Raw genomic sequence first — 67,286 nt, forward strand, 5'->3', positions numbered from 1 at the left:
CTGCAGACCATACTATTTACCAAGAGAGTTTTAATCTACATTTTTCATAGCTGTGTATTTACCATCACAAACTGATGCTGGCACTAAGACCGCACTCAACGGGATGTATAGGGCCATAAGCAAACAAGACAATGCACATTCAGAGGCAGCGTTTCTTATCGACAATGATTTTAATGCAAGAAAACTGAAATCCGTTTTACCTTATTTTTACCAACATGTCAACTGTGCAACTAGAGTTGACAAAACACTAGAGAACCTTTACTCCACACAGAAACGCATACAAGGCCTTCCCTCACCCTCCCTTTGGCAAATCAGACCACAACCATATCCTCCTGATTCCAAGCAAAAACTCAAACAGTAAGTACCAGTACCGCTTCATCGGACCACAATACAGAAGTGGTCAGACGCAGCGGATGCTAAACTACAGGACTGTTTCACTAGCACAGTCCTGAACATGTTCTGGGATTCATCCAATAACATTGGGCTTACCACATCAGTCACTGGCTTCATTAGTAAGTGTATCGACGATGTCGTACCCTCAGTGACCGTACGCACATAGCCCAACCAGAAGCCATGGATTACAGGCAACATCTGAACTGAGCTAAAGGCTAGAGCTTTGATGCCACACATACACCCACATGCTGATGCCACATATACACCCACACACATATTCACCACATATGCTGCTGCTACTATCTATTATATATTCCGTTGCCTAGTCACTTTACCCCTACCTATATGTAGATAGTTACCTCAGTTACCTTGTACCCCTGCACATTGACTCAGTACTGGTATGCCATGTATATTGCCATGTTACTTTTACTCGTTATTATAATTAATTATTCACTGTGTGTCACTATTCTTCCTGTTACTATTTCAATTATTATTATTTTTAAAATCTTTATCTTAACTCTGCATTGTTCAGAATAGTACCCACAAGAAAGCATTTCACTGTTAATCTACACATGTTATTTACAAAGCATGTGACACGTTATTTCATTTTATAATTTTATATATATCTCATATGACCACTTTTTCATGAATTTGATGACATACTGTAAGCTTGAAGCCCATTTAAAAACTGTATGGGAACAAGGAAGTAGGTGAGACTTTCATAGGGTATTAAACAGTCAAAACACTAGACCTAGCTACAAATAATATACAGTAAAATTAAATATCCAGTTACTTCATCATTTTCATGTGCTGCCTGAGCTCTGTCATAATAATTAGTGTTTGTGACTGTTGCTCAGTAGACACTCCTCTGGTCCCGAACGGATAAAAGATGCATCTCCACTCTATATGTGGCAAACACACACACACGTCACATTTTCCCCCCATCCACATGAGTGTAATGTAAGATTATGAATGATACTGCAACACTTAAAATGTGTCAAGACTGGTTTTGTTAAGGTTTTATGAATGCCTTATGTATACCCCCTTCAAGTAAAGTTGAGTGTTTTTACAGCAACCAAAACCATTCAGTGATTTTATTGAACCAGTTACTTCAACAGTGTAAATACCACACTGTGGATTTGATTGAATCCTAACAAAGATCTAGATAACTCAAATTCAATTTCATGCCACGACATCGATCTATGATTTACACAAAAGCCTAAGTCACAAGCACAGATCTCAAGTTAGGATTTTATTCGGCCCTCAGTGTTGACATTCACACAGGCTTCCAGCACTCACCACCATAGCAGAGATGAAGACTTCCCGCCCATTCCAAAGGCCACTGGGGCGCTGGGCACTGCAGTGCTTGGTTGCATTCCCCATGAGGATGTCAAACACTCGAATCTCATGGCCGTTATACAACAGCTCCTCCTATAGGGACCAAGCAATCATTACATGATCAGAACCCCTTTCAAAATTGCAGGAGGCCATCTTTATGAACGAACATCAGAAAATAGCCAAATACAGTTAATTCGGAAAGTATTCAGAACCCCTGAGTTTTTCCACATTTTGTTAAGTTACAAACTTATTCTAAAATTGATTAAATTGTGTTTTCTTTCTCATCAATCTATACACAATACCCTATAATGACAAAGAAAAAATGTGTTTTAGAAATTTTTACAAATGTATTAAAATAAAAAAACGGAAATATCACACTTACATAAGTATTCAGACCCTTTACTCAGTACTTCATAGAGTAAAGTGTCTGAATACATTGCACCAATATTTTCAGCTCTCTCCAGAGATGTTCGATCGGGTTCAAGTCTCCCGAGTGGCTCAGCGGTCTAAGGCACTGCTTTGCAGTGCTAGAGGCATCACTACAGACACTGCTTTGATCCTGGGCTGTATCACAACCGGCCGTGATTGGGAGTCCCATAGGGTGGCACACAATTGGCCCAATATCGCCCTGGTTAGGGTTTGGCCGGTGTAGACAGTCATTGTAAATAAGAATTTGTTCTTAACTGACTTGCCTAGTTAAATCAAGGACACTCAGAGACTTGTCCCGAAGCTACTCCTCCATTGTCTCAGCTGTGTGCTTAGGGACATTGTCCTGTTGGAAGGTGAACCTTCTCCCCAGTCTGAGGTCCTGAGCGCTCTGGAGCAAGTTTTCATCAAGGATCTCTCTGTACTTTGCTTCGTTAATCTTTTCCTCGATCCTTACTAGTCTCCCAGTCCTTTCCCCTGAAAAACATCCCCACAGCATGATGCTGCCACCACCATGCTAAAACGTAGGGATGGTGCCAGGTTTCCTCCAGACGCTTGGCTTTCAGGTCAAAGAGTTCAATCTTGGTTTCATCAGACCAGAGAATCTTGTTTCTCATGGTCTGAGAATCCTTTCGGTGCCTTTTGGCAAACTCCAAATGGCTGTATTTGTATTTATTATGGATCCCCATTAGCTGCTGCTTCCTGGGGTCCAGTAAAATCAAGGCAGTTTATACCATTTTTAAAACATTATAATACATTCACAGATTTCACAACACACTGTGTGCCCTCAGGCCCCTACTCCACCACTACCATATATCTACAGTACTAAATCCATGTGTATGTATAGTGCGTATGTTATCATGTATATGTGTGTCTGTGCCAATGTTTGTGTTGCTTCACAGTCCCACTGTTCCATAAGATGTTTTTTTAATCTGTTTTTAAATCAAATTTTACTGCTTGCGTCAGTTGCTTGATGTGGAATAGAGTTCCATATAGTCATTGCTCTATGTAGTACTGTGCGTCTCCCATAGTCTGTTCTGGACTTGGGGACTGTGAAGAGACCTCTTGTGGCATGTCTTGTGGGGTATGCATGGGTGTCCGAGCTGTGCACCAGTAGTTTAGACAGATAGCTCGGTGCATTCAAAATGTCAATACCTCTCATAAATACAAGTAGTGATGAAGTCAATCTCTCCTCCACTTTCAGCCAGGTTGACATGCATATTATTAATATTAGCTCTCTGTGTCCATCCAAGGGCCAGCCGTGCTGTCTTGTTCTGAGCCAATTGCAATTTTCCTAAGTCCTTTTCTTGTTGCACCTGACCACACGACTAAACAGTAGTCAAGGTGCAACAAAACTAGGGCCTGTAGGACCTGTCTTGTTGATAGTGTTGTTAAGAAAGCAGAGCATCACTTTATTATAGACAGACTTCTCCCCATCTTAGCTACTACTGCATCAATATGTTTTGACCATGACAGTTTACAATCTAGGGTTACTCCAAGCAGTTTAGTCATCTCAACTTGCTCAATTTCCACATTATTTATTGCAAGATTTAGTTGAAGTTTAGGGTTTAGTGAGTGTTTTGTTCCAAATACAATGCTTTAAGTTTCAGAAATACTCAGGGCTAACTTATTCCTTTCCACCCACTCTGAAACTAACTGCAGCGCTTTGTTGAGTGTTAGTCATTTCAGTCACTGTAGTAACTGTCGTGTATAGTGTTGCAGTCATCCGCATACATAGACACTCTGGCTTGACTCAAATTCAGTGGCATGTCGTTAGTAAAAAATTTAAAAAGCAAGGGGCCTAAACAGCTACCCTGGAGAATTCCTGATTCTAACTGGACTATATTTGAGAGGCTTATAGCAGGTGGTGTAAAGCCATAACACACAAGTTTTTTCAGCAGCAGACTATGATCGATAATGGCAAAAGCATCACTGAATCTAATAAGACAGCCCCCACAATCATTTTATCATCAATTTCTCTCAGCCAATCATCAGTCATTTGTGTAAGTGCTGTGCTTGTTGAGTGTCCTTCTCTAAAAGCATGCTGAAATTCTGTTGTCAATTTGTTTACTGTGAAATAGCATTGTATCTGGTCAAACACCATTTTTTCCAGAAGTTTACCAAGAGTTGGTAACAGGCTGATTGGTCAGTTATTTGAGCCAGTAAAGGGGGCTTTACTATTCTTGGGTAGCGGAATAACTTTAGCTTCCCTCCAGGCCTTAGGGCACAAAATTGAAGATGTGGCAAATAAGAGTGGCAATATCGTCTGCTATTATCCTCAGTAATTTAGTCCTGGGCGACTTTAACCTCCCCACGTCTACCTTTGACTCATTCCTCTCTGCCTCCTTCTTTCCACTCCTCTCCTCTTTTGACCTCACCCTCTCACCTTCCCCCCCTACTCACAAGGCAGGCAATACGCTCGACCTCATCTTTACTAGATGCTGTTCTTCCACTAACCTCACTGCAACTCCCCTCCAAGTCTCCGACCACTACCTTGTATCCTTTTCCCTCTCGCTCTCATCCAACACTTCCCACGCTGCCCCTACTCGGATGGTATCGCGCCGTCCCAACCTTCGCTCTCTCTCCCCCGCTACTCTTTCCTCTTCCATCCTTTCATCTCTTCCCTCTGCTCATACCTTCTCCAACCTTTCTCCTGACTCTGCCTCCTCAACCCTCCTCTCTTCCCTTTCTGCATCCTTTGACTCTCTATGTCCCCTATCCTCCAGGCCGGCTCGGTCCTCCCCTCCCGCTCCGTGGCTCGATGACTCATTGCGAGCTCACAGAACAGAGCTCCGGGCAGCCGAGCGGAAATGGAGGAAAACTCGCTCCCTGCGGACCTGGCATCCTTTCACTCCCTCCTCTCTACATTTTCCTCCTCTGTCTCTGCTGCTAAAGCCACTTTCTACCACTCTAAATTCCAAGCATCTGCCTCTAACCCTAGGAAGCTCTTTGCCACCTTCTCCTCCCTCCTGAATCCTCCTCCCCCTCCCCCCTCCTCCCTCTCTGCAGATGACTTCGTCAACCATTTTGAAAAGAAGGTCGACGACATCCGATCCTCGTTTGCTAAGTCAAACGACACCGCTGGTTCTGCTCACACTGCCCTACCCTGTGCTCTGACCTCTTTCTCCCCTCTCTCTCCAGATGAAATCTCGCTTCTTGTGACGGCCGGCCGCCCAACAACCTGCCCGCTCGACCCTATCCCCTCCTCTCTCCTCCAGACCATTTCCGGGGACCTTCTCCCTTACCTCACCTCGCTCATCAACTCATCCCTGACCGCTGGCTACGTCCCTTCCGTCTTCAAGAGAGCGAGAGTTGCACCCCTTCTGAAGAAACCTACACTCGATCCCTCCGATGTCAACAACTACAGACCAGTATCCCTTCTTTCTTTTCTCTCCAAAACTCTTGAACGTGCCGTCCTTGGCCAGCTCTCCCGCTATCTCTCTCAGAATGACCTTCTTGATCCAAATCAGTCAGGTTTCAAGACTAGCCATTCAACTGAGACTGCTCTTCTCTGTATCACGGAGGCGCTCCGCACTGCTAAAGCTAACTCTCTCTCCTCTGCTCTCATCCTTCTAGACCTATCGGCTGCCTTCGATACTGTGAACCACCAGATCCTCCTCTCCACCCTCTCCGAGTTGGGCATCTCCGGCGCGGCCCACGCTTGGATTGCGTCCTACCTGACAGGTCGCTCCTACCAGGTGGCGTGGCGAGAATCTGTCTCCTCGCCACGCGCTCTCACCACTGGTGTCCCCCAGGGCTCTGTTCTAGGCCCTCTCCTATTCGCTATACACCAAGTCACTTGGCTCTGTCATAACCTCACATGGTCTCTCCTATCATTGCTATGCAGACGACACACAATTAATCTTCTCCTTTCCCCCTTCTGATGACCAGGTGGCGAATCGCATCTCTGCATGTCTGGCAGACATATCAGTGTGGATGACGGATCACCACCTCAAGCTGAACCTCGGCAAGACGGAGCTGCTCTTCCTCCCGGGGAAGGACTGCCCGTTCCATGATCTCGCCATCACGGTTGACAACTCCATTGTGTCCTCCTCCCAGAGCGCTAAGAACCTTGACGTGATCCTGGACAACACCCTGTCGTTCTCAACCAACATCATGGCGGTGGCCCGTTCCTGTAGGTTCATGCTCTACAACATCCGCAGAGTACGACCCTGCCTCACACAGGAAGCGGCGCAGGTCCTAATCCAGGCACTTGTCATCTCCCGTCTGGATTACTGCAACTCGCTGCTGGCTGGGCTCCCTGCCTGTGCCATTAAACCCCTACAACTCATCCAGAACGCCGCAGCCCGTCTGGTGTTCAACCTTCCCAAGTTCTCTCACGTCACCCCGCTCCTCCGCTCTCTCCACTGGCTTCCAGTTGAAGCTCGCATCCGCTACAAGACCATGGTGCTTGCCTACGGAGCTGTGAGGGGAACGGCACCGCAGTACCTCCAGGCTCTGATCAGGCCCTACACCCAAACAAGGGCACTGCGTTCATCCACCTCTGGCCTGCTCGCCTCCCTACCATTGAGGAAGTACAGTTCCCGCTCAGCCCAGTCAAAACTGTTCGCTGCTCTGGCCCCCCAATGGTGGAACAAACTCCCTCACGACGCCAGGACAGCGGAGTCAATCACCACCTTCCGGAGACACCTGAAACCCCACCTCTTCAAGGAATACCTAGGATAGGATAAGTAATCCTTCTCACCCCCCCTTAATGATTTAGATGCACTATTGTAAAGTGGCTGTTCCACTGGATGTCAGAAGGTGAATTCACCAATTTGTAAGTCGCTCTGGATAAGAGCGTCTGCTAAATGACTTAAATGTAAATGTAAATGTAATTTTCCATCCAGATTGTCAGACCCAGGTGTCTTGTCATTGTTGAAAGACAACAATCATTTTTTCACCTCTTCCACACTGATTTTATGGAATTCAAAAGTACAATTCTTGTCTTTCATAATTTGGTCCGATACACTTGGATGTGTAGTGTCAGCGTTTGTTGCTTGCATGTCATCCCTAAGTTTGCTTATCTTGCCAATGATAAAGTAATTCAAGTAGTTTGCAATATCATTGGGCTTTGTGATGAATGATCCATCTGATTCAATGAATGAAGGAGCCGAGTTGGCTTTTTCCCCCAAAATTTCATTTAAGGTGCCCCAAAGCTTTTTACCATCATTCTTTATATAATTTAAATTGTTTCATAGTGTAGTTTATTTTGTTTAGTCACATGATTTCTTAATTTGCAGTACGTTTGCCAATCAGTTGGGCTGCCAGACTCAATTGCCATACCCTTTGCCTCTCATCTGAGTGAATATGCCTTAGGCATGCTGCAAGAAGGCATGAGGACTGCAGACGTGGCCAGGGCAATAAATTGCAATGTCTATACTGTGAGACGCCTAAAACAATGCTACAGGGAGACAGGATGGACAGCTGATCATCCTCGCAGTGGCAGACCACATGTAACAACACCTGCACAGGATTGGTACATCCGAACATCACACCTGTGGGACAGGTACAGGATGGCAACAACAACTGCCCGAGTTACACCAGGAACGCACAATCCCTCCATCAGTGCTCAGACTGTCCGCAATAGGCTGAGAGAGGCTGGACTGAGAGCTTGTAGGCCTGTTGTAAGGCAGGTCCTCACCAGACATTACCTGCAACAACGTCGCCTATGGGCACAAACCTACCTTCGCTGGACCAGACAGGAATGGCAAAAAGTGCTCTGTACTGACGAGTCGTGGTTTTGTCTCACCATGGGTGATGGTCGGATTCGCGTTTATCGTCAAAGGAATGAGCGTTACACCGAGGCCTGTACTCTGGAGCGGGATTTGGAGGTGGAGGGCCCGCCATGGTCTGGGGCGGTGTGTCACAGCATCATCGGACTGAGCTTGTTGTCATTGCAGGCAATCTCAATGCTATGCGTTACAGGGAAGACATCCTCCTCCCTCATGTGGCACCCTTCCTCTGCAGGCTCATCCTGACATGACCCTCCAGCATGACAATGCCACCAGCCATACTGCTCGTTCTGTGCGTGATTTCCTGCAAGACAGGAATGTCAGTGTTCTGCCATGGCCAGCGAAGAGCCCGGATCTCAATCCCACTGAATACGTATGGAACCTGTTGGATCAGAGGGTAAGGGCTAGGGCCATTCCCCCCAGAAGTGTCTGGGAACCTGCAGATGCCTTGGTGGAAGAGTGGGGTAACATCTCACAGCAAGAACTGGCAAATCTGGTGCAGTCCATGAGGAGGAGATGCACTGCAGTACTTAATGCAGCTGGTGGCCACACCAGATACTGACTGTTACTTTTGATTTTGAACCCCCCTTTGTTCAGGGTCACATTATTCAATTTCTGTTAGTCACATGTCTGTGGAACTTGTTCAGTTTATTTCTCAGTTGTTGAATCTTGTTATGTTCATACAAATATTTACACGTTAAGTTTGCTGAAAATAAATGCAGTTGACAGTGAGAGGATGTTTCTTTTTTTGCAGAGTTTATGAGCAGCATGGCGTGAAATGGAACTGTTAAATGATATGCATTGTCTAAATCTTGCTTCTCTATGGTCTCTGCATGATGGATCAACTCGCAGGGTGGGGACAGACAGCCCATCTCAGTACGGAGTGCAGCTCACAATGAATGTAGACCTGTCATCTCATTATGGTAACTTTCTTCCTTGTGACAGGTATGCCTACATTTGCTGCAGCATAGCCTATGTATGTTACAGTAATATAAAAACAGAATGCGCGTCTAATTTACCCATCTCCATCTGGCTTAGTTTTTTTTATTGTAAAGGTTATTATATTTTTAATTGCACCTCCAGAGTATTAAAACAGCCTTTCACTTGAATATCATTGCTTTAAATCAGTGCAACAGGTTCCATACGTATTATATTTTTAATTGCACCTCCAGAGTATTAAAACAGCCTTTCACTTGAATATCATTGCTTTAAATCAGTGCACGTGTGAGAAAACTTGTCATTATGGGTTATTGGGTGTAGATTGCTGGGGAATTGTTTTTATTTAATCCATTTTAGAATAAGCTTCTAACGTAACAAAATGTGGAAAAAGTCAAGGGGTCTAAATACTTTCTGAAGGCACTGTAGTTGTACCTCATCCTTTCTGATGATATGAGTAGACTACATAACTCATGCTCTTTGTGGAAGTGACAGAGATCCAAGATATTAAACTTTTAAACACCTATGAACAAGATTTATTTTCTCACTAGGGCTGTCAGTCAATCAAATAAATTATTATCATTACTAAGTCTTGCATAGTTTGTTTTTGTGTCTGTATGTTACATTGAAATTGCCTAACATTTCATTGATTTGATCACAATTCCCACAGTAGAGCAAAACGTTGATAGTGTTAACTAAAGGGGAAAACTCAAATAAGATGAGTGAAGTTCAATCTAATTCTTCTCTGCGCAGGCGGATATTTCTTCTGCGAGGCAGTCCGATGGGAGTTGCGCTGCAGCGCAGAGGGAACATTGACGCACCTGCACACACACAAACAACATACATCGTTTTTACAGGGGTTGGAGAACACTCACAGCCATGGGCTTCTCCAGAAGAATATGGTAGCCTTTCTTTGCCAGTGCTATGGCAGGGTCCTGGACAAAAAGACAAGGAAACACACTATCCTAGAACAGCAATCATGGATTCTAAATGTTAACATGAGTGTCATTCTCCTTTTTGACACTGTAGCATCAAAGGGCAAAATACTTTTTGGAGTAGTCTTGTCAGACCCTGTGCATCCTAAAATAGTTCTGTTGAAATGGTTGATCAGATTCTGTGACATCGCTAGCAAATTTGATTGATCGAGTAACATGTATCCTCTTCTACTCTAAGCCTATGATGAAGGTCTAGGGTACAAATGAACACAGCATCCACAAACTTCTCTCTTGCCACTGTACCATGCCAATCTGGGAACAAGGAATATAATCAGTAGCATGAATTGCTCAATGTCTAGACAGGTGTTAAGACATATTATGCATGCAAAATACACTTGCTTGTACTTGACATTGTGACATAAAACACCATGATAGCTTAAGGAAATTATGTCATGCTTATGGCAATATGACACTGGTTATGAAGTATAGTTCAAATGAGGTGCTACCAAATAAGGGAGAGGGAAGAAAATGGGTGTGGGCTGACATTGACTTAACACTCACACCAGCAAACACATTTTCATCTGCTACTCTGTGTTGCTTCTGAAGTTTTCCTGGGATCAGCCACTCCAACGACCTACTATGAATTTGAGTAATCACTGTTACCATTATCATTATTATCACTTTTACGTGAAACCTTAGTCAAGACCGAATAGCTGGTAGCACACTTCAGTTCTGATGGAAAGAAGTTGAGAATGATTTAGTGGGAAATCCTCTATCTTACCAAGATCAGATGGTCAACTCATTTAAATTCTTTCAGTCAGTATTGACAAGATCAGATGTGGAGAGCAGAGACTCTCATGCGTTGAGGATGGAGGCAAAGAGTGAGTACGTCTCCCCACGGTTCCCAGCTCGCACCACAATGACATCCACAGGTGACTGTATGGTTACGTCTCCGATTTTGGTGGCCTCTCCCCGGAAATGTCCCCGATTAGCACTGGGAAAGAAAGAATAAACTATAAAGTTATAAATTGAGGTTGATATTTCAATTAAAAGCTCAACCAACAAACCTCAATTTCAATCAAAAGCTGTTAAAAGGATGTCTATCCCTGTACTGCTGGTAACTCCTTTGCTTTGCTGCACAACTATGAGAATACATTGTAACCACCTCATGAACAACCATTCCCATGAACATAAGAGCATCTAACAGCATATTGGTAAACAAACTTGGGTGATCAAAAAAAATGTATAGTTAAATGCCTTTTTCTCCCACAGCTATAACAGACACAAGAAATAAAAGGTGTCATTCTGTACTATCATACCATAAAACTGCATGGGAGTAGAAGCAGATACTGTAAGTACTGGGAGTTGCTCAGTAGGAGTAAGGCCTTGCGATGTTCTGTTCCACAACACAATCAACAAGATCATCACTATGAGGAGTACATGGGGGATTATTCATTCAGAGGTCAGATTATTACCTACAGCAGATTTTCAAATTCCCTACTACAAATAGATACATGTTAAATGAAAAGACAATGAAGCTCTGCTTCCTAACATATTACAGATGTTTCATCAAGTAAGTTAAATGATGATGTCACCTCTATTGCACTCTACACTGCCCTTTCCCACCTGGACAAAAGGAACACCTATGTGAGAATGCTGTTCATTGACTACAGCTCAGCGTTCAACACCATAGTACCCTCAAAGCTCATCGCCAAGCTAAGGATCCTGGGACTAAACACCTCCCTCTGCAACTGGATCCTGGACTTCCTGACAGGCCGCCCCCAGGTGGTGAGGGTAGGTAGCAACACATCTGCCACGCTGATCCTCAACACTGGAGCTCCCCAGGGGTGCGTGCTCAGTCCTCTCCTGTACTCCCTGTTCATCCACGACTGCATGGCCAGGCACGACTCCAACACCATCATTAAGTTTGCTGACAACACAACAGTGGCAGGCAGGCCTGATCACCGACAATGACGGTGATCAATGTAACCAAGACTAAGGTGATGATTGTGGACTACAGGAAAAGGAGCACCGAGCACGTCCCCATTCTCATCGACGGGCTGTAGTGGAGCAGGTGGAGAGCTTCAAATTCCTTGGTGTCCACATCAACAACAAACTAGATTGGTCCAAATACACCAAGACAGTCGTGAAGAAGGCATGACAAAGCCTATTCCCCCTCAGGAAACTAAAAAGATTTGGCATGGGCCCTGAGATCCTCAAAAGGTTCTACAGCTGCAACAGAGAGCATCCTGACCGGTTGCATCACTGCCTGGTACGGCAATTGCTCGGCCTCCAACCGCAAGGCACTTCAGAGGGTAGTGCGTACGGCCCAGTACATCACTGGGGATAAGCTGCTTGCCATCCAGGACCTCTACACCAGGCATTGTCAGAGGAAGGCCCTAAAAATTGTCAAAGACCCCAGCCACAGACTGTTCTCTCTACTACCGCATGGCAAGTGGTACCGGAGTGCCAAGTCTAGGACAAAAAGGCTTCTCAACAGTTTCTACCCCCAAGCCACAAGACTCCTATTTGCATTGTGTGCCTCCCCAACCCCTCTTTTGCACAGCTGCTACTCTGTTTATCTTATATGCAGTCACTTTAACTATACATTCATGTACATACTACCTAAATGGCCCGACAAAACCGTGCTCCCGCACATTGACTAACCGGGCTATCTGCAGTGTCCCACCACCCGCCAACCCCTCTTTTTACTCTTCTGCTACTCTCTGTTCATCATATGCACAGTCACTTTAACAATACCTACATGTACATACTACCTCAATAAGCCTGACTAACAGGAGTCTGTATACAGCCTTGCTACTCTTTTTTTCAAATGTCTTTCTACTGTTGTTTTATCTCTTTACTTACCCACACACACACACACACACCTTTTTTTCCCACACCATTGGTTGGAGCCTGTAAGTAACATTTCACTGTGGGGTCTACACCTGTTGTATTCAGCGCATTTGACAAAATGTTGATTTGATTAAACATACTGATCTGAGAATAAAGTTGTCATCAGACAAAAATATAGTATTTTTTTGGAGCAGTCTTACCTAGAACTTCTATAGTATGGTGACCAATTTTAATGGAAACTACTGCCATCAGCACTGTGTTGTAAATGAAATAGGGGAAATCTAAATAATATGGGGACTCGAATGGTTGCACAAGAGCCTCCTCAGCTCTTGACATGCAAAGTTGAAAGACCACAACTAAAAATTAATATTCATAAGCATTGAAACCTTGGCATACCCAACTCCATATTTGAGCTCTATAGAATGATTAATTACATTGAGATAATTGTAGAAATATTGATGCAGACCTATGATGATCATACTTAAGACCTGCTACCATCTAGAGTTCATAAAGAACACAAGGAATACTATTTTCTGAAAAGAAACACTGTATATTTATGCTGCACTATAGATGAAGAGAAACAGATCACTCTGTGACTAAGTTTAGCATCCATTGTAATTTCATAAGCAGTAAAAACACACCAACAGAATCTTTGGGATGCTCGTCATACGGTGAGAAAGGCCTCAATGTGATTACGTGAAATACATTAGTGAAGTTAAAACTACATTTATAAAACTGTCTTTATTTGACTAATATATCAAACAGATTAACAATGCTTATAAAAACACTACATGGAGGAAATGTCAGTGCGTTTCTACGGCATAGTCACTATTTTCCTTTATCCACCCAAGAAAAGTAGTTACAGCGAGCCTCGGGATTGGATGCATGGCCCTGAGGGCGGTTACACACAAAGAACTGCTTGCCCATGTTTGGACCTGCCTTCTTGACTGTGCGGAGTACACAGGGTTCCCCATGAGCCTTACAGGGGGGCGGTGGAGGTGGCCCACGCAGGACCGTCTTCCAGAACCCACCCAGTGAAGCCCCCTTCCTGGGACATGGGGGGTCTACAGTAGCCAGGGCTGCATCCTTCTCCTGGTTTTGACTATTGACACTGGCATCCTGCATGTTGCTGCCCGGTACATGGACTTTGTCTCCCATACAGACACCCTGGGGATATTCTGTGCACGGCGTGCCTGGAATTGATGGAACATCTTGTCCTGCAGAATGTCCTCCCTTGAAGGTATGTGGTTGTGATGCGGTCATTTCATTTCTCTCTTCTCCCCTCTCACACTGACTCACAGGGTCTTCCCTGGTTGGGGCCACAGGTATGGATTTGGGCTTGAAAAAGGCTAGGAGGTTGCCCTGGGGCTTTGGGGTAGCAGCCTTCAGTGTCATAATCTTTTTGCTCTTTGGTACACAGGATTCCACTGCCAACTTCCGTTTCATTCCAGTGGAGGTGGTCCCTGCTGATCCCAGTGGATTCAGGTTCTCTCGGGTCTCCCCAGTCTCCTGAGATCCTGGTAGTGGGTCCCTGCAAGCCTCTCTGGCAGGTTGTTGTTGGTCCATCTTGACAAGGAAGCGTGAGAGTTTCTGCTGCCTGCCAGCGAACTCTGGTAGGTTGCGGGTACAGAGGGGAGGCAGCTTGGCGCTGGACAGGAGGGGGCAGCACAGTTTCCCCCAGACAGGGCAGTGATCAGACCCCTCCACCTCTGGCATGATGTCTGCTGCCACAAACCCCCTTTTAACCAAGGGATGGTCTGCGAAGATGTAGTCGATACGTGTGCCATAGTTGGTCTGCCTGGCTCCAGTCATAGTGTTCCAACAGGTGAAGGCCTTGGAGCGTGTTGGGTGAAAATGGCGGAAGGTGTCCACAAACTTGCCGCTGCGGAGGGGTTTTGATGAGGTATTCTCAGACTCCTCATTGTTTTTTTCATACTCATTTCCTTCACTGTCATCAACCAGTAAACCGTTTAGCCATTTCCTCCCGGGGTGATCCTCAAAATCCTCCTAATAAAAGTAAACAGATAGGAGTAACATCATCAGCTATTAATAAACAGAAGTCAAAAATATAAAGTAAATGTGATTTATGTCTGAATGAAGATATCAAACCTATCACCTGAAAGAATTCTGATTACTTCACTTACTATGTAATCTGGGTCACAGTGATCTATGGGCCGGTGGGATGTATTCACATCTCCCAAGATGATTACACGGCTGGGTGAACCGGTCAGAGAAAACAAAGAGAAATTAGACTTCCAATAAAACGCATTGAACAAATCTCATATCAGTTTGTCCCCTATTATGATACCCACCCAACCCAAGCCCTCCTGCATATAGCCCACTCACCTCCCAGCTTCTAAAATTGCTTCAGCCCGATATTGAAGCAGCTTGTAGAACTGCAGTTTGAAATGTTTACGTTCAGGCTTTTCTGGGTCAGCTCGTGGGCAGTATACATTGATAACCGTAACTGTTTCAGGTGTGTCTTCACACCTGTGAAAAAGCAAGTGGGCACACAAAGAAACACTCAGATCATTGGGGAAACACAATGGCTTTTCAGTGCCACAACAGGTTAACAATTGATACAATCCATGACATTATTTCAGAAAACCTAAAGAATAGCATGGGGCAAATCATGTGATAAAGGTCTATTTTTTTCCCTCCGTACATGACTCTGTGCTGTGTGAGAACAGCCCTTCCCTCGTTGTCCAGGAGCTGCAGCTCCTCACTGGAGAACTCACTCGAGTCACCATAGCATCCAATGGTCCCCTCGTGGTTGGTGGTCAGCAGACCGGTCAAGCCCTCTTCTGCAGCAAATGGGGTGGCACTGTCTTTGCAGTAAGTAGCAACTCCTATTTAATAAACAGATTAGGGAGGTACATACTAATGTAGGAATGTGAAGGCACAATGGGAGAACATAGGACTCAAAACATCCTTTAATACGGAATACTATTTCTGTGGGTCATTCTTTTTTTGTCAGGAATTTGTGATAATGGAACTAATGGACCAATGCAATCCATGGGAACTAATTCAAAAACAGACCAGGGACACTTTCAGGGGACCCAAAGGTCATTGTGTCTTGCTCTCTGATATAAAAGGGATTATGTGGCTATTTTGTTCATACGAAAATGACTGAATCTGGGCTTGCGTGATTCTCAAGCTCAATACTTTGGAAAATTATGAATGGTCCCAACCTGAGTAGCCACTGCGTCCACGACTAAAGCTGAAATATGAGTTATAACCTTCAACAATAGCAGTCCTCTCATCCAGCAGGTCTCCTGTCACAGACAAACCCAGGGTGACAGAATTAGTAGCTAGCCTAGCTGTAACATTGTCAGAGTTCAAATTGTAGCAGAGATTCTTACATGTATTGTACAATCACATATTTATCATATCTTCCGTTACATTATCAAGTTAGCCCGAGTGCCAATCTGTTTGCCCTAGCATGCCTGCCAACTCGTCACTCAAAATATACTGTAGACTCTCCCGCGTAAAATTCTTACTTGTTACTTTTGTCTCTTGGACACATACAATGTCAGCATCCAGCGACTCAAGCGCATTTTTAATTCCGCCCTTGAACGTTCTTATGCCATTAATGTTCCAACTGACAATCTTCATAGTTTTACGACACTCGTGACCAACGTTTCACATATTTTCTACAATTTGCTTTACAAAAATTGTACTTGAAACGTGACGACTGGATAACACGGAAGTGACCCGGAAGTACGTCAATCGAATAAGAACATTTTCGACAGTTTCCTAACCCAGAGGCACAAAATCGCTACACTTCCGGGAAAGCTTGCAAAAACAAACCAAGCAGACCAGGCCAGGGTTTGAGAAGTCAACGAGAGAAATGAACAATTCTTCCTCAGTAGTTCAATTTTCTTAATCTAAAAACACAACCTAGATAGGAGCCAATGCACTATGCAGAAATCACTCCACCATTACCTGGTTGCTAAAATTAAAGTAGTTTGCCCTAATTTCAGTTTGTGCTCCTCCCTTGGACTTGATTAATTAATTAAGGTCACTGATTAGTAAGGAACTCACCTCACCTGGTTGTCTAGGTCTTAATTGAATGGAAAAAAACAAAAAAATAGTTGACACTAGGCCCTCCATGGAATGAGTTTGACACCCCTAGTGTCGAGAATCATTGTACCATCTAAACTAGAGGTCGACCGATTATGATTTTCAACACCAATACCGATTATTGGAGGACCAAAAAAAGCCGATACCGATTAATCGGCCGGGTTTTTTTTAGGTTTTTTTTTTAGAAAATGTATTTGTAATAATGACAATTATAACAATACTGAATGAACACTTATTTTAACTTAATATAATACATCAATAAAATCAATTTAGCCACAAATAAAATGAAACATGTTCAATTTGGTAAAATAATGCAAAAACAAAGTGTTGGAGAAGAAAGTAAAAATGCAATATGTGCCATGTAAAAAATATAATGTTTAAGTTCCTTGCTCAGAACATGAGAACATATGAAAGCTGGTGGTTCCTTTTAACAGGAGTCTTCAATGTTCCCAGGTAATATATACCTGGGAGCATATACCCTGACTCTGCGTGCAATGAACGCAAGAGAAGTGACACAATTGCACCTGGTTAATATTGCCTGCTAACCTGGATTTGTTTTAGCAAAATATGCAGGTTTAAAAATATATACTTCTGTGTATTGATTTTAAGAAAGGCATTGATGTTTATGGTTAGGTACAGTCGCGCAATGATTGTGTTTTTTTCCCGCAAATGCGCTTTTGTTAAATCATCCCCCCTCGCAACGAGCCAGGTTAGCAGGCAATATTAACTAAATATACAGGTTTAAAAATATATACTTGTGTATTGATTTTAAGAAAGCCTAGTGGTTAGAGCATTGGACTAGCAACCAGAAGATTGCAAGTTCAAACCCCCGAGCTGACAAGGTACAAATCTGTCATTCTGCCCCTGAACAGGCAGTTAACCCACCATTCCCAGGCCATCATTGAAAATAAAAATTTGTTCTTAACTGACTTGCCTGATTAAATAAAGGTAAAATTATGATTACACATTGGAGCAAGACAGTCCTTTTTCGCAAATACGCACCGCATCGATTATATGCAACGCAGGACAGCCTAGATAAACTAGTAATATCATCAACCATGTGTAGTTAACTAGTGATTATGATTGATTGTATTTTTATAAGATAAGTTTAATGCTAGCTAGCAACTTACCTTGGCTTCTTACTGCATTCACGTAACAGGCAGGCTCCTCGTGGAGTGCAATGTAATCAGGTGGTTAGAGCATTGGACTAGATAACATTCACTATATATCTCATTGAGCAAAGCGGGGAGAGGCTGCCTGTTATCACAGTTCCAAGACCAGTCAGAAACTCCCATCTAATGCCACATTCAAAACTACTGGGAATTGGAAACTCGGAAATCTACGACTTCCCGACTTCAGCTCATTACTTTTTCACTATTTACTAATGACATGCCACTGGCTTTGAGAAAAGCGAGAGGGTCTATGTATGCGAATGACGAAAAACTATACATGTCAGCTACTACAGCGACTGAAATGACTGCAACACTTAACAAAGAGTTGCAGTTTCAGAGTGAGTGGCAAGGAATAAATTAGACCTAAATATTTCTGAAAATAAAAGCATTGTATTTGGGACAAATCATTCACTAAACCCTAAACCTTCTACCTTCTTAACAGCACTATCAACAAGGCAGGTCCTACAGGCCCTAGTTTTGTCGCACCTTGACTACTGTTCAGTCGTGTGGTCAGGTGCCACAAAAAATGACTTAGGAAAAATGCAATTGTCTCAGAACAGGGCAGCACGGCTGGCCCTTTGATGTACACAGAGAGCTAATATTAATAATATGCATGTCAACCTGGCTGAAAGTGGAGGAGAGATTGACTTCATCACTACTTGTATTTATGAGAGGTATTGACATGTTGAATGGAACGAGCTGTCTGTTTGAACTACTGGTGCACAGCTTGGACACCTATGCATATCCCACAAGACATGCCACAAGAGGTCTCTTCACAGTCCCCAAGTCCAGAACAGATTATGAGAGGCGCAAGGTACTATATAGAGCCATGACTACATGGAACTCTATTCCACATCAAGCAACTGATGCAAGCAGTAAAATTAGATTAAAAAAAAAACTGATAAAAAAAACTTATGGAACAGCGGGAAGTGTGAAGCAACACAAACATTGGCACAGACACATGCTTACACGTACACACACAAGATAACATACGCACTATACACACACGTACACTTGGATTTTGTACTGTAGATACTGTATGTGGTAGTGGTGGAGTAAGACACTGAGGGCACATAGTGTGTTGTGAAATCTGTGAATGTACTGTAATGTTTTAAAAATTGTACAAACTGCCTTAATTTTGCTGGACCCCAGAAAACGTAGCTGTTGGCTTGGCAGCAGCTAATGGGGATCCATAATAAATACAAATACCTAACCATAACCGTTTTATGTCACATTCACATGCTCGTCCAAACTAGCAAACTCAGAGATGTCAGACTTGCTACCTCGTTGTAGTTATATAACCAGTTAGCATGTCCTGAATCATTATAATTAATTATTTTTCTGAGTGAATACAAATGCACTGGAATTGTCATATTTAAAAAAAAAAAAAAATTGATATATTTTTTATATTTTTTGTATGTATTCTGTATTTTCTTATTTATACCCTTGTTTCGTTTTGCTAGACATGTTTAATTTTACCTTCTTGACAGCACTATCAACAAGATTGTTGATAATTTTGTATAATGAATAAAAAAATATATAAGTTTATGTTATTCCAATAAGAAAATGAGAACATGGATCAGAAGCATGCAACGAGTTGTATACGTTGTTTATTTGACATTATCTTTGGAATGAAAGCTTTTTGTAACAGAGTAACAATTGATTTGATAAAATATAATTATCTGTGTGTCTGTCTGTAGCATAGAGGTAGATAGAGAACTCTAGTGCCCAAACCCCTGTTTTAGCATGATGACTTTCACCATTTTGAAGTAGTCAACTGGGTTGATACTTCTTCATCCAGGTCACCAGTAGGTATCAGCCAATGAACTATACTCGTGAGCAAACACTCCATAACTGCAGGTGGCACTAAATTGCCAACCTTGGCTTTATACCTGTTCAAACAACACACTCCAGGACTGTGTGCACCTTTTCAGTTTTTTTGCCATCTCATAAGAAGTAGTAAAATAAGAAGATTATTGACTACTTCAAAACAGGGGTTGGAACCAAAATTGTCAATTTTTACATTCTGAACAGAACCATTTTTTTTTCAACTAGCAAAAACAAAGTTCTGAACCGTTGAGAGCCCCCCCAAAAAGTACCTGTTTATGTCGTTCCTTTCTATTCCTTTTTAAACCTAAGATTTTTTATATATATTTTTTTACATCTAGCTCAACATTAAATAACCACCAATCAGTGCTGATAGAGCAGCTTACTATGGAGTTGGCAAGCAATAGCCTAGTGGTTTATATGCGTGATAGACAGAAAAGTGTACAAAGCAAGATGAGACTTACATTTTGTGGGTGGGGAGAGGGCAAGAGAGGGAGGATGAGGCTTGGCTTGAAGCACTAAGAATCTTGTTATGCTATGCATTATCTGAATTAGGCCCACATAATTATATCTACGGATGAGCGGCTTCTATGAAGTAACTTTGAATGTCTTTGAACTTCTGAGAGTTGCCTTAACAATGGACTAGAGCTATTGTTAGCTAGCTAGATAGCTAGCTAGCTAACAAGCTTGTGTGTGCAGAGCAGCACCAGAATAAATTATACATCTTACCTTTTTGTAGTTAATAAATCAAATGTGAAATGTGATAACTATAGTATCCTTAACTAGCAGTGAAAAGGTTAATAAATTCTTCTCTAATTAAAAATCTCTCCCTAATTTCTGAATCACGCTTGTAACTTCGCCAGTCGGATACAGTAACCTATCCTTCGCAGGGGGTGAGGCAGGTAGCATAAACATACTATAAAATATTTACATCTGACAGACAGGCACTGGAATATGTTTCTGGGTGACAGAGTCAGGGCTTTGTATAGGTACTTTGTTGCGTTTTTTGTGGAACTGAAAAAAACATGCCAGGAACTAAAATAACATGATTAACAATTTCCCATGCTTTTAAAGTAATGGTTCTGTTCCGGAACTGTATAGATCACCTTCGTTCCCAGTTCTGATTCTGTTCCTCAAAAATGTAGTTATTTTTTCTGTTCTGGTCCCTGAACCGGTTCCAACCCCAACTTCAAAATGGATTCAATGTCACTGCCCGTACTCTCACAGACGCTATAGTAGTACAGATTCAATGATGCGATGTCTGTAAATCTATGGTCTGTAGTCATTCCAAATGTTGTGACACTGGACGTTGCTAGGGGGCAGTCGTTCACTGGTCTGTGTCTACTCACTCTCGTTGCTTCGGCGCGCAATGACTTTCAAAGTGCTAACTCAAGCTAGAAAGCAAAAAGCACATTGGCTGGAAAACCGGGGCGGTTAGCTTGTCCACACAAACTCGACGACGAAGTGTCATATTTTCTCTGAGGGTTGCCGGTTAGCTTAATTTCGACAAGATTTTGAAATAACCAACTGTACTTTTGGCCACAAACGTGAATCGATATTGGAGGTACGTAATTTAGTTAGCTATGCGCTTGATTGCTATGTTAGCGGCTGAATTCTAGGTAGACAATTAGCCTAGCTAGCTAGTCTGACCACAGACAGCCAGAAGTCTTTGTTTTGACAGTTCTGACAACTAAGTAGTGTAGCTAGCTATCTGCGAATCTCCGTGTCTGGTGACGTTAACTGTTAGTTCGCTTTAAGAATCAACTTAAAGCCTTAACTAACACGTTAGCTATTTCGCTAACTACTGCTAACAAATTAAAAATAAGTGTATTGGTCGCCTACACAATTTGCAGGTGCACCGAAATGCTTCTAGCTAGTTTCCAACATGGTTGGCAAGTTAACGTTAGCCTATAAGCTGATTGAATGCCTGCACACAGTAACGTTAGCTACAGACGGACAGTTACATTTTTCTTTACCATGGCCTTTACCCTGACAACAAAGATCACAAGTAAAGTGACTGAGAGGAGCCAGTTAAACTCATCTAACGTTAATCACATAATCTGACTCTTGACCGTCTGTGACTGGGCTGCCAGGTTTATTATTCACTTCACGCCATTTTAGCCAGTTGTCAGCTGCCAGCAACTCTTAAGATAGCAAATCATATTGTTAATCCTCAGGTTAGTTTGAAGTTGCTTTCAACTCATTGGTTACTATTTGTGACTTTGAACTGTCCGATGAAACAATCAATGTTCCTGTGCTGTTTCCTTCCTCATCCCCCACAGCAAGCAGTAATGAGGCAGGAGGATTGAAAGAGGAAGCAGGTGTCTCAAGCGGAGTATTGGGGAAGGAGGTGGAAGAGGACAAGATGCTTGAGGAGGCAGGCCAAGCAGGGACTGAGGCGGAGAGGGATGAGATGGGGATGGGGGGCAATGACCTGAGGGCGGAGGTGGTGAGGCTGAATTTGGAGCTCCGGGAGGCCAATGAGGAGAAACTACAGGCAGCCCGTTATGGCTTAGTGGTGCTGGAGGAGAGTGCTGAACTGAAGAAGAAACACACCCAGCTGGAGGAGGAGTATGAGACCCTCAAACAAGAGCAACAGCAACTCAAAGAGGTCAGCAGAAATGTTCAATGTCTATAGCTATACCAACCTTAATTCCACCCTTAAAGCTACTACTACGTGTGCATGGTGGTGACATTTTCTGTGATAGATTTTGTTTTGCTTTGTCTAATCAGGCTCCACACTAACTACTTCAGTGTGAACAAGTTTTTACATTTTTTATTTGATTTATTTCACCTTTATTTAACCAGATAGGCTAGTTGAGAACAAGTTCTCATTTGCAACTGCGACCTGGCCAAGATAAAGCAAAGCAGTGTGACACAGACAACAACACCGAGTTACACATGGAGTAAACAATAAACAAGCCAATAACGCAATAAACAAGTCAATGACACAGTAGAAAAAAATAGTCTATATACAGTGTGTGCAAAAGGCATGAGGAGGTAGGCAATAAATAGGCCATAGGAGCGAATAATTACAATTGAGCAGATTAACACTGGAGTGATAAATGAGCAGATGATGATGTGCAAGTAGTGCCAGTCACATGCTGCTCTGTTTTGACCAACCTAGGATTAGCCACACAATGGACTTCCTGTTAGGACAGAAGCTTTTAGCTAAACTGTTCTAAACAAAGAAATAATCACAATCATAATGTTTGGCCGGGAGTTGTTCTTAATCCAGTGTTACGTAGAAATGTATGAATTGCCTACTGAACATTTGATAGGTTCCATGAAGATATTCTATCGTCTTGAACTCTTGTTACTAACTTGGCTGAATGACAGTTTCCCCAAGACTCAAGAGACATAGCCTAGGGTTCATATGAATCATTCAGTTTGTGTGATAGAGGAGGACAGGTCGGTTTCTGCTCCTGTAGTGTCGTATGATGTTGATGTGTATAGATGTGATACTGTTTATTTCTGCTAGGGATCTGTGATGGAGGGATGAGGGCACATTAGTCAGCATATTCCATGTTGGAAGTGGAAACTGGAATTAATTTTAAGCTGCTCCGTTGAATGTAGACTGCATGGCATTAGAGGGGTGAACAGGGCAGGGAAAGATATTATTCATAGCACGCAAATCATTATCACTAATATAAAGGTTAAGCGGCATTCATGTAAATAAATCTCAAAATGTATATTGTAAAGGAACGTACAGTCACATTCTGACTATTACTTTTGTTAATTCATTATTCCAGCTAGTAGCATCCAACATAGACCCTGCACAAATAGGGCTACCATTCTGTTTTAAATGCCTCATTGTAAAGTACAATTATTTTTCACTTTCAAATGTATGCTAAACAAAAACAAATTATTTCAAATTTGAACAAACCGTAACTCTTGTGCATAGTGACGACGGAACAATTTACACAGGGGAAAAAAATACAATTTTACTGGAGAAACTGTGCAGAATTACGGTAAAACTCCCTCAGTTCTATTGTTACCAAACTTTGTATCTTCAGTTTGTCCTGTAAATGTGTTTTTATAAATGTTCAGTGTAAATTGTTAAATTAGTCCTTGTGCATAGTTCTATGGTTTGTTAAAGGCCCAGTGCAGTCAAATTTAGTTTCCCTGTGTTTTTTATATATATTTCCACACTGAAGCTGGAATAATACTGTGAAAATTATGATAATGCCCTTTTAGTGTAAGAGATGTTTGAAAAGACCGCCTGAAATGTCAGCCTGTTTTGGTGGATGGAAGTTTTGGCCTGCCTGGAGACATCACCAGGTGGTAAATTAGTTGATAGACCAACAAGACACTTCCAAACCTCTGCCATAACAGCTAATTTTCAGTTTTCCCCTACCCACTCAGGCCACTCCCAGACAGTCCTAGCAAAATACTTGCTTAATTATGGAATTTCTGTTTGCTAAGAATCTATTTGTTTCTTTTTGACCATTTTTAAATGAAAACACAGTAAGGTACTTATTTGTTACCCAGAAATAATTTTATATAATGATTTAAAAAAAGGCTGCATTGTAGGGCTGGGCAATATATCTATTGAATTCGATTAATTCAAATGTATATTTTTGCGTGATATTCCAAATGACCGTATCACAAGAATCAAGTTTTTATTTTTCCCTTTCATGAGCGTTTGTCTGTTTGTTCTGTCTTTTTGGTCTTGTTTCCTTCGCTCTTTCTGTGCTGTGTGCACCTTACCATTTACACCAGAGATCTGTTTATAATGACGAGATGCTCATGTCTCTACCCTAACAATGGGAGGCGTTGTCCCAAATGTGGGAATGCAGGCAATAAGCTAAGATCCAAAATAAAAATGTATTGGGCTTATTTTGGACCGATTTTTGGCGAGAGTGAAACCTCTCGCTTCTTCCTCTCTGTTTATACAAACACACCAAGCCCCTCCCCCTGCCACTCACAACAACAAATATGAGAGATCACTTCTTCTTCTCTGACAAGCGGTTTCAACTCCCTATTTGCATTTGAGGTTTAGTCCAACAGAATTGGTCATATGGACACTGAAACACATTGAAACATTATTTTACTATAATAGATAATACTACAATACCCTTTTAATGTCTCAACTCCGCCAATTGCGACACTACTAAAAGGGGATTGTCAATGAACATTGATTCTGGGAAATGTATGCTCAGTTTGTCACACACGGCATTGCGGTACCATGTACTGCTTGCAGCATTTTAGCCAAAGACTGTTATACTAGGTGTCTAGTCTGTGTTTTGTAAATGTGCAATAAGCGTAAAACATAATTCTATAAGGAATTGGCAACCCGTTCTCATTCTGAGAAAAGTTAGGTCCCTTGATTTCAACATCTGAACAAAGTGGACAGGTTAGCATGCTGTTCAAACTGTTCGGAGATGGACAGTAGGGTGTGTTCAATCATAACAATTTAAACTGTTATGCCTTGTTAGCTTGCAAATGGATCCAAGTCAACTTGAATATTAAGATTAACTGGCAACTCACTAGCAGGTGGCCTTGTGCTTGAGATTTTGAGACCTGTGTCTATAATGCCTGCTACAAAAAGTTAGTATTTATTAGTGAATGTGCATTAAGCATGGTTCTGGTAAAATTTGTAACAGAAAGGCCATTTACTTGAAAGTAAATAAGTGATTATTGCAAAAAAACAGGTTAAACTGTTTATATACAATTAATTAAATTATTAATGCTTCTTATGCAGGGTTGGAAATTACACCTTCCAAATCCGGGACGATTTTTGTCATTGGCTGGTAAGAATGTCTGTTTCACCAGCCACGTTGGCGGGTGGTCACACATCATTTGGGAATAATTTTTGTCCAAATGCCATATGCAGAAGTGTGGTTGAGTTGACAAGATGGCTACTAAAGTGTGACTTTTTTTCCTCATGTTTTTTGACCAGTTATATAATTTTGTTCGCAGCTAGGTTGTTTTTTTAATTGTTTTAGTTATCCTCAACTTTCTGCTGCTTAGTGGTGGGGAGTCGACTCCAAAATAATTGATTCCTTGCCCATCGACTCCCATTTCTGGGTGTCATGCTTCGATTACGCTAAGAACCGACTCCTCTAAGATTCAGTATATTTGCAATTGAGGAAACTTGTTGCCGTAGACTACTTTCAAGAATACTGTCACATTTTTTACAGCAGAGAGAGAGAGGGGAGGGGCGTTGGTAGGCATGTCGGCCACCAGGCAGACAGTCAAAAGCATGCATCGGTAATAAAAAGATGTATAGGCTATCGCAATGCTATGTCTCTCAATTTCTTGACTTGCAATGTTTCGCGCAAGTTCACTAAAGTACGGCCTATCAACAAATAGGCTAAGCTATTCTACATGGAACAGACCGAAGACCAAACACACTAGTGTTTTTCATAGCAAAGAGCAGGTGAGCCAGGGGGAGGGAGGATCAGGGCAAGCAGACACAGTCAGAACTGTGCGCATAGGCTATATCTTGGTAATCTGTATCTTGCAATGCGTATATTCACCTAAAGTATATATTAGGCTATCAATGAGTATGGGTAAGCTATTCCTTATAATGTCAGTGAATTGAAGTTGAACATCGCCAAATGCATCAGTTTAATTAAGCCTAAATCTGCAATAAAATGTATTGTGCCTATATCTTATTTAATGAAACCCTGGCTGGCTGTTGATGTCCTAGGTCAGGCTCTCCAACCCTGTTCCTTGAGAGCTAACTTTCTGTACGTTTTCGCTCCAACCCGAGTTGTAATTAACCTGATTCAGTTTATCAACCAGCTAATTATTGAATCAGATGCGCTAGATTAGGGTTGGAGTTTTTTTCAAAAATGAAAATACTGCCCCCTAGTACCAACAGGTTAAAACACCCAAATACTTTAATTGTTCTCAAATGTATTTGTTTGCTTCTACATTTCTATTTAGGAGCACATCATCTACTCTCCCCAATTTAGATCTTGTCTAATCGCTGCAATGTTCTAATGGAGGCCCATCAGTGAAGGTGAAGGTCGAGTCATGCGTCCTCGGAAACATGACCCGCCAAACCGCGCTTCGTAACCCCCGCCCGCTTAACCTGGAAGCCAGCCGCACCAATGTGTCGGAGGAAACACCGTTCACCTGACGACTGGGGTAAGCCTGCAGGTGCGCTGCCCGCCACAAGGAGTCACTAGAGCGCGATGAGCCAAGTATGGTTATGGCCGGTTGTGATACAGCCCGGGAATGAACCCGGGTCTAAAGTGACGCCTCTAGCACTGCCATGCCTTAGACCGCTGTGCCACTCAGGACAACCTTTTTATTGTTTGTCAAAAATATTTTGGCTGTTAAAAAAAAAAAAATCGGTTGCTGCTAGATTTTTTTATCCATCTGCCACAGCGGCTGTTGGACCACAAATAAGATTTCTTTCTTCTTTGGAAGGTTTATATTTAGCCTATGTATAACTTCATAAGCCCTTCATTTATTAGATTATTGCTGACTGTTTGAAAAGCAGTGTTTTAAAAAAAAACAACTTTTTAATTGTACAACAAAGCATATTTAGAGGACATTTTTAAAGATCTAGATATATATTGTGACTCGTCCATAAATTTGAAAAAATTGGGATATGTTTTTTTTAGGATGTATCGCCCAGACTTATTGCATTGGGCCTTTAAACTTTGAAATCAATGTTTTTTGTTTGGTATACATTTTAATGTGGAGTCTCAGCTTAATTCTGTTACAATGGAACTGCCCATTATGCATTGCATGTTGTGAGTAAATACCATATTTTATGTAACTGCATGTTCTGCAAAGGTTGCATGTTCACATTTCTTTAGTAAATTACATAATCGGACCAGTAGGACAGATTTTTCTTTTTTAAAATTATTATTATTACTTGTCCGAAAGCTGATGTCACTTGTCAGCCCCCAAAAAGGCCAGAAACACCTTTGGCCAAAAGGGTTGAGTTCATAGCAGAGATCAGATTTTTTTTTCTATGCTTGCCCATAGACAAAACACCCAATATATTTAGTGGAGCCAAATATATTTTCGAATAGCCTATTGAACTCTGCTGGAGCTGTGGCATTGAAGTGTGTGCCGAAGTGAGTGACACAGTCAACGAGCCTCGCTGGCTGTGCGTCTTGTGATGGGTTATATGTCATCATCGGCTGCAGAGCAACTCTGGACTCCGAATTCCATAATTACTCCCATTTAAAAGCTGCAACTTAAACACTATTAGACTAGTTTTTAAATTATTATTCATAAATGTATGGTTTTATGATATTTCAGATAGTAGAATTAGGCTTTTGGTCGTTTGATTCGCAACAGCAAGGAGGGATTTTTTTCCTTCTGGTTTCGCGTGCATCATTTTTTGTCTTATAACTGCTTTGCTCAACTGTAAGCTTTGTTCAAATTTCTCATTCGATTTTTATATCTTGCTATTTGTCCCATCTCATTATTACCATCGGCCTCACATGTTTTGGGGTTATTCAAAAACAACTTTGAACTTTCTGAGGGCCAAGAACTGATCATGAAATAGCGCGGTAGGATAAATCTATCATGCCTTAAACTCAGAGTGCCTTACTAGGCCAAGTCCTATTCATATAAAATGTAGAGAAAATAGACCATTTGAGTTTCTATAACAATATGACACCTGAGTGTCCGCTATAGAAAATAGACTTCGGCTATTGGCCCAGATCATCCTACGTTTATTGGAGAGAGAAAATAACAAAACATTTTTGACCGGGACTTTTGCACTGCCTTGTTGAGACTAGCTCTGTCTAAAATGTTTTCTTCATCCAATTCTGATCAGAGTAATTGTTTGATATTGGTATATTTTCTTTTACTGAAAACTTTTTTGTGTTTTTTAAATGTATTTTTTATATATACTTGTTCTGGACAAGCCTTAACGTCAAGCCCTGACTAATCATGAGATATAGGCCTATTTACCACCGCCGTAATACGTTTTGACGTTGAATGAGTCAACAGGTATTTCACCTAGTGTAAGGACCAAATTATATTAGTGAGGTAGAGGCCAGCGAGAATAGAATGAAGTTAGGTGAAAGGGTTTACATGTCTGTGCTCTGCATGTCCTTGTTAAGAGATTACCGATGCTAAGGGATTGTTTGTTTCTGTGTTTCTGTTTCTGGTGGTAGCCGGCTAGTGATGGCTATTTAACAATCTGATGGCCTTGAGATTTAAGCTGTTTTTCAGTCTCAGTCCCAGCTTTGATGCACCTGTACTGACCTCGCCTTCTGGATGGTAGTGAGTGTGAATGCCAAACGGGTGCTTCACAGTGATACGTCCGGTGAAATATCTGTCTCATTGTTCTATCTGTGGTTTAATTGTTTTGAATACACCATCCTGTCCGTCTGCAACCTGTTTGAACAACAGTCTGTTCACTTTGTTTTTAGGTTTTGAAATCAAGTGGCCTACCTGGATAAGAAGATTAGCATTTCTCAGAATGAGAACGAGTTGTCAAGTCAATTCCTTATATAAATGCATGTTATGCTCATTGCACATTTATAAAACACGGACTAGAATGCTAGCACCCAACAGTATGTGGCTGAAATGCTGCTAGCGCACGAAAGAAACAGAAAAGAAATGTTCCACAATCTTGTTCTTTGATACTCCCATGTTTGTAGGGTCTGCTATGTTCTAAATTTTGGAAGTTGAGACATGTAAAGTGTTTCGTTAGAAGGGAAATTGACTGATTTCTGATGGACCAAACATCAAATGCAAATAGCAAGTTGAAATTGCTTGTTGTCAGAGAGGAAGAAGTGATCTTTAGTCTTTGTTGTAGAGTGGCAGGGGGAGTGGCTTGGCATCTGTGAGCGAGTGGGAAGGTGCACAGTTTACTCAGCACAGAAGGAGCGAAGGAGATACAAGCATTTGAAATATCTCGCTAAAACATAAATTCAAATTAGTTTGATTATATATCATACCAGACTGGTTTGAGCTAGGGCAGTAGCAGCACCAGGCAGTCTCAGTAGTAATCCTTCCCTGGCTAGTGACATGGGGCGTTGTCCTTGTGCATGGCTGCTCAACAGACATGATTAGAGACAGCTTCTCATGATTTCCTACCATGTCCAATCCATCTAACCCTCACACATAGTCATGGCCAGTGGTTCTGTGTGTGGTCCATATCCTTTAGTGAGAGGTTATTTCATTGACTGATTTTCTAGACAGACTGGTGATGTCAACTGTCATTTGAAAGAATATATTCCTCTTTGGCTTGTCCCATAGATTAATCTGGTTTGTAGTACCACATTCTCAACTGAGGAAATGTTGGCCTAAGTTATGCATGGGATGTACTCAATACTGCTCAGATTTCGACAGCTGGTCTGTGGAGTCCTATTTCCACTGGCACAGATACACATCTTTGTAGTTTTGGGTCTAAGTAAAAAGTGCTGTGTTTTCAGTAGATGTGCCACTTGGCACTGTGTTGTAGTTTTCACTCCAGTGATAGACCTCACGCAACCAACTACATAAATAAATGTTGCCTTTTTTTTTTTGCTTTCGTCTGTCTGTTTGTAGGCTCTGGTCAGAGTCTACATGACACTGAAATAAATGCCTATCTCTTTGCTTTGTCTCCGTCTGTGTGTACTAGGCTCTGTCAGACTCTGTGAACCACCACAAGCGTGCAGCAGCAGATGGGGAGACCCGGGAGGAGTGCCTGCTGCAGGAAACTGCCAGCAAGGAGGCTGCCATGGCAACCAGCATGGCTGAGCTTCAGGTCGAGTTACGGCAGACGCGTATCACTCTGGGCAACGCTCACGCAGAGATCGACCGTCTGGCTGGCCTCTCATCCCAGCTAAAGAAGGTATAAATATATGGCCTATCCATTCACTGAGATACTGAATGCTTTACACACCAATATTTTCTTGCATATGGAGAGATAAAACTCTATTTAATGTAATTTGTTAGTCTCTCCATTCAACTCAAATGTAGGTATTCCTAGTTTTAGTCAAATAATGAATTACTTTACGCCCTTAATTCCTGCTAGTCTCTTGTGTGTTAATGTTTAGTAAGGAGCAATGTGCAGTGCTTCCATAACGTTAATGTGTAATTAGTTCCACTGAGAGCGTGTTTGCGTTCACAGGAGTGTGAGTGTTGGGAGGCGGAGAAGGGCCACATGAGGAATGAGATGAAGGAGTATAAGGTGCGGGAGCTCCAGCAGCTCCAGGACAACAGTGAGCTGGAGGAGGAGAACACCTGTCTGCAGAAACAGGTGTCTGTACTCAAGGAGAACCAGGTCAGAGTCTCTCCCTTCTCACCACTCACCTCACTGATAATCAACCATAGAAATAGAATGAATAGAAAAGGTGTCTCCATTTAAGTCAATTTAATTTCACCTTTATTTTTATCAGGGAGTCGCACTGAGACCAAGGTCTCTTTTACAAATGAGCCCTGAATTACAGAAAATACACACATCAAAATATAAATACAGAATGCAATCAGAAAGCTGGCATAATGGGTAATGATAGACACTTAAGTGTACAAAACATTAAGAACACCTTCCTAATATTGAGTTGCACCCCCTTTTGCCTTCAGAACAGCCTTAATTGTTTGGGGCATGGACTCTACAAGGTGTCAAAAGCGTTCCACAGGGATGCTGGCCCAGGTTGACTCCAATGCTTCCCACAGTTGTCAAGTTGGCTGGATGTCCTTTGGGTGGTGGAACCTTATTGATACACGGGAAACTGTTGAGCATGAAAAACCCAGCAGCGTTGCAGTTCTTGACAAACCGGTGCGCCTGGCAACAACTACCATACCCCGTTTAAAGGCACTTAAATCTTTTGTCTTGTCCATTCACACGCTGAATAGCACACATACACAATCCATTTCTCAATTGTCTCGCGGCAAAATAAATCCTTCTTTAACCTGTCTCCTCTCCTTCATCTACACTGATTGAAGTGGATTTTAAAGGTGACATCAATAAGGGATCATAGACTGACCAGGTGAATCCAGGTGAAAACTATGTTATGGAAAGAAGGTGTTCCTAATGATATATACGCTCTTGTGTGTCCACCTTTTAAGAAGTCTTTTAAATGACTAAAGCCAAACGTGGAAACTATAGATATAACTTCCTCCGCGCTTGTGCATTATCATAATTCATATGTGCCTCACTAGAAATCCTTGCATTAGCATTTCTGTTAGCTGATACGTCATGACAAAAAATTGCATATTACTGTCCTGTTAATGTGCCTTGTCCTTGAAGCCTGAACTGTAGAGAGAAAAAAAACCTAACTGATCTAAATGGTTGCCCAATCGCAGGCAAGCAAGTTATTTCAAAATGAATATGCATTCAAAACACCGGGCTTTTGAAAGGTTATTCAAATGACACGCTATTCACTGCAGTTGACAGCGTAGACTAGAGTTTTGTACACACTTGAAAACAATAATAACATTCTACATTACATTGTCTTGTTGTAGCCAAGGAGGATATATTTCTTGTCCCTAAAAAACTGAAACGATAGGGTAGCTTTTCAAGCTGCGCACCCGGGAACTGTGAGGGAGTGCACTCAGCGCAGCCTCAGGAGCCCACATAGTGAAGGCTACCTATGATTTTGTTATCTGATTAACATTCACTGCGTTATTAAGCATAATATTGAGCTTATGAATTATGGTCTAATATGCATATGCTTCTACTTACGCTATAGGCAAGATCTCGATCCTGTCTTTGTTCTGTTGCACAATTACGCACCTGGCCTCTCTGCTGCAACGACTATTCCTTTTTAATCTTGTGGAGTCCCAGTAAAAGACAGATTACAAAAGCTTGTTGGACACTTATTTCGACTTATTTCCTTTAGCCTACTAATAGCGTATTGGAGGAGAGATTGCTCTTGCTTGCTAAATGTAAAATACGCTACAGCATTAAAGGAGAAGCCCATATTTTCCTGTCTTACTGCCGTGCTGCATCCTGATGAAATAGGCCTACATCATATGAGTGGCCTGCTAATGTACCTTTCTGGTTCTTCTAAACTGTCGAGAATAGATCCAAACTGATCCATATATGCAGTTATGGTTATGGTTATCGGTGGTTATTCAAATTAGCCTAAATCACTTCAGTTTACAATAATTGTGTATTCACTTGATAACAATAATAAATTCCTCATTGTGCTGTGTTATAGCCCAGGTATAGCAATTTCCTTGTAGAAAAATGTAGGCCAAGGCCTAATTAATAGTGGAGCTTTGCGTGCCCGGGGACCGCAGCCTGGCGGAACGTGTTACAGACCTGCCATTTCATAATCTGTTAACTTATTTTTCTTACACTTTGATATGGAAATATTTTGCTCTATAACCCAAATATTTAGCTAATTAATGGCCTAATATCTAGCTAATATTTACTTCGACTGCACATCAGTAGCCTCTCTTCCAGCTGTTCCCATGCGCAACAGGCTATAAGCTAAGCAAGCCTCTCCATAATAGGCCATTGCTCTTGTCATTAAATCCCAGGAAAAGCTTTAGGCTTCAAAAGCTATAGGATATTTATTTTGCTACTTTTTTTATGATTGGCCTAATAGTCGATTCAGGGAAAGAATCAGGCTTGATCTTGCTAATTGCTTAATGTAAAATAGGCTTACAGCATAGAAAATACAGAGATGAGCACAGTGAAAAAGAAGACCTAAAGGAATTGACAACCATTGGAAAAATGAAAATCACTTGCTAACCAGTTGAGCATCGAGGCAATGACATGCTGTAAAAGATGCGCAGGCTAAACAGAGTTTGTTGTTGAATTTCTACGTTTAAATACAAGTTACTATATTTTTCATTAGGCCTGTATGTACAGTCCATTCGGAAAGTATTCACACCACTTGCCTTTTTCCCACATTTTGTTGCGTTACAGCCTTATTCTTAAATAGATTTAAAAATATATATATATATCATCAATCTACACGTAATATCCCATAATGACAAAGCAAAAACAGGTTTATAGACACATTTGCAAATGTATTAAACATTTACAACTGAAATATCACATTTACATAAGTATTCAGACCCTTCACTCAGTACTTTGTTGAAGCACCTTTGGCAGCGATTACAGCCTTGAGTCTTCTTGGGTATGTCACTAAAAGCTTGGCACACCTGTATTTGGGAAGTTACTCCCATTCTTCTCAAATCAAATTTTATTTGTCACATACACATGGTTAGCAAATGTTAATGCGAGTGTAGCGAAATGCTTGTGCTTCTAGTTCCGACAATGTAGTAATAACCAACGAGTAATCTAACCTAACAATTCCACAACTACTACCTTATACACACAAGTGTAAAGGGATAAAGAATATGTACATAAAGATATATGAATGAGTGATGCAAGATGCAGTAGATGGTATCAAATCAAAATCAAAATAAAATCAAATTTTATTTGTCACATACACATGGTTAGCAGATGTTAATGCGAGTGTAGCGAAATGCTTGTGCTTCTAGTTCCGACAATGCAGTAATCTAACCTAACAATTCCACAACTACTACCTTATACACACAAGTGTAAAGGGATAAAGAATATGTACATAAAGATATATGAATGAGTGATGCAAGATGCAGTAGATGGTATCAAATCAAAATCAAATCAAATTTTATTTGTCACATACACATGGTTAGCAGATGTTAATGCGAGTGTAACGAAATGCTTGTGCTTCTAGTTCCGACAATGCAGTAATAACCAACAAGTAATCTAACTAACAATTCCAAAACTACTGTCTTACACTTGTGTGTATAAGGGGATAAAGAATATGTACATAAAGATATATGAATGAGTGATGGTACAGAGCGGCATAGGCAAGATACAGTAGATGGTATCGAGTACAGTATATACATATGAGATGAATATGTAAACAAAGTGGCATAGTTAGTGGCTAGTGATACATGTATTACATAAATATGCAGTAGATGATATAGCGTACAGTATATACGTATACATATGAGATGAATAATGAAGGGTATGTAAACATTATATTAGGTAGCATTGTTTAAAGTGGCTAGTGATATATTTTACATTTCCCATCAATTCCCATTATTAAAGTGGCTGGAGTTGAGTCAGTGTGTTGGCAGCAGCCACTCAATGTTAGTGGTGGCTGTTTAACAGTCTGATGGCCTTGAGATAGAAGCTGTTTTTCAGTCTCTCGGTCCCAGCTTTGATGCACCTGTACTGACCTCGCCTTCTGGATGGTAGCGGGGTGAACAGGCAGTGGCTCGGGTGGTTGTTGTCCTTGATGATCTTTATGGCCTTCCTGTAACATCTGGTGGTGTAGGTGTCCTGGAGGGCAGGTAGTTTGCCCCCTGTGATGTGTTGTGCAGACCTCACTACCCTCTGGAGAGCCTTACGGTTGTGGGCGGAGCAGTTGCCGTACCAGGCGGTGATACAGCCCGCCAGGATGAATCTCGATTGTGCATCTGTAGAAGTTTGTGAGTGCTTTTGGTGACAACCCAAATTTCTTCAGCCTCCTGAGATTGAAGAGGCGCTGCTGCGCCTTCTTCACAATGCTGTCTGTGTGGGTGGACCAATTCAGTTTGTCTGTGATGTGTATGCCGAGGAACTTAAAACTTACTACCCTCTCCACTACTGTTCCATCGATGTGGATAGGGGGGTGTTCCCTCTGCTGTTTCCTGAAGTCCACAATCATCTCCTTAGTTTTGTTGACGTTGAGTGTGAGGTTATTGTCCTGACACCATACTCAGAGGGCCCTCACCTCCTCCCTGTAGGCCGTCTCGTCGTTGTTGGTAATCAAGCCTACCACTGTTGTGTCGTCCGCAAACTTGATGATTGAGTTGGAGGCGTGCGTGGCCATGCAGTCGTGGGTGAACAGGGAGTACAGGAGAGGGCTCAGAGCGCACCCTTGTGGGGCCCCGGTGTTGAGGATCAGCGGGGTGGAGATGTTGTTGCCTCCCTCACCACCCGGGGGCGGCCCGTCAGGAAGTTCAGTACCCAGTTGCACAGGGCGGGGTTGAGACCCAGGGTCTCGAGCTTGATGACCAGCTTGGAGGGTACTATGGTGTTAAATGCCGAGCTGTAGTCGATGAACAGCATTCTCACATAGGTATTCCTCTTGTCCAGATGGGTTAGGGCAGTGTGGTTGAGATTGCATCGTCTGTGGACATATTTGGGCGGTAAGCAAATTGGAGTGGGTCTAGGGTGTCAAAGCACTTCATGATGACGGAAGTGAGTGCTACGGGGTGGTAGTCGTTTAGCTCAGTTACCTTAGCTTTCTTGGGAACAGGAACAATGGTGGCCCTCTTGAAGCATGTGGGAACAGCAGACTGGGATAGGGATTGATTGAATATGTCCGTAAACACACCAGCCAGCTGGTCTGCGCATGTTCTGAGGGCGCGGCTGGGGATGCCGTCTGGGCCTGCAACCTTGCGAGGGTTAACACGTTTAAATGCTTTACTCACCTTTGCTGCAGTGAAGGAGAGTCTGCATGTTTTCGTTGCAGGCCGTGTCAGTGGCACTGTATTGTCCACAAAGCGGGCAAAAAAGTTATTTAGTCTGCCTGGGAGCAAGACATCCTGGTCCGTGACTGGGCTGGTTTTCTTTTTGTAATCCGTGATTGACTGTAGACCCTGCCACATACCTCTTGTGTCTGAGCCGTTGAATTGAGATTCTACTTTCTCTATACTGACGCTGAGCTTGTTTGATTGCCTTGCGGAGGGAATAGCTGCACTGTTTGTATTCGGTCATGTTTCCAGTCACCTTGCCCTGATTAAAAGCAGTGGTTCGCGCTTTCAGTTTCACGCGAATGCTGCCATCAATCCACGGTTTCTGGTTTGGGAATGTTTTAATCGTTGCTATGGAAACGACATCTTCAACGCACGTCCTAATGAACTCGCACACCGAATCAGCGTATTTGTCAATGTTGTTGTCTGACGCAATACGAAACATATCCCAGTCCACGTGATGGAAGCAGTCTTGGAGTGTGGAATCAGATTGGTCGGACCAGCGTTGGACAGACCTCAGCGTGGGAGCTTCTTGTTTTAATTTCTGTCTGTAGGCAGGGATCAACAAAATGGAGTCGTGGTCAGCTTTTCCGAAAGGAGGGCGGGGCAGGGCCTTATATGCGTCGCGGAAGTTAGAATAACAATGATCCAAGGTTTTGCCAGCCCTGGTTGCGCAATCGATATGCTGATACAATTTAGGGAGTCTTGTTTTCAGATTAGCCTTGTTAAAATCCCCAGCTACAATGAATGCAGCCTCAGGATGTATGGATTCCAGTTTGCAAAGAGTCAAGTAAAGTTTGTTCAGAGCCATCGATGTGTCTGCTTGGGGGGGAATATATACGGCTGTGATTATAATCGAAGAGAATTCTCTTGGTAGATAATGCGGTCGACATTTGATTGTGAGGAATCCTAAATCAGGTGAACAGAAGGATTTGAGTTCCTGTATATTTCTGTGATCACACCACGTCTCGTTAGCCATAAGGCATACGCCCCCGCCCCTCTTCTTACCAGAAAGATGTTTGTTTCTGTCGGCGCGATGCGTGGAGAAGCCAGCTGGCTGCACCGACTCCGATAGCATCTCTCCAGTGAGCCATGTTTCCGTGAAGCAAAGAACGTTAGTCTCTGATGTCCCTCTGGAATGCTACCCTTGCTCGGATTTCATCAACCTTGTTGTCAAGAGACTGGACATTGGCGAGAAGAATGCTAGGGAGTGGTGCACGATGTGCCCGTCTCCGGAGTCTGACCAGAAGACCGCCTCGTTTCCCTCTTTTACGAAGTTGTTTTTTTTGGGTCGCCGGCTGGGATCCATTCCGTTGTCCTGGTTGAAAGGCAGAACGCAGGATCCGCTTCGCGAAAAACATATTCTTGGTCGTACTGATGGTGAGTTGACGCTGCTCTTATATTCAGTAGTTCTTCTCGACTGTATGTAATGAAACCTAAGATAACCTGGGGTACTAATGTAAGAAATAACACGTAAAAAAAACAAAAAACTGCATAGTTTCCTAGGAACGCGAAGCGAGGCGGCCATCTCTGTCGGCGCCGGAAGTAGTTGAGTATATACATATGAGATGAGTAATGAGATGAGTAATGTAGGGTATGTAAACATTATATTAAGTGGCATATTAAGTGGCTAGTGATACATTTTTTACATCAATTTCCATTATTAAAGTGAGCTGGAGTTGAGTCAGTATGTTGGCAGCAGCCAGTGTCGCTGCACAGCTATTTTCAGGTCTCTCCAGAGATGTTAGATTGGGTTCAAGTCCGGGCTCTGGCTCGGCCATTCAAGGACATTCAGAGACTTGTCCCAAAGCCTCTCCTGTGTTGTCTTGACTGTGTGCTTAGGGTCATTGTCCTATTGGAAGGTGAATCTTCACCCCAGTCTGAGGTCCTGAGCACTCTGGAGCAGGTTTTCAACAAGGATCTCTCTGTACTTTGCGCCATTCATCTTTCCCTTGATCCTGATTCCCAGTCCCTCTCGCTGAAAAACATCCCCACAGCATGATCCTTCCACAAGCATGCTTCACCGTAGGGATGTTGCCAGGTTTCCTCCGGACGTGGCGCTTGGCATTCATGCCAAAGAGTTCAATCTTGGTTTCATCAGACCAGAGGATCTTGTTTCTCATGGTCTGAGAGTCCTTTAGGTGCCTTTCGGCAAACTCCAAGTGGGCTGTCATGTGCCTTTTGCTGAGTGGCTTCCGTCTGGCCACTGTACCATAACGGCCTGCGTGGTGGAGTGCTGCAGAGATGGTTGTTCTTCTGGAAGATTCTTCCATCTCCACAGAGGAACTCTGGAGATCTGTCAGAGTGACCATTGGTTCTTCTTGGTCACCACCCTGACCTAGGCCCTCCTCCTGATTGCTCAGTTTGGCCGGGCGGCCAGCTCAAGGAAGAGTCTTGATGGTTCCAAACTTCTTCCATTTTAAGAATGATGGAGGCCACTGTGTTCTCAGGGACCTTCAATGCTGCAGAGCATTTTTGGTACCCTTTCCCAGACCTGTGCTTTAACAAAATCCTGTTTCTGAGCTCTACGGACAATTCCTCCGACCTCATAGCTTGATTTATGCTCTGACATGCACTGTCAACTGCAGGATCTTAGGTAGACAGGTGTGTCTTTCCAAATCATGTCCAATCAATTGAATCTACAACAGGTGGACTCCAATCAAGTATTAGAAACAAATCAAGGATGATCAATAGAAACAGGATGCACCTGAGCTCAATTTGAAGTCTCATAGCAAAGGGTCTGAAAAATTGAATAAGGTTTTTCTGTTTTTTAAAATTTGTAATACATTTTCAAAAATGTCTAAACCTGTTTTCTGTTTGTTATTATGGGGCATTGTGTGTAGATTGAGGGGGAAAATGTATTTAATCAATTTTAGATTTTCTAGATTTTTGTTTTAGATTCCGTCTCTCACAGTTGAAGTGTACCTATGATAAAAAAATTACAAACCTCTACATGCTTTGTAAGTAGGAAACACTGCCGATTTTGCAAGTTATCAAATACTTGTTCTCCCCACTGTGTGTATATATATAGCATTCTGTTGGTGTTACAAATTTTATATAGTAATTTAAATAGAAAAACTTGGGGAAAAATGTGTTGAATCAAGTGTTGTTTTTGTACCAGTTCATGAATTATCATCGGAAATATATATTTTTTCAACCTGTATGGCGCAGCTGTCAACATTTTTGTCCTCAAATGAAACTGGTATATTTTTCTATTTGTGCCGATTCCTTTCGGCCAATTTGTATCTTTAATATATGGCCGGCAAATAAGTTCCCTGCCTTCTCCCTTTCCCACTTGCCTCTTCCATTTTTTTGGTAATGTTGCAATCAGTTGGTTGTAAATTTGGATTGAGCACATATTCCCATAGCTGCATATGTGACAACTCCTCTGATCCTATTCATAATATCATTAATAAATATAATATTATTATTATTATTATTATTATTAATATTTTTTTAAATATATTAATCATTATATTTGAGTTTAACCATAACATTTGTTGTAATATTTGTTTTATATTTTCTGGAGGACAAAACTGAAATTGTAACTAGCTTTGTATAGTTTGTTTAAGAAAGGGCAATACATTAAACATTTCATTTTCAATTAGTTGGAAATGAGAGGCTATCTGTATTAAGGCAAAATGGTAGTATAAAAAAAGGATGAGCCTTAATCTACCTCTACTGAGAGGTTTAACGCTTTAAAATTTAAAAATTCTAGCCCCCTAACTCATTCATTGTCAATAGGCACGTTACATTTGTCTGGCTTAGCATTCCAAATTAAAATAAATATTTTTTGCTCATTTGACTTTAAAAACAAGTCTGGAGTAGGCAGTGCCATTTAGTCAGTAAGTGAACTGATAGGACCAAAGAGTTCATCAATGTGAAGTATTTACTTCTCCATGGTTGCAGAATTCTTTCTATTTTTGCTAACTTTCTATTGAAATTGATTGTGGTAAGTTCATTTATATTTTTGAGATGTGAATACCAAGTATGTCTACTTCACCATCCGCCCATTTTATTGGTAAACTGCAAGGTAGTGTAAACACATTTTTTAAACTTTTTTTTTTTTTTTTACAATCCATATGTAATATGGTAATATGGTTTTAGTCCAGAGAGGCTAGAAAAGTGATCAAGATCTTTAATGAGACTGCAGGGATCCAGATTGCGGACTTAAGAAAACACTTGTCATCGGCATACATTGACACTTTTGTTTTTATCCCCTGGATTTCTCACCCCTTGATGTTTGGTTTTTATCTAATTTTAATAGCTAGAATTTCAATGGCCATAATAAGTAGATATGGAGACAACGGACAGCCTTGTTTTACTCCTCTTCAAAAGCTCAATACTTTGAGAAGTAACCATTATTTACTATTTTGCATCTGAGGTTGCAGTACATAACTTTAACACATTGTATAAAAGATTCACAGAAATTAAAGTAATCCAGGCATTTATATATAAATTCTAGTCATACTTTATCAAACGCCTTTTCAAAATCTGCTGTGAAGACCAGGCCTGGAATCTTTGATATTTCATAATGTTCAATTGTTTTCATGTAAATTATCTCCAATATATCGTCCATGTAAATGAAACTTGTCTGATCAGGATGAACAATATCTCATAAAACCTTTTTTATTCTGTGCACTATGCATTTCGCCAGGATTTTTGCATCACATTATTGACGTGTTAGAGGCCTAGACTGGATCTTTATACTTACCACCTGGGTCCTGTTTTAGTAGTAATGAAATCAGACCTGGTTGAGTACCTGAAAGTCTACCATTTATATAGGAGTAATTAAAACATGCTAATAATGGATCTTTGAGAACATCAAAAAGGTCTGATACTGGTATACCATTTATTGCCCCAGTCTGAAAAAACAGTCTGGGGCAATAAATGGTATACCAGCATAAAATATTTTCAAAGTTCCTCTTCTGTAAGTTGGCCTTCACACAGGTCTTTCTGTAAATTTGTTCATTTTACATTATTATTATGAAAGAAATCCTTAGTTAACATCATTCATTGGAAATGGAGACTGAAAAGAAAACATGCAGAAAATATTTTGCTTCCTCTTTCAAAATATAATATGGTGACTCATGAATTACTCCATTTAACAAGTTTTTGTAAATTATTTTTGATAGCATTTCTATGTTGAAGATTAAAAATAAAATAAAAGGTTGTGTGTTTTACAATTTTCCATCCAATTTCCTTTATTTTTGTAACAAATTACACTTAATCGTTCTTGAATAAGTACCTCCATTTCTTTGTTTTTCCTCTAACCTATTTTGTGCCTCTAGTACAGTTTCCATTACCATCTACCTGCATTGTTACTTCGTCTATTTCCTTTATTAGTCTAATCTCTTTTGACCTAAACTGATTTTGTTTTGATGAGTACTGTATTGAATGGCCTCTAAAAGTACATTTTGAAGTTTCCTATAAAATAAGGGGATCTGCTGTACCTACAGTGAGGCAAAAAAGTATTTAGTCAACCACCAATTGTGCAAGTTCTCCGACTTATAAAGATGAGGCCTGTAATTTTCATCATAGGTACACTTCAACTATGACAGACAAAATGAGAAAAAAAATCCAGAAAATCACATTGTAGGATTTTTAATGAATTTATTTGCAAGTTATGGTGGAAAATAAGTATTTGGTCAATAACAAAAGTTTATCTCAATACTTTGTTGGCAATGACAGAGGTCAAACGTTTTCTATAAATCTTCACAAGGTTTTCACACACTGTTGCTGGTATTTTGGCCCATTCCTCCATGCAGATCTCCTCTAGAGCAGTGATGTTTTGGGGCTGTTGCTGGGCAACACAGACTTTCAACTACCTCCAAAGATTTTCTATGGGGTTGAGATCTGGAGACTGGCTAGGCCACTCCAGGACCTTGAAATGCTTCTTACAAAGCCACTCCTTCGTTGCCCGGGCGGTGTGTTTGGGATCATTGTCATGCTGAAAGACCCAGCCACGTTTCATCTTCAATGCCCTTGCTGATGGAAGGAGGTTTTCTGTGATTTGAAATATTTTCCACACACATACAACAGCTATGTGTAGTCTGCTTGGACACTGGGTCCCTGCTCTCCCATGCTGAATTGCCTGAAGCCACAGGGCTCTTTCGCAGGCTCCATTTCCCTATGTGAGATTTTTGACCTGGTTACATGTACATGGAACAACACAGCAGCATTTTGGCATGTTTTGTTATTTTTGTATAACCAAAAATGAACAGCGAAGTTGGTTCTTTTACACTGGGGGGTCAGTGGGAAAGAATGTTTGTGGGCGTGGTCGAGGGGAATTCCTTATTATGACATGAGTATCGACTCAGACTATTGGGAGCGTACCCATGAGTTTACCAGTCAAATTGACTGGGTTAGAGCTTCCAAGCCCATTCTATTCATTATATTTCTATGTAATCAACACTCGGGTAACACAGAGCTGTGTTCAATATGAAGAACATTTTTTGAAACGGAGGATATAGCTGGACTTGTCCAATATGATTGTAGTTTTCTATTGAATGAAGTTTAACCGCAGTGTGCCCTACTGAACAAACCCTGGTCTCCCATCAACAGCCAGTTTGGGACTTGGGCCAGAATACTCCTACTCTTCCCAAAAAGGGTCATGGAATGCATACCCAGATTTACTCAGAACCTTGTGTAACTGCTGAAAAATGTGTCATGTCATACCAAACAGTAGAAATGTGTTTATTTCTAAATGGACAATAGCGGGTTCCAGATCATTCTGTGGTCGGGTTGGTTTCTATTCTTCCTGTCCATTTGAGTCTCCATCTCCTGCTGGGTTTAGTGTCTGAGGGTTCTTTCCCAGTGGTTCATGAATAAGGGCTAGCCTTGTCTGGTGTATGTTCTCAGTTTGGCTGACAGTGCCTTGACTGTGTTTGCCCCTGTCAATCTGTCTTGACACACAGTCATTTTTGGGGAGTCATCTCAGTTGATGTGAGACAATGGCATCGCTCCAGTGGGACTTCTCAGTGAACAATCAGGAGAGATAAGATTCTCATCCTGGTCACGCGTAAGCCTACTGTAAATGTGATGTAAACTGTGCTAACTCATTTGTCATTTTACTCATGAGTTGGCCAAGTAGTGAGGATCAATTATTCAAAAGTGTAAAAAATATATTTTACCAACTGCCAGCCATAAGTAATCGATGTAGAACATTCCTGTTGGTGTTCTATGGTCAAGAGTAATAATAATCTATGCATTTTACAGTTACACATTCCTAGTCCAGTACCACCCAACAGACATGACAAGATAACATTCACTTTTGTTGTCCGGAACATTCAAAACACTACTAACACATTGTAAACATACTCAGGCCTACTCTCTCTGAGTTTCTGTCCTCACATGCCCCCTCGTTTGTCATCTGCAGGTGGAGTTTGAGGCGGTGAAGCTGGAGCTCACCCACAAGGAGGAGCAGGACGAGGTTCTCCGGGCCCAGCTGGAGGAGGCGGCGCGGCTGAGGGAGATCGCTGAGCATCAACTGGACGAGGCCCTGGAGGCCCTGAAAGAGGAGAGGGAGCAGAAGAACAGCCTGAGGAGGGAGCTCTCGGCCCTGGCCCTCAACCCCTTCGACTCTGTGGGCAACCTGGAGCTGCACCTGGAGCAGCTGGATGACAGTGGCGATAGCGGAGGGGGCCAGAGGAGCTCTGAGGACCAGGAGCACGACCAGGACAGTGGTTACAACAATGGCCCAGGGTCTGGTTGTGCTCCTACTAATCCTAACCCCAAGGCCAACGGGCAAGTCCAGCGCTTCTCCACCCCCAGGAACAGTGATGTGTTCCTGAGGCCTGCCCCTGGCCTGGTGTCTGACCTTCTCAGTGAGCTGCACCTCTCAGACAGCCAGAAGCTCAAACAGCAGCTCATGCAGGTACACAATGGGCTCATATCCACAGAGATTCCATTAAATTACTATATGCAGGCCTAGAATTTCATGGTCACTAAAGATCCCATGGCACTTATTGTAAGAGTATGGGTGTCAACCATGGTCTCCTGACTAAATTCCCAATCTGGCCCCTTATACCATCATGGCCATCTAATTATCCCCAGCTTCCAATTGTCTCTTTCATGCCCCCCTGTACCCTGTAAATATCCCCCAGGTCGTTGCTGTAAATATGAATGTGTTCTCAGTCATCTTACCTGGTGAAATAAGGGTAAAAATATATATTTCAGGGCGCAAAGGGCGGCAGGGTAGCCTAGTGGTTAGAGCGTTGGGCTAGTAACCGGAAGGTTGCAAGTTCAAATCCCCGAGCTGACAAGGTACAAATCTGTCGTTCTGCCCCTGAACAGGCAGTTAACCCACTGTTCCTAGGCCGTCATTGAAAATAAGAATTTGTTCTTAACTGACTTGCCTAGTTAAATAAAGGTAAAATAACAAATAAATAAAAATCTACTAGGGCACCAAGGCCATTAACCAAAATAACCAATTACATTTATTTGAAAACAGACAACTAGCTATTTTTTGTTGTTTTTTTTGTTGTTGAATTTCCGCCCCTTTTTTCCTCAATTTCGTGGTATCCAATTGTTAGTAGTTACTATCTTGTCTCATCGCTACAACGCCCGTACGGGCTCGGGAGAGATGAAGGTCGAAAGCCATGCGTCCCCTGAAACACAACCCAACCAAGCTGCACTGCTTCTTAACACAGCGCGCATCCAACCCGGAAGCCAGCCGCACCAATGTGTCGGATCTAATTATATCCATAATATCGACAGAAACATGGCAAACTTTTTTTATAATCAATCCTCAAGGTGTTTTTCAAATATCTATTCGATAGTATATCAACCGGGACAATTGGGTTTTCAGTAGGAGCGAGAGGAAAAATGACTACCTCTGTCTTTTACGCAAGAATCACTCTGAGAGCTCTCAGCTGGCCACTTACGCGATGTAGTCGTTTACGCTCATTCTTCAACATAAAGGCGTGAAACTCCGTCAAAATGCTGTAGACACCTTAGGGAATACGTAGGAAAAGGAATCTGGTTGATATCCCTGTCAATGGCCAATAGGGGTGCATAGGAAAACAACGGTTTGAAAATAAGAGGCACTTCCTGATTGGATTTTCCTCAGGGTTTTGCCTGGACAATAACGATCCTGCATTATAATTCTTAAACATGACTGGCGTTTAGTGTATATAGATGTCCTAACCGACTTGCCAAAACTATAGTTTGTTAACAAGAAATGTGTGGAGTGATTGAAAATGTATGTATGACCTCAATCCTATAGAATATTTGTGGGCAGAACTGAGAAAGCTTGTGCGAGCAAGGAGGCCTACAAACCTGACTCAGTTACACCAGCTCTGTCAGGAGGAATGGGCCAAAATTCACCCAACTTATTATGGAAAGCTTGTGGAAGGTTACCTGAAATTTTTGACCCAAGTTAAACCATTTAAAAGCAATGCTACCAAATACTAATTGAGTATATGTAAACTTCTGACCCACTGGGAATGTGATGAAAGAAATAAAGAAAATATGAATTTTTATATTCTTAAAATAAAGTGGTAATCCTAACATAAGACAGGAATTTTTTTACTCTGATTAAATGTCAGGAATTGTGAAAAACTGAGTTTAAATGTATTTGTCTAAGGTGTATGTAAACTTCCGACTTCAACTGTATATACACTAAACGCCAGTCATGTTTGAGAATTATAATGCAGGATCATTATTAATATCTAAAGACTCGATTCTGTCAACACACTTGAGCCATGTTCGTTCCGAAAGGCCAATGCCTGTTGCTCACTGCAACATCGCCCACCTTGCAATCTGAGCGGAGGCAGTCAACATTTTGAAGCGATTTAACCATTAATGTAATTGTTTAAACCTGCTATTTTTTTGTCATTTCATGAGGTATGTCTTACCATGTTTCGACCATAGGATTGATAAGGGGATTATTTTATGAACACTTTCTCATAAGCCATCGAAACCAGTAATTCTCTCATGTTCTCAACGTTCTTTCATGTCCAGCAACCCAAGACACAATCCTAGTCATATTAACAACCCATGCTTGTTGTCTTTAGATCTTTCCACATTTCTGAAGGATATTTTACTCTCTGTCATGTGAAACTGCTTGCATTTGCAGTGCACTTTTGAGAACGGTGTTTTACCGCTAATTGCATTTTGGAATATTCACGCTAATAGTGTACTGCCTTGTGCACATTGTAGAGCTTATAATGTGAAGAAATGGACTAATAGTTAATCAACATTTTTTAAGTTCAACGTTCGGATCTGTTGTATCAGCCTCATTTCTTAGAAAATATTTGATGTACAGTGGATGTATTAATGTGGAATCTATCGCGTCCCACAACTGTTCCAGAGTATGTTTGGAATATTTATTTCTTGCACAGGACAAGCTGACCAATAGAATAGGTCAACTTTTGCACTATGTGGATAGTAGATTTACATAGGCTAGTGGTTTTGCTGTTCGTTAAGCCTACTCATCTTGTTGGCTGACAAAGTATATGTGGACAGTTTTTCTAACATCTTCAATATGCACCCCGGAGTTCAATAAGAGGGATGCATGCAGTTGTGTCCCGATTTCTGTCTTCACTTGTAGCCTGCTTCGGAGCTGTGATGCCTGTGAGAAGGACCCGATCACGTGACGAACATTGGCTAATAAGAATGTAGATATTTGAGAGAGCCTTGTGAGTGAGAGGTGCTTCTGAGCATGACGATTGGCAGCTGGGAGAAGGGAATTATAATGATTATGTTCAGCAGGCACATTCTGTATGTAATGTATACTAACTCACGTCAAGGAATCATCTGTTTACATTTTCTTTCAGTGAAGAATTGTTTAAATGCAACCACATTGAAACAGACATGGCCTGTAGACCACGTGTCAGTGCCTAGATGTAGCTCTGCTCTCATTCTGCTACTTGTCCTTTGGTCTTGTACTTTCTATGAGATTATGAAGGTTTCAGGCAGGTTAGCTTTGCATGACTGAGAGGCAGGCCTGCTAAGTTTGCTGTTTCCGCCTATAGACCACATCCTGCTACAAATAGAATTGGATCACTCAATAAGTCTCTCTCGTGACGCTACTGACAGTAAAGGTTCAAATGGCTCAACAAAGACCGTATTGCACATTAAATTGGCACTTTCCTACACGTTCCTACAGCTCTGCTCAGTCTTTCCTACACGTTCCTACAGCTCTGCTCAGTCTTTCCTACACGTTCCTATAGCTCTGCTCAGTCTTTCCTACACGTTCCTACAGCTCTGCTCAGTCTTTCCTACACGTTCCTACAGCTCTGCTCAGTCTTTCCTACACGTTCCTACAGCTCTGCTCAGTCTTTCCTACACGTTCCTACAGCTCTGCTCAGTCTTTCCTACACGTTCCTACAGCTCTGCTCAGTCTTTCCTACACGTTCCTACAGCTCTGCTCAGTCTTTCCTACACGTTCCTACAGCTCTGCTCAGTCTTTCCTACACGTTCCTACAGCTCTGCTCAGTCTTTCCTACACGTTCCTACAGCTCTGCTCAGTCTTTCCTACACGTTCCTACAGCTCTGCTCAGTCTTTCCTACACGTTCCTACAGCTCTGCTCAGTCTTTCCTACACGTTCCTACAGCTCTGCTCAGTCTTTCCTACACGTTCCTACAGCTCTGCTCAGTCTTTCCTACACGTTCCTACAGCTCTGCTCAGTCTTTCCTACACGTTCCTACAGCTCTGCCGTTGGTCTACTATTTCCATTATGTAAGTAAATGCCATGCTTGACTTGTACTGAAATAGGTGCTTGCACTCATTTTGAGTGCCAGTATTGTTTATATTTTATGTGCAATGCATTTGAGCTAATATTCTGTAAGAGGTGCAGGGACTCGAGCACTAGAAAATGTGAGGTCCGGTACGTTCCAGTGAGTTCCTGGTCCAGTCCTGCACTGTGTAAATGTATAATGCACTTAGCTGGGGCTTGGTATTGCTGTTGCTCAACACATGCCCAGCAGGTGTTATAAGAGTACTTGAGTGGGTTGAGCCAGTGCTGATCCACTACATGAATAATAAATTAGTTGGATGAAAAGGCACTCCAGGGCGAAATGTATGTTAACAGTCTGAGAGAATCTCTTGTCTCGCTGACAAGAAATATCAACCTGCTGAAATATATAACTGACATCACTTGTCTAGTGCTGAATGTCTTGTATTGTGCAGTCGCCTGAATTCTTGGTACAGTACAGTAAATAATCTGTCAGGAAACTCGAAATTAAAAATGCCATGTTTTGCTATACATTTAACAATCTATGAAGCAAATACAAATCAAAATTAAATTTTATTTGTCACATACACATGGTTAGCAGATGTTAATGCGAGTGTAGCGAAATGCTTGTGCTTCTAGTTCCGACAATGCCGTAATAACCAACAAGTAATATAACTAACAATTCCAAAACTACTGTCTTATACACACAAGTGTAGGGGGATAAAGAATATGTACATAAAGATATATGAATGAGTGATGGTATAGAGCGGCATAGGCTAGATACAGTAGATGGTATAGAGTACAGTATATACATATGAGATGAGTATGTAAATAAAGTGGCATAGTTAAAGTGGCTAGTGATACATGTATTACATACAGATGCAGTAGATGATATAGAGTCCTGTATATACATATGAGATGAATAATGTAGGGTATGTAAACATTATATTAGGTAGCATTGTTTAAAGTGGCTAGTGATATATTTTACATCATTTCCCATCAATTCCCATTATTAAAGTGGCTGGAGTTGAGTCAGTGTGTTGGCAGCAGCCACTCAATGTTAGTGGTGGCTGTTTAACAGTCTGATGGCCTTGAGATAGAAGCTGTTTTTCAGTCTCTCGGTCCCAGCTTTGATGCACCTGTACTGACCTCGCCTTCTGGATGATAGCGGGGTGAACAGGCAGTGGCTCGGGTGGTTGTTGTCCTTGATGATCTTTATGGCCTTCCTGTAACATCGGGTGGTGTAGGTGTCTTGGAGGGCAGGTGGTTTGCCCCCGGTGATGCGTTGTGCAGACCTCACTACCCTCTGGAGAGCCTTACGGTTGTGGGCGGAGCAGTTGCCGTACCAGGCGGTGATACAGCCCGCCAGGATGCTCTCGATTGTGCATCTGTAGAAGTTTAAGTGCTTTTGGTGACAAGCCGAATTTCTTCAGCCTCCTGAGGTTGAAGAGGCGATGCTGCGCCTTCTTCACGATGCTGTCTGTGTGGGTGGACCAATTCAGTTTGTCTGTGATGTGTATGCCGAGGAACTTAAAACATACTACCCTCTCCACTACTGTTCCATCTCTGTGGATAGGGGGGTGTTCCTTCTGCTGTTTCCTGAAGTCCACAATCATCTCCTTAGTTTTGTTGACGTTGAGTGTGAGGTTATTTTCCTGACACCACACTCAGAGGGCCCTCACCTCCTCCCTGTAGGCCGTCTCGTCGTTGTTGGTAATCAAGCCTACCATTGTTGTGTCCTCCACAAACTTGATGATTGAGTTGGAGGCGTGCGTGGCCACACAGTCGTGGGTGAACAGGGAGTACAGGAGAGGGCTCAGAACGCACCCTTGTGGGGCCCCAGTCCTACTATCATTTGGTTTTCAACAGGACAATGACCCAACACACCTCCAGGCTGTGTAAGGGCTATTTGACCGAGAAGGAGAGTGATGGCATGCTGCATCAGATGACCTGGCCGCCACAATCACACGACCTCAACCAATTTGAAATGGTTTGGGATGAGTCTCTCAACCAGCCAACAAGTGCTCAGCATGTGTGGGAACTCCTTCAAGACTGTTGGAAAAGCATTCCAGGTGAAGCTGGATGAGATAATGCCAAGAGTGTGCAAAGCTGTCATCAAGGCAAAGGGGGGCTATTTAAAGAATGTCAAATATAAAATATATTTTGAATTGTTGAACAGGTTTTTGCTTCCTACATAATTCCATATGTTATTTTTTGATGTCTTCACTATTATTATACAATGTAGAAAATAGGAAAAATAAAAACCCTTGAATGAGTAGGTGTTCTAAAAGTTTGGACCTGTAGTGTATATTTAGCAGTACAAAGCCAAATAAAAATTAAGCAATGGGTTTTCAGTCCTTTTTTCTGTTCCTCTCTTTCTCTAGGCTGAGCGGGATAAGACTGGTCTGGCCAACACTGTCCAGGACCTCCAGAGGCAGTTGGAGCTGTCCCAGCAGGCCTTTAGTGAGCAGGAGGACAAGGTGGGCTCCCTGACCCAGCAGCTGGAGGCCGTACAGCTGCAGAAACACATCCTGCCCCAGGGGAAGGCAGCAGGTGACCGGGGGGACGGCAGCAGCAGGACCCTGGAGAACGGTGCGGATGACTACGACTATGAGCTGGACGTAAAGAGCGCTGAGGTGCTGGAGGCCCGGATGAAGGCGGCCGGCGAGGAGCTGCTGAAGCTGCGTGAAGAGCTGTCCCAGGCGGGGAAACGTTACTCAGCACTGGAGCAGCGCTGCCGGCAGGAGAAGGAGCGGTGGAGGGGAGAGGCCCATGAGCTGGCTGAGAAGATCCGCCAGTGCATCAAGTCCAGCCGGCAGGACCAGGAGCGCATCAGCGAGCTGGAGAAGGAGATTGGAGCGACGAGGAAAGTGGCTACTGATTCTGAGGGTCATCTCAGCGTGGCACAGGAGGAGCTGCTGGCCTTCTCTGAGGAGCTGGCCAACCTCTACCACCACATCTGTGTGTGCAACAACCTCACGCCCAAACGCGTCACCCTGGACTACTACCGCGACGGGGCCAGGGGGCAGTCAGGGGGGAGTGGAGGGAGGTCCAACCACCTGCACCCCCATCACGGACGTAACAAGCGCCGCTCCAACGAGTTGTTTGCGAAAGCAGTGCATGGAGGGGATGGAGACAGTAGGCCTGGTACTCCCCAGGACTCCCGTGACAACTCCCCCTCGACACGCTGCTCCTCCCCCGCCCCAGTCTGCCCTGGCTCCCCCACGCTGGACTTCAGGGACCCCTCCAACGTACGTAACCTGGTGGCTGTCATCCGCTGCCAAATCAAACACCTCCAGGTACGAGTGCCGCCGCCATATTGTCTTCCACTAAACATACATATTTAATGGAGAGTTAATTTAATAAACACACATTTCTTTTCTTTTATCTTTTACCAGATCTAATGTGTTATAGTCTCCTACATTCATTTCACATTTCCACAAAGTGTTTCCTTTCAAATGGTATCAAGAATATGCATATCCTTGCTTCAGGTCCTGAGCTACATGCAGTTAGATTTGGGTATGTCATTTTAGGCGAAAAATTGAAAACAATGATTAGATCCTTAAGAGGTTGTCATAGTATGCCGTGCTGAATTCTGGTCCCACGGTACAGAATGTATTATTTGGCTTCTTTCTGAAAACTGTTAAGCAGAATGTCTGGCGCTTGGTATTATTTGGGAAGTAGATAACTGGGAACTGTAGTATAGTAGACTAATAATACGACATATAAGAGATATTTTGGATAATTTTTTCATTGCTTTAGTTCGGTGGAAAGACCTATTCAGACACAGGTGTTTCCTGAGTGGTCCATCATGTCAGTGAAACTGAAAGTATGCTGAATAACATCACTAAGGCAATAAGCACTCGTCATGCCTGTTTCCCTCAGGTGGCGGTGGACCTGTGTCGCCACCGGGGCACGCTGCCCTATTCGGGAGGGATCAGCTGTGGAGGGGAGCTGGAAAGTGAGGCCCTCACGGAGGAGGTGCTGAAGCTCAAGTCTCTCCTCAGCACCAAGAGAGAACAGATTGCCACTCTCAGGACTGTCCTCAAAGCCAACAAACAGGTAACGTACAACAACAAACAAGGTCTTGCAATGGACACGTCAAGTTGAACACGCACACATACACACACGACACACACAACCATCAGACTCCGATGGGTCACTTACTGTGTAACAAGATGTACCGACGTGACTATCGTAATTGGTCTTACCAAATGGTCATCAATGAGGTGTAGTTCTATTTTTGTCTTGAAAAGAAGTTTAATCTATTTTTTCATTGAGGGTCTGGGGCTGACTGACTCTCAGCCTGACGTGTCCATGACCTGTAATCCTCAGACCAGAGTCACTAGATAATGTCCTGACTCGATAACAACTGAACATTCAATCAGACTTTTCCTCTGGTCTTTCTCTCTATTTTGTGTATCCTGTTCTGTTTTCTTGGCTTGTCAATAAAGCCTTGGGTATCTGACCCATAGCCACACCAGTAAGGTCTGTCTTCTGACTGCTAGAACCATCAGTCTGCCTGGAGGGGATGTTCCTCGTTCAATTGTCTCATATTTGTTTGGATCTATATATATTTTTCAATGAAAAACAAATGATATTCCCTAAAAAGAGGGGTGAGACATGATTGGACAGTCTGAGTGTAGACTGAGTCAGAGATGGAGTATGATGACGTCTTCCTCAGAGATATTCCAGTACACTGCTCCTTCCTCCCCCTCTACTCTGTATGCCTCCAGCCCTGGCTGACCTTCTTCTGTCAACCTCTTCTCTCTCTCTCTCTTCTCTCCTCTTTCCCACTGTCTCACACACACACACACAAACTCTAAGGCTAATCTCTGCTCGATTAGGCGAGCGTCTCTGTCACGGGTTAGCATCTGAATTCAGAAGTCTGGTGCTCTTCTATTCTACTGCCACAAAGATTCAGACAGATTCAGAACTATGATGTTTTAATAAATTACTATCATAACACATGTGTGGTTAACCTTTGTTCCCTTCTAGCACAGTTCCCTTCTTGCACAGTTATGTAAATATGGCCTTTATTTACATTGTAGTCATTTACCAGACACTCCAGAGCGACTTACAGTAAACTTTAGAATTAAGATATTTACCAGTTAATTGTTGGTAATTTGCTTTGACAGGGTCTTGTTCTTGTTTAAAAAAGGGTTGATATTTTCATTGCTAAAAATATGTCCCATCTGCCTCACAGATGAGGTCAACTTTGCCATCTGTTATGTACTTGATGTATTTTCCCCAGCTGTAACAAGGAATCCTAATGTTTCTATTCCAGACAGCAGAGTTGGCTCTGAGCAACCTGAAGACCAAGTACGAGACAGAGAAGAGCATGGTGTCTGAGACCATGGTGAAGCTGAGGAACGAGCTTAAGGCCCTGAAGGAGGACGCTGCCACCTTCTCCTCACTGAGGGTGATGTTCGCCAGCCGGTACAGTCATTTATATACTGTCCTTTTTATATTCCCAATCACCAAGAATAACAGCAATCTAGAGACCTGAGTTGGAGGAGTGCAGTAACCTCTATTTGTTTGACAATTTAAAAACAGAAATCAGCATCACAAGTGAATACACTGTATTTCAAGTCTGAGGAAACACACACAAAAAGGATTTCAGTTGTGTGCGTCAATTGGTGATGTGCTGCAATCAAAAATATACATATTGCATGATGTCCAAATTCCTGTTAGGCTTACTCTGAGATTAGCGTTCCAGGCCTATTTTCTACCCAGCTGCACATCCACAGACTAGCTTCCCTCTGCTGCTGTGAGCAGATATACACCTGACAGTAGACACTCCATCTTTAAGCAGCTAATCGTCATGTTTGTGCTCCTGTGGCTCATGTTTAGATGAGACAGTCAGACATTCCATGACATGGTAGACTAGAGCTTGGTTGTGACCCAAATGGAACCCGTTCCCTAAATAGTGCTCTACTTTTGAGCAGAGCCCTAAGGACCCTGGTCAAAAATAGTGCACTAAATAGGGAAGAGGGTGCTATTTGGGATGCATGCTAGAGCTACCGCCACTACAGTGTCATCTAATCAGATTACCCCTCTGCAGTCCGCCACAATCCTTCTCCTCACGTGCAGGTTAGCACTCACGTGCTACTGCTCTGTTTGGAGCCTCAGCCTGGACCGACCTGTTCATCGGGTCAGGGAGACTCTCCACGCAATGGCCCCTTCTCCCCCTCTACCCCGCCTCCAACAGTCTCTGTAGGGAAAGCTGCTAGCAACCAAGAGTGGACTGAGACAGAGTTAACCTGTGCAGAGCCTGCCTCACGTGTGATACACTGTTTGTTGGCATGCAGATGTGTTTTTCAGTGTTGGCATGTATGTCCTGAACTAGTAGGTGGCGGGACAAAGGCATTTGTTATTGTGATCGTGTCTGTCGTTGCTTGCACAGTTCTGTACGGTATTGAATACTGTAGCTACTGTTACTGTAGTGATTCCACATGTGTATGTGTTGTTTTTAATGTATCTGTGTCTTACTATGAGAGGGATGTTAATTTAGCAATTGTTCAGTACTGCAAGCTCAGAAGGGCTTTCAAGGAAAGGAGTATTTTCTCTGAATATGCTTCCCCCCCCCTGGAAAGACATTAAGCTCTGTCTCTTCACTAGGCATTAAATGAGCTGCCATTTGATTAAGCCTGGTGTTTGAAAGGCCCTATAATGCAGGGTGTGGCAGAAGCCTTCAGTCTGCTGCTACGGCCAGAGACCCTGACTGAAATTTGTTTTGGGAAATGTTTTGTAATGGTGCCATCATGTGGCAATATAGAGTGCATCAAACTCAAATTATTATTCAACAAATTCAGAAATGAAACGTTGCTTTCTTTGGATTTTCTTGGGATTCTCTTCTCTTGGGTTTGTCCCATGTGATCTTACTGTCTGTCTTGTCTCATAAGTGGCTGTGTCATCTTCCTCTGTGTGTGTGTTTGTCATAGCTGTTGAGATGATGAGCAGTACATTATTCAGATAATGTTTTCTATGTGTGTACAGTTTGTATAACTTTTATCTGTCTAACATGTCTACTAAATGTGTGTGATTGTGTTGCTCTAACATGCATGTGTCTCCAGGTGTGACCAGTATGTCACCCAGCTGGACGAGATGCAGAGGCAGCTAGCAGCGGCGGAGGATGAGAAGAAGACCCTGAACTCCCTGCTCCGCATGGCCATCCAGCAGAAGCTGGCCCTGACCCAGCGCCTGGAGGACCTGGAGGCCCCTATGTCCCCCCACGGCCTCGGCAACAGCCCTCGCCGCGTCAGGGCCAAGGAGCTGGGCACCAAAACGGGCCGAAGCCCCCGGCGCAACAGCCCCGTACGGAGCAGGAACAGTCCCCGCTCCAGCCCAGTCCTCACCAACAGTGTGTCCAGCACCGCCAGCCACCACTTCCGAGCCCTTACCCACAGCCTCCACACCAGCCCTGTAAGAACCCGGTCTTCCTCCACCACTACCTCCTTCCATCCTGACCCTCTTCCTCCTATATATACCCCTTCCTCCTCTACCCGTGCCACTCCCCGACCACGCAGAGCAGCCAAGCTCCCCAGGGATGCCACGTTCATTAGAAGTCGTAGTGTCACTGAATTGTTCCGAGCAGGGTTGTGTCCTTGGGAAGAACAGGATGACACCCAGTCTGACTCCAGTAGAGGGTCATCCAGCTCCCTGGATAGCGTAGTCTTTGGGAGGGCTCTTGTAAGGAGTGCCAGGTGGGCTTCAGGCCCTAATCATGAAGATACCTTTTTCACCAATCACACTTTGTGCTCCTCGTCCTCTGCCTCCAGAGTAAAGTCTTCCTATTCCAGATCGATAGAGAATCTGGCCACTTCCAGGTTTCTCTTTATCCCTTCTGTCAACGTATTAGACCCACAAAGCACTGTTAAGCCAGTGTTGAAGCCAACCTTGGAGGTTTCTGTTCATAGAAAACAACAAAACATTGTTTACAAATCCAATTCTTCAGAGGTGGTGTCCACAAGATCTTCTCCAACCGCAAGGTGCCTTACAGCAGCTCCCCTCTCTCTCCCAAGTCAGTCCAGTAGGACCAGACAGGCCCCAGGCTCAGAATCACAGAGTCGTTTGAGTAGGCCTAGTTATAGGGGCACCAGTGATCCTCTTCACCCACAACCAGCCAGGGCTCGTAGTTCACAGCCGAGAGGATCACACTCACACAACCAATGACCCTTTGGAGTTTTATCAGCATAAGTGCTCAAGAATGTTGCCCAAGTTATTGAAAGTAGACATGCAAAATACATTGATTGTCTACTGATGGCACCACAGTCTCATAACCTCTTGTTAATACTTACTCTTTTTATTTTTATTTTTTACCTGTTGTCTTAACCAATTGTTGTGATTTGTGGATCAGTGACAGTATCCTTTTTCAGTTTGTTTTGGTCTGTCAGTTTATTACTAAATGTCCTTTTTTATGTCTCTGTCTCCCCCTGTGTCTGCAGCGGTAAAACCAGTCCGTCGTCACGATCCCCCCAGTCCTCCATAAGAACCGTGTTCTCCATGTCCACCTCCTGAAACAAACGCATTCCCTTCCTCCAAACACATCCTCTTCATCCCAGACCTCCTTAGTCAACTCCCAGACCTTTCTACTCTACTCATCAGACCCGGTGGACTGGCTGCCCTTTCCGTTTCTCCTTTCCATCTTCCTACCCTCTGTATGGACCCAAGATGCCTACCTGCATGCAACCAGGAAGGGAGAGTTAAAGAAGAAAACATACTCTGATTTTATTTATAATGTTATGAAGTAAAGGACTGTTTTTCTGACCTACACAGTATTATTTACCCTTTCTTTCAAACTGAAAATCCTGTCCTGCTGTTGATGTATATTTATGCAAATATATTCCATTTTGATGCTGCTGCAAGTTTTTTGACACTAGTGAAGACGTTTAGCCTGGCAACATGCCGAAGTCTGTCTGGCAAGGTGCAACGTTCTTCTAGTGTCAGGCAGCATCCCCCTGGACAACTGCTGCATAGCGTGACCTCCATGGCTGCATCTGAAATGACACCATATTCCCTACTGTATATTGTGCACTACTTTTGACCTGGGTTCATGGTGATTTGGTTGAAACTAGGGCAATAGGTAGGGAATAGGTGTGCCGTTTTGGTTTCATGGGCATTTTAAAACACAGCAGCCTTACTAATCATAATTGAAATACTAAATGCACACTGAAGAGTCCTGTCTCTCTGGTGTTTTGAGGTTTATTTCTTTAGCTCTGCATCTTCTACTGGCGGTAACTGTTAAATCTTTCTCTTTGTCCTGTGACTTACCTGACTGTTTGTCTTTGGCCTACCAGCCATGCCCTTCAGTCAGCAGATCAATATCACTGATTGAAATGATTCATCTGTAGCCTCAGCACCTCAGGTTTATATCACAGTTGAATGAACTAGCTAACAAAAAGATGGGAGATATTTGACGGGCATGCTTCATTTCAAACTATGCAGATAGCTCTGAGACTGTAGGCCCTGCAGACTGTTGTTTTCCACGACCTGAGTAAGGAGGGCCTCAAAGGCTGACGGTTCCATAGAAATAGAATTACGAGAACATCTGTTTAATTATATTTCTATGGATTCTAACTAATTAATTTCCCTCTCGTCTCCTGGCAGCAGGGTTGCAGTGGTTGTGGGTCTTCTAATACAGCGTCCCTACTGGACCACACTGCCAGCCTCCTACAGTGCAGGGTCCACGGTGGGGCACATCCACCTTTATATCTCGTAGCCTTAGTGATTTGGCAATTTGTTTTATAATTTAAAAAAACAACAAAATAACAGGCTCAAATCAACTTGGTCCAGGTGTGTTTCTGTGCTGTGTTTAGTGAAGGTCAATAGATCATGCTAATTGGGGGTTCCAATGTCGAAAACAGTGCCTTGGTTTTCCTCTTGTTCCAGTTATTTAATGTTTAGACTAAATCACCTTTTTAAATATGATGAACACTGTTGTAGTGATGAGATGTGTAGTTAAGTTTTTATATGATCATGGAGCTTTGTTTAGCTTTTCGGGAAACTAATAATAGGCTCTTTGGTATTTGTTGTAGTTTGTACATTTCTTTGTCCTTAAACCCCCCCCTCCCGTTTACTCACTCTTTCACAAATGTGTTTGTACAGGTAGGTGTTTTGTAAATGTAACTGATCATCATACGTCTGTATGTGTGGACAAAATTAATTAGTACATTTATTTTATTTGTCGATAGAACTTAATATTCCCAAATGGTCTGCATCAATTTCTGTGTATATAAAGTAAGTTCATTTTGTTGACCTGTGAACAACTTATTGTGTGATTGAGAATAAAGCAACACCACTGTCAGTAATTATTGGGTTGATGACATTAATCTTACTATATGTTTTCTTTGCCTTTATGATTAATACTTAAATATGATATGGCAAGTCAAAAGTTGAGGTAATGCATCTTTTGAAGCAAGTTTTGTCCAATTTATTTGATGTTTCATTTGTTACATTGTATCTACTTCGTTGGATTTGCCCAACTTATTGTAATTGGTTCAATTAACTCCAGGCCCTTCTCCCTATACCGGGAGCGTAGAGTGAAGTTAAATCTGTTATATCGGCACATTTATTTATTTGTAATCAGCCAGCAAATTCATTGGTTCCTTTTTATAGTAATTGTAAACAATACCGGTATATTTGTATGCATTGGTTCTGACGTTTTTTCTTAGAATAACCTTCAAAAAAGTGGATATCGCACTGGGCTGTGCATTAAAGAAAATGGTTGAACTAATGGAGAGAAGAAATGTAAAGATCAAAGTTGTGAATTAAATTACAGGTCGGCAGCGATACCTTTACCTGCTGCTTCCTCGACACCTGCCGCTCAGACATTAGGTTGGAGGCAAGAAGAGACCGAGGAGCCATGTCCGGACGATCGTACTCCTCCACCGACCCAAAAGCAGATCATAGGACATACCTATGGGCATGTTGTAATGAGAGGAAACAGCTTGTGCACGATAAGTAGTAGAGTGAACTCAGTTTTCCTTTGTCAGAAATCCCCCCTATCACTCAACTTTAAGGGATTCCCATAATTTGTAATGTGCATCCACTTATGGTGACATATATCGCTTATAATGTGCAACTTCAGCCATTTGGGTGCTGATGGGGACGGATTCAGTACTCTCCATCAGCCACTGATGTCAGTTTTGTCATCTGTCGGTTGAAGACAATATGCACAAGGATCGTATCAGTTCATCCTCTTCTAGACTAGTGCTGTAACAGTTCATCCTTCCTTAGGTTTTAAAGTGGGTCAAACATGACAGCTGGATGGCAGTCCTGTCAGTCATTGGTCTTGTTCTGAGAAAATGAAATTGTTGAAACTAACACTCATCCAGGGAATATCTAAACAACATAAGGACTAATCCCAAACCCCTGCAGGGCAGGCCATGGTCTGACACACTCATTTACCCACTAGCCATATGATTGCATATTTTGTTTCATTATCTGGTCACTAGATTATAGCATTATGTTGGCACACACACAGCAAAACCCTGGGGTGCTACTTTGGTTTTAGAAGTGGGGGGGAATATAAACATATTTTGTAAATGATCATTTAGGATGAACACTCCAAACAGCCTACCTGACTGCTCGGAGGCTTCCGCATGGGCCTAAAGTACAACGTTGCCTCGTTTTGTGTCACATTGCAATTATAAAACGGGGGGGGGGGGGACATGTCCCCAGTGAAAGTTGCGCTCCTGGCAAAACCCTCACTATAGAGACATAAGAAGGGTCTTGATACTCTAGGGGGAGAGATAGACTCGAGAATGAGGTTACCAGTTAGATATGGTAAATCTATCATGTTGACGGCCAGCTGCTGTCACTCCTGTCTTATCTAAAAGGCTTGTGACCCACTTATCTGTTATAGGCAGCTCCAAATTAAATGTGGCCCCATGGTCGTATTCCAGGAATTTTGTGACCGATTGGGAAACTGATGTTGGCCATCTTTTTAATCTGAGTCTGTGTGTTTGTTGTGTAATTGATATGATTGCTCAGGAATAACGGAGCAAAAAAAATAAAAAAAGATTGTTGAAATCCTTACAAATCACACAAAATAAGTCAGTAATTTTGCTAAACTTTTTGGTCCAGTGATCTATCTTATAAACACATTCTGCTTTTTGTTTTTGTGTGTTGGCAAAAGTAAATTTGCCTCTTCAAATCCTGTACAGTGTTTCAAATGTCTTACCCCATATGACTTCCCTGTAATCCTGTTGTTGCTTGCCTAAACTTTGTTCTTTGCTTCAGGTACATAGTCATTGTGCACTCCGGCTGGCAGCACCTCAAACTGATTAGTACCAAAAATGTAAGTCCTTAAATCGTATAAAGCTGTAGTTATGTTATTTATTTGGCACTGAGCAAATTTCAGGTCTTTGAAAATTCTGTGCAACTTCCAGAGCACGTTGACTGTAAACACTGAGGCTTACCTGCTTTAAGTTGCAGTTTTGACAGTGGCCAGGTAGGCTAATGTCGCTATTTGATCATAATGTAGACCTACCATCAAAAACAATAACTGGGCTAATAACTCACTAACTAGCAAATGGTATGAACAAAATGTGCACATGTTGCTACATGCGGCTCTTGCTTTCATCTAAAAAACAACCACAGCTGTAAGCACACTCCAGTTCAAAGTAAATGGCACAGATCCATATCTGGCAATGGTCTATTTACATTTATACAAATGGTGGGACTAATCCTGATTGCTGATTGGTTAAAACTGCATTCCAGCCGGTGTCTATTCCACAAGTTACCACTGGCTAAATATATGATGTTAAAATGTCTATTTACTCTGTTCCATCTAACTGCGCAATCCCCAGTCTCATCAGCTCAGCCAGTTCACTTTATAAACATTGATCTCCACTATAAAAAGCAGCTAAACATTATCTCACATTTCTTCTAACATTTAGTTTTCAATAGCTGAGATTTATATACACCTTGCTGTCTGTCTCTCTGACATTCGCTACATTGTTTCAATATTCAAATTTGATCTCCAGCTGTCCCATAGTAATGAACATTTTGGGAGTGGGGTCGAGGCAAATCAAATTTTATTTGTCACATACACATGGTTAGCAGATGTTAATGCAAGTGTAGCGAAATTCTTGTGCTTCAACCTGAGTGGGTTGATTCACTGATGTGGTCATCCTGTCTGGGTTGGCACCCCCTCTTGGGTTGTGCCATGGCGGAGATCTTTGCGGGCTATACTCAGCCTTGTCTCAGGATGGTAAGTTGGTGGTTGAAGATATCCCTCTAGTGGTGTGGGGTCTGTGCTTTGGCAAAGTGGGTGGGGTTATATCCTTCCTGTTTGGCCCTGTCCGGGGGTGTCCTCGGATGGGGCCACAGTGTCTCCTGACCCCTCCTGTCTCAGCCTCCAGTATTTATGCTGCAGACGTTTATGTGTCCGGGGGCTGGGGTCAGTTTGTTATATCTGGAGTACTTCTCCTGTCCAATTCGGTGTCCTGTGTGAATCTAAGTGTGCGTTCTCTAATTCTCTCATTCTCTCTCTCGGAGGACCTGAGCCCTAGGACCATGCCCCAGGACTACCTGACATGATGACTCCTTGCTGTCCCCAGTCCACCTGGCCGTGCTGCTGCTCCAGTTTCAACTGTTCTACCTTATTATTATTCAACCATGCTGGTCATTTATGAACATTTGAACATCTTGGCCATGTTCTGTTATAATCTCCACCCGGCACAGCCGGAAGAGGACTGACCACCCCACATACAGTGCCTTGCGAAAGTATTCGCCCCCTTGAACTTTGCGACCTTTTGGCACATTTCAGGCTTCAAACATAAAGATATAAAACTGTATTTTTTTGTGAAGAATCAACAACAAGTGGGACACAATCATGAAGTGGAACGACATTTATTAGATATTTCAAACTTTTTTAACAAATAAAAAACTGAAAAATTGGGCGTGCAAAATTATTCAGCCCCCTTAAGTTAATACTTTGTAGCGCCACCTTTTGCTGCGATTACAGCTGTAAGTCGCTTGGGGTATGTCTATCAGTTTTGCACATCGAGAGACTGAAATTTGTTCCCATTCCTCCTTGCAAAACAGCTAATTTTTATGGATATATTCAAAGAAATGTCAAATGAATCAAAGTGCAGCTAGTTTGCAGTCTTTCCAGCTTCAGTTTGAAGATATTGTGTTAGCTGAGGTGTTGGTTAGCTCCTCTGAACAACAGTGTCCTGACGAGCGAGCACATTTTCTATGCCAGGCGAAATCGTGGCTCATTAGCTCATTGTTATGCATGTATCCAAACAAATGTCACTAGAAAACAGCTTATGCAAATGCAGCTACTTTGCTGTTATTCTGGCTGCATTTTTTGACGTGACTGTAAATTAGCCGTAGTTGGCTAGCAAGCAAGTGAGAAGAATGTTGCCAGTCTTTATGGCAATGTAACATTTAGAACGAATGACTAACACACATCCATAGATGCAGAACAAAAGACTGAACGACTGGGTCAAGTCTCTGGCAACCGAACTGATAGAACGAACGACGAGCTTGCTTGGGTAGCAACCTTAGATTTGTGCCGCGACTATATATTGTGGAAGGATGAAATGGTATGAATAAATTAACCAAAATATTTTTAATGAAAGTATGTTAATCATTATTTGAAAATGTTGGTAACCCGTTGTATAAAAGTGATAAGGCTTCTTGGTATAAACATTATAATCCCCTCGAAGCCGGTGTATGGACGATATATTGGCACTGTTTGTTTGGCACACCCTTGCCAATGGTCCTCCAAACACCGGCTTCGAGGGCATTATCATTTAAATAGGCCTACTGCAGCTCTGATTGGTTATGCCGCACGGTACCAACATACCAAAACAAACTATGCAAGATATTTTGTTGTAAACAGCCCTATACTGTCGTGCGCAATAGAATCATACTCTGATGCATTCTGCTTACAACAAAATCTCTTGCATAGTTTGTTTTGGTATGTTGCATTGAAAGTGGCTAATATTGTGTTGATTCAATAACAATTACCACAGTAAAGGGAAACGTTGAAAGTCTTAACTAAGGGGGAAAACTCTAAATAGTTGAGTGAAGTTCAATCTGGTGCCTGATATTTCTTCTGCGCTCTGTGCGCCATTCACGAGAATTTGCATGGCAGTCTCGGGGCTACTGCGCACCCACGCAGGTTAGAAGGAACTTTTTTGTGTACTTGTACCCCTTTTTCGTGATATCCAATTTGTAGTACAGTCTTGTCCCATCGCTGCAACTCCCGTATGGAATCAAGAGTGGGAAGGTTGAGAGCCATGCGTCCTACGTCACACGACCCTACCAAGCCGCACCGCTTCTTGACACACTGCTTGCTTAACCCGGAAGCCAGCTGCACCAATGTGTCGGAGGAAATACCATACAACTGTCGACCAAAGTCAGCTTATCATGGTCGGCTGTGACACAGACTGGGATTGAACCCGGGTCTGTAGTGACGCCTCAAGCACTGCGATGCAGTGCCTTAGACCCTGTGTCACTCTGGAGGCCCAGAAGGAACATTGGTTATGTAATCTCTGATGCTGATTGAGATATCCAAAACACAGTATCAGTCTACTATGTTGTCTCTCTAATATGTCTCTGTGCTGTCTCTCCCCAGACCTGATCCCACCAGATGTGTGTGTAACCTGCTCAACACCTCCACTATTTATGCAAACTATGAGGTCAGCCTGGCTGAGGTGGACATCAATGGGTTTGACTATGACTACACCATGGTCTTCTACTACAACGCCCTCAACAACATGATCTATAACACTGCCAGACTTCCTCATCGAGCACTACAAGGTTTGTGTGCTCTAACTAAACTGCCAATACACAAACACATACTGATCATTTTCATTCCTGAATGTATCCGCCTATATTACTACATCCCAAACTTCACTACACGGGGTCTTCACTATGATATTTAAAAGGTAAACATCATACAGCAATTATGCCTCTCTAATACATCGCTCTGCCCTTATTTAAACATATAATCTCAAGGTACCATGGGTTTACAGTACTGTTTTGTCCTCCCCATGGTCTCCTGATGAAGATAGATGCTTTCCATTACATTCAGCTGGGGACTGTGTATCAGTGAGTTCTGTTTATGGGTAGGTGAATAACACTGCAATGTATGGGTCAGTCAGTGTACTAAACTTATACAGTGCCTTGCGAAAGTATTCGGCCCCCTTGAACTTTGCGACCTTTTGCCACATTTCAGGCTTCAAACATAAAGATATAAAACTGTATTTTTTGTGAAGAATCAACAACAAGTGGGACACAATCATGAAGTGGAATGACATTTATTGGATATTTCAAACTTTTTTAACAAATCAAAAACTGAAAAATTGGGCGTGCAAAATTATTCAGCCCCCTTAAGTTAATACTTTGTAGCGCCACCTTTTGCTGCCATTACAGCTGTAAGTCGCTTGTGGTATGTCTCTATCAGTTTTGCACATCGAGAGACTGACATTTTTTCCCATTCCTCCTTGCAAAACAGCTCGAGCTCAGTGAGGTTGGATGGAGAGCATTTGTGAACAGCAGTTTTCAGTTCTTTCCACAGATTCTCGATTGGATTCAGGTCTGGACTTTGACTTGGCCATTCTAACACCTGGATATGTTTATTTTTGAACCATTCCATTGTAGATTTTGCTTTATGTTTTGGATCATTGTCTTGTTGGAAGACAAATCTCCGTCCCAGTCGCAGGTCTTTTGTAGACTCCATCAGGTTTTCTTCCAGAATGGTCCTGTATTTGGCTCCATCCATCTTCCCATCAATTTTAACCATCTTCCCTGTCCCTGCTGAAGAAAAGCAGGCCCAAACCATGATGCTGCCACCACCATGTTTGACAGTGGGTATGGTGTGTTCAGGGTGATGAGCTGTGTTGCTTTTACACCAAACATAACGTTTTGCATTGTTGCCAAAAAGTTCAATTTTGGTTTCATCTGACCAGAGCACCTTCTTCCACATGTTTGGTGTGTCTCCCAGGTGGCTTGTGGCAAACTTTAAACAACACTTTTTATGGATATCTTTAAGAAATGGCTTTCTTCTTGCCACTCTTCCATAAAGGCCAGATTTGTGCAATATACGACTGATTGTTGTCCTATGGACAGAGTCTCCCACCTCAGCTGTAGATCTCTGCAGTTCATCCAGAGTGATCATGGGCCTCTTGGCTGCATCTCTGATCAGTCTTCTCCTTGTATGAGCTGAAAGTTTAGAGGGACGGTCAGGTCTTGGTAGATTTGCAGTGGCCTGATACTCCTTCCATTTCAATATTATCGCTTGCACAGTGCTCCTTGGGATGTTTAAAGCTTGGGAAATATTTGTTGTATCCAAATCCGGCTTTAAACTTCTTCACAACAGTATCTCGGACCTGCCTGGTGTGTTCCTTGTTCTTCATGATGCTCTCTGCGCTTTTAACGGACCTCTGAGACTATCACAGTGCAGGTGCATTTATAAGGAGACTTGATTACACACAGGTGGATTGTATTTATCATCATTAGGCATTTAGGTCAACATTGGTTCATTCAGAGATCCTCACTGAACTTCTGGAGAGAGTTTGCTGCACTGAAAGTAAAGGGGCTGAATAATTTTGCACGCCCAATTTTTCAGTTTTGATTTGTTAAAAAAGTTTGAAATATCCAATAAATGTCATTCCGCTTCATGATTGTGTCCCACTTGTTGTTGATTCTTCACCAAAAAATACAGTTTTATATCTTTATGTTTGAAGCCTGAAATGTGGCAAAAGGTCGCAAAGTTCAAGGGGGCCGAATACTTTCGCAAGGCACTGTACTTGTGCTCCCTCATGTACTTTCTGTATTGATTTGTTGTTAATAAAAAAAAGCACAGATTGAAGGGTACACTTCCTGCTTTCCTTCCTGGCATGGGTATAGGTCAAAAATATACAGGTTTGGCTCCAGCGCCGTTGCTAACTGCCAGTGCCATTGCTAACTGCCAGTGCTGTTGCTAACAAGCATAGCTGGTCCCATTTGTTGCAAAGAGTATTGGGATATTAGAACTTTGTCATCTTAAACCTAGGCATGGGTACACTCAAAATGGATGCCAGTCCACCAATTATGCCATCATTGACTTGAATGGAGACCCTTTCAATTCTATGCCTCTAGACCAATTTTCACTGATGAATGTGTCTGTTTTTTATGACTGCTTTTTTTCTGCTTGCATTTTGTATTTATATTTGGATGTGTGTATTTTCTGTTATTTATGTAGTTCATGGCTCATTTGTAAAATAAACCTTGGTCTCAGTATGACTTCCTGATAAAATTAAGGTAAAATATATATATATTTTAGGTAGAATATATATATATATATATTCTACCTGTCAAAAGTTTGGAAACACCTACTCATTCCAGGGTTTTTCTTTCTTTTTACTATTTTCTACATTGTAGAATATTAGTGAAGACGTCAAAACTATGAAAGAACAAAGAACAGTAACCAAAAAAAAACTAATCAAAATATATCTTCAAAGTAGCCACTCGTTGCCTTGATGACAACTTTGCACACTCTTGGCATTCTCTCAACCAGCTTCATGAGGTTGGAATACCTGGAATGCATTTCAATTAACAAGTGTGCCTTGTTAAAAGTTAATTTAGGGATTTTCTTTCCTTCTTAATGTGTTTGAGCCAATCAGTTGTGTTTTGACAAGGTAGGAGTGGTATACAGAAGATATCCCTATTTGGTAAAAGACAAAGTCCATATTATGGCAAGAACAACTCAAATAATCAAAGAGAAACGACAGTCCATCAATACTTTAAGACATGAAGGTCAAGTCAATCTGGAAAATCTCAAGAACTTTAAAAAGTTATTCAAGTGCAGTCGCAAAATCCATCAAGTGCCATGATGAAACTGGCTCTCACGAGGACCGCCACAGGAAAGGAAGACCCAGAGTTACCTCTGCAGCAGAGAATAAGTTTATTAGAGTTACCAGCCTCAGAAATTGAAGCCCAAATAAATGCTTCACAGAGTTCAAGTAACAGACACATCTCAACATCAACTGTTCAAGCAGACTGTGTGAATCAGGCCTTCATGGTCAAATTGCTGCCAAGAAACCACAACTAAAGGACAGCAATAAGAATAAGAGACTTTCTTGGGCCAAGAAACATGAGCAATGGACATTAGACCGGTGGAAATATATCCTTTGGTCTGATTAGTTCAAATTTGTGATTTTTGGTTCCGAACGCTGTGTCTTTGTGAGACGCAGAGTAGCTGAACGGATTATCTCTGCATGTGTAGTTCCCACTGTGAAGCATGGAGGAGGATGTGTGAGGGTGCTTTACTGATGACACTGTCAGTGATTTATTTAGAATTCAAGGCACACAACCAGCATGGCTACCACAGCATTCTGCAGCGATACGCCATTCCATCTGGTTTGCGCTTAGTCCCACTATCATTGGCAATCAAAGGACAATGACCCAACACACCTCCAGGCTGTCTAACGGCTATTTGACCAAGAAGGAGAGTGATAGTTTGCTGCATCAGATTACCTGGCCTCCACAAGCACCCAACCTCAACCCAATTGAGATGGTTTGGGATTA

At 42.4% G+C, this 67,286-nt stretch overlaps 2 protein-coding genes across 2 annotated transcripts; one reads left to right on the top strand and one right to left on the bottom strand.

The window, feature by feature from the left end:
* Positions 1–13,341: 13,341 nt before the first annotated feature.
* Positions 13,342–16,340, bottom strand: apex2 (APEX nuclease (apurinic/apyrimidinic endonuclease) 2). Its single transcript, XM_064922604.1, has 6 exons — positions 16,120–16,340; positions 15,811–15,894; positions 15,285–15,468; positions 14,966–15,109; positions 14,764–14,833; positions 13,342–14,626 (listed from the first exon to the last, which is right to left on the bottom strand). Exons 1-6 carry the CDS (start codon positions 16,232–16,234, stop codon positions 13,448–13,450), a joined length of 1,776 nt encoding a protein of 591 aa, XP_064778676.1. The 5' UTR covers positions 16,235–16,340; the 3' UTR covers positions 13,342–13,447.
* Positions 16,341–21,026: 4,686 nt separating this feature from the next.
* Positions 21,027–58,066, top strand: LOC135504232 (protein bicaudal D homolog 2-like). The gene is made up of 10 exons (XM_064922606.1): positions 21,027–21,265; positions 21,984–22,312; positions 30,251–30,463; positions 30,743–30,895; positions 43,457–43,954; positions 50,141–51,055; positions 51,642–51,818; positions 53,044–53,195; positions 54,833–55,181; positions 56,204–58,066. Exons 2-10 carry the CDS (start codon positions 22,067–22,069, stop codon positions 56,207–56,209), a joined length of 2,709 nt encoding a protein of 902 aa, XP_064778678.1. The 5' UTR covers positions 21,027–21,265; positions 21,984–22,066; the 3' UTR covers positions 56,210–58,066.
* The last annotated feature ends 9,220 nt before the right edge of the window (positions 58,067–67,286 follow it).

The sequence above is a fragment of the Oncorhynchus masou genome, chromosome 18, assembly GCF_036934945.1.
Source record: "Oncorhynchus masou masou isolate Uvic2021 chromosome 18, UVic_Omas_1.1, whole genome shotgun sequence".
Classification (NCBI taxonomy): Eukaryota; Metazoa; Chordata; class Actinopteri; order Salmoniformes; family Salmonidae; genus Oncorhynchus; species Oncorhynchus masou.

What these genes read in the sequence shown, in the direction of transcription:
- apex2 (XM_064922604.1), bottom strand. Translation starts at nt 16,234, where the DNA reads ATGAAGATTGTCAGTTGGAACATTAATGGCATAAGAACGTTCAAGGGC. An exon ending in CCAAGAGACAAAAGTAACAA is followed by an intron (nt 15,895 to 16,119) that starts GTAAGAATTTTA and finishes TGTCTGTGACAG; the next exon opens with GAGACCTGCTGGATGAGAGG. An exon ending in TGGACGCAGTGGCTACTCAG is followed by an intron (nt 15,469 to 15,810) that starts GTTGGGACCATT and finishes TTTATTAAATAG; the next exon opens with GAGTTGCTACTTACTGCAAA.
- LOC135504232 (XM_064922606.1), top strand. Translation starts at nt 22,067, where the DNA reads ATGCTTGAGGAGGCAGGCCAAGCAGGGACTGAGGCGGAGAGGGATGAG. An exon ending in AGCAACAGCAACTCAAAGAG is followed by an intron (nt 22,313 to 30,250) that starts GTCAGCAGAAAT and finishes TGTGTGTACTAG; the next exon opens with GCTCTGTCAGACTCTGTGAA. An exon ending in AGGGTGATGTTCGCCAGCCG is followed by an intron (nt 53,196 to 54,832) that starts GTACAGTCATTT and finishes ATGTGTCTCCAG; the next exon opens with GTGTGACCAGTATGTCACCC.